Genomic DNA, 72,089 nt, shown 5'->3' on the forward strand with positions numbered 1-72,089 from the left:
GGGAGGTGGAGGCAGGAGAATCACTTGAACCTGGGAGGCAGTGATTGCAGTGAGCAGAGCTCACACGATTGCACTCCAGCCTGGGCAACAGAGGGAGACTCTGTCTCAAAAAAAAAAAAAAAAGTCTTCTGATTCATGGGCATAGGATATCTTTTATAGACTTTGGCCTTTAATTTTTTTCAATGGTCTTTTATGGTTTCAGAGCATATGTTTTATGTTTCCTTTGTTCAATGTATTTCTAAGTATATTTTGATGCATTGTTCTTCAAATTTTCAGTTTGTTCATTGCTGCTGCATAGAAATATCATTGATTTTTATGTAGTGATGTGTATCTTGCCACCTTGCTGAACTTGTTTATTAATTATAATGGTTTTTTAGTGGTGTTATAGACTAAATGTGTGTGCTCCCCCAAAATTTATATGTTGAAATCCTAACCCTCAATGTGATAATATCAGGAAGTGGTACATTTGGGAGGTAATCAAGTCTTAAGAATGGAGCCCTCATGAATGGGACTGGTGCCCTTATAAAAAAGACTGCAAAGTGCTCTTTAGTCCTTTTTCTGCTATGTGAGGATACAAAAAAAATAGCAATCTACAACCCAGAAAAGGGCCCTCACCAGAAGCCAACCATGCTGACACTCTGATCTCAGACCTCGATGCTCCAGAACTATGAGAAATAAATTTATGTTGTTTATAAGCTACCCAGTTTCTAGCGCTTTTTTATAAGAGCCCAAATTGACTAAGACAAGTAGATTTCTAAGTATTTTCTATAAAGAAAATAATGTCATCTGCAAATAGAGGCAGTTTTACTTCTTTCCTTTCTGATATGAATTCTTAACTCCTAATTGCCCTGGCTAGTACCTCCAGTACAATGTTGAATAGAAGTGGTGAGAGCAGGGCCAGGCACAGTGGGTCACACCTGTAATCCCAGCACTTCGGGAGGCTGAGGCTGGAGGATCACTTGAGGCCAGGAGTTCAAGATCAGCATATGCAACATAGGGAGACTCTGTCTCTATAAAAAAAATACTAAAATTAGCCAGGTATAGTGATGTGTGCCTAAACTCCCAGCTACTCAGGAGGCTGAGGTCAGGGGATTGCTTGAGCCTGGAGGTCAAGGCTTCAGTGATCTGTAATCACTCCACTACTCTCTAGCCTGAGTAGCAGAATAAGATCTTGTCTCAAAAACAAGTAATGAAAGCAGATATCCTTATCTTGTTTCTGATGTTAGGGGGAAAGCTTTAAGTACATGTTTTACCATTAAGTATAACGCTGTGAGTTTTTCCATAGATGCTTTTTATCAGTTGAGAAAGTCCTCTTTTATTCCTAGCTTCTTGTGTATTTTTATCATGAAGGAGTAGAGAGTGTGGCTTCTTAATCAATAAGGAAGGAAACAAATGCTATGAGCACAATGTTATAATTTGTGAAGTGCTTCTCACAGTGAGGTTAGCACTTACATCAATGTGCAGAGCAGTGATCTTCTTTTTTCTTTTTTCTCTTTTCCTCCCTACTGCCCCTACACAATCCTAAAGCTTTTCTTACCCACCTGATCCTAAAACTTCAAAACTGCATCCTGTAAACTTGTTGGGAATGAGAAGTGTCATCACTTGGACATTTACTTTTTAATAAATTCTCCCTTAACAGCCTTAATTTCCCAGCCAAATTTTTGAAATTGCCACTGATGTATCAGTACCTGAGTAAATCTTAGGTCATGACCAGCCATCTTCAGCTCTGTCTGAGGGGAGATTTGCCCTTTTCATTTGACAAAATGTTATAAGCACCTTTGTACACAATCTTGGTCTGAATCTTTTACTATTGCTTTAGGATCAATTTCTGGGAAAGAATGACTAGATTGAAGAATATGAGCATTGTTATGTTACAAACCACCAAATCCTCTCCATAAAGTTTGTTCCAACTTACCTGCCCCCCAAGAGTGTGCTAGAGTAGGCATTCTACACATCCTCCGGAAAAATAACATTTTAGAGATCTGTCAATTTGATAGATATAGAGTGACATCTCATTATTGTTTTATTTTTATTTTTATTTTCTTTCATTATAAATGTCATTGGATGTTTTTTCATATTTATTGGCAATATGTATCTCTTTAGTGAATTACCTGTTCATGTCATTTACCTATTTTTATATCAGGGTTCTGTTTGTTATGATTTAATTGTGTAATAGTCCATTCTTGCACTGCTGAAAAAAAACCTGAGATGAGGTAATTTATAAAGGAATGAAGTTTAATTGGTTCACAGTTCTGCAGGCTGTACAGGAAACACAGTGGCTTCTGATTCAGGTGAGGTCTCAGGAAACTTATAATCACGGTGAAAAGTGAACAAGAGAGCAAGAACATGGCCAGAGCAGGAATGGGGCTGGGGGTGCTACACACTTTTAAACAACCAGATCTCATGATATGATAACTCACTTACTCACCAGCATGAGAACAGTACCAAGGAGATGATACTAACCTATTCATGAGAACTCTACCCCATCCAATCACCTCCCACCTGGCCCCAACTCCAACATGGAGGATTATAATTGGACGTGAAATTTAGTGGGGACACAGATCCAAATCATATCATTCCACCCCCTGACCCTCCAAATTTCATGTCCTCTCATATTGCAAAATACAATCATCCTTTCTCAGCAGTCCCCCAAAGTCTTATCTCATTCCAGCATTAATTCAAAAGAAGTCCAAAGTCTTGTCTGAGACAAAGCAAGTCCCTTCCACTTATGAGTCTGTAAAACCATAAGCAAGTTATTTACTTTTTTAATTTACTCTCAAACAGTGAAGGTACAGGCATTCAGGAAATACTACTGCTCCAAAAGGGAGAAATCAGCCAAAAGAATGGGGCTACAGGCCCCATGCTAGTCTGAAACCCAGCTGCCACACCACATTTTGAACATGTTACTTCTTAGAAATGTATTCTGCCAGATACCCTAAATGAGCTCTCTCAAGTTCAAAGTTCCACAGATCCCTAGGGTAGGGACATGATGTTTCCAAGTTCTTTGCTAATGCTTAACAAAAGTGACCTTTGCACAAGTTCCCAGTAAGTTCCTGATTTGTATCTGAGACCTCTTCAGCCTGGACTTCATTGTCCATATCACTATCAGCATTTTGGTCAAAACAATTTAACAAGTCTCCTGGAATTTCCAAATTTACCCTCATCTTCCTGTCTTTTTCTGAGCTCTCCACACTCTTCCAACCTCTGCCTGTTATCCAATTCCAAAGCTGATTCCACATTTCAGGCCTTTTAATAGCAATGCTCCCTCCCCCCACAACTCCGCCTTGATGCCAATTTTCTTTATTAGTCCATTCTTGCAATGCTATAAAGAAACACCTGAGACTAGCTAATTTATAGAAAAGGAATTTAATTGTGAGACCTCAGTCACGTTGGGATCACCATCTGAGACCTTGATTACGTTGGGGTGACCACCTGAAACACTGATCACCACCTGCCGAGGTCTGTCCTACAGACCCTGACTTAATGACCAGAGGAATGAATGCACTCACACACACCAGAATACAGTGAATCTGAGTGGGCTAGGGATGGTTGTCAGCTGCTTTCAGAAGGCGATTGCAGCTAACCAACCACAACTCCCTGTACCTCCTCACATTTATTCAGCATAGATTTAATAACAGTTGTTCTAAGTCAACACGCTTGTGGATAATTAACATAGTTAAAAGAGTGGTTTTGCAAATGATAAAAGCTTTTGGTTCCAGGGCCCAGATTAAACACCATTAACAGGTAATTTCCCTTTGACCTCCCCTTGAGAGGACCATCCAGCACAAAGTTTACATGAACAAACAAATCAGAGTAGGAACAAAGGAATGTGGGGTAAACAGACTTAACTAGGGAAGCTTTTATTATCCTAATCTTTAACCCTATAACTTAAAATTCTAACATAATGAACTGGCTGCCTTCAGCCCGTTCCATTAAAACCTTTTGGCCTTCCAAAAGGTTTGAGATTATAATCTTCTAACTTTTCCTATATTTCCCTGATATTTGCCACCCATCCCAAGTGAATCCCAACATAACTGGCTCACAGTTCCACAGACTGTACAGGAAGTATAGTGGCTTCTGTTTCTGGGGAGGCCTTGAAAAGCTTTCAATCATGGTGGAAGGCAAATGGGGAGCAGAGTGTCTTCCATAGCAGAAACAGGAGCAAGAGAGAGAGAGCGGGGAGGTGTTACATACTTTTAAACAACCAGATATTACAATAACTCACTCACTCAGTATCACAAGAACAGCATGAGGAAATGGTGCCAATTCATTCATGAGAACTCCGCCCCCATGATCTAATCACCTCCAACCAGGCCGCACCTCCAACACAGAGGATTGCAATTTGACATGAGATTTGGTGAGGACACAGATCCAAACCATATCAAACTGTATATTCTCTTTTATGTTACTGACATTGACTTTCTGTCAGACGTTTTGAAAACATCTTCCCCTATCATTTACCTTTGAATTTTGAGATTCTTTGAACCGATAAACACATTCATGTTTATATAAACAAATAAGTTCAGCCGGGCACGGTGGCTCATGGCTGTAATCCCAGCACTTTGGGAGGCTGAGGTGGGTGGATCACAAGTTCAGGAGTTTGAGATCAGCCTGGCCAAGATGTTGAAACCCCGTCTCTACTAAAAATACAAAAATTAGCTGGGCACAGTGGCACACACCTGTAATCCCAGCTACTCAGGATGCCGAGGCAGGAGAATCACTTGAACCTGGGAGGCGGATGTTGCAGTGAGCCAAGATTGTGCCATTGCTCTCCAGCCTGGGTGACAGAGTGAGACTCCGTCTCAAAAAAAAAAAAAGCAAATAAGTTCCCCTTTTCTTTGCTATTACTGTCATTCAGCTGTGTGCTGGTAAAGCAAGTTCAAAAGAAAAGTCTGATCTGTAGCATTTGCTGATATCTGCAGTGTCAATATTCCCACTATAGCTGAGGGCTAGCTACCAACTAATTCTCTTGCAAAATTTTTGAATATTTTATTTTTATGTCCGTATTTATTTATTTTATTTTTTGAGAAGGAGTTTCACTCTTGTTGCCCAGGCTGGAGTGCAATGTCATGATCTCAGTTCACTACAACCTCCACCTCCTGGGTTCAAGTGATTCTCCTGCCCCAACCTCCCAAGTGTCTGGGATTACAGGCATGCACCATCACACCTGGCTAATTTTGTATTTTTGGTAGAGATGGGGTTTCACCATGTTGGTCAGGCTAGTTGCAAACTCCTGACCTCAAGTGATCCACCTGCCTCAGCCTCCCAAAGTGCTGGGATTACAAGTGTGAGCCACCATGCCTGGCCCCTGAATATTTTAGAATCAGATTTTACAAATATGTACAAGCAAGCTCCAGCACACCATGGCTAGCCTGCTTTTAGATTTAGAAAGCTTTTTTTTTCATAACAAGATAAGATAGATACATGTGTATGTGTCCTTCTCAAATGTATTTTTTAAGTTATTTTAATTTTCAATTATCTAAGTAACAAATGTTCACTGAAGAAAAATCAAGAAATATAAATAAATTTAAAAATATTTCAATCAACAATAATCTTGCCAAATAGAGGTACACCAATAACATTTTTAGAGCAACCATGCAGTCATTTTTCAAGATATATAAACATTCTTTAGGGTCTTGTCTCCTACTGCAAATTGTGATTCAGAAAGTTTGTAACAATTTATCTACTTACACATACTTAAGTGCATGCACACACACATAGCATCATACTATGTATACTGTTTGTAATCTGCTTTTCCTAATTCATAATGCATCATAAATATCTGTTCATGTCAGTATTTATCCATCTATAATTTCATCATTAATGGCTGGATAATATTCCATTTTATTTATAATGTACTTTTTAATATTTTAGTTTATAATGTATTTTACCAATCTTCTGTTGTTGGATATTTAAATTGCTTCGAATTTTTGCAATTAGAAACAATTCTGCAACGACATGATTGTATATCTAGAAGACCCCATCATCTCAGCCCAAAATCTCCTGAAACTGATAAGCAACTTCAGCAAAGTCTCAGGATACAAAATCAATCTGCAAAAATCACAAGCATTCCTATACACCAATAACAGACATAAAGAGAGCCAAATCAAGAACAAACTGCCATTTACAATTGCTACAAAGAGAAAAAAATACCTAGGAATACAACTAACAAGGAACGTAAAGGACATCTTCAAGGAGAACTACAAGCCACTGCTCAACAAAATAAGAGAGGACACAAACAGATGGAGAAATATTCCATGTTCCTGGTTAGGAAGAATCAATATCACGAAAATGGCCATACTGCCCAAAGTAATTTACAGATTCAATGCTATCCCCATAAAGCTACCAATGATCTTCTTCACAGAACTGGAAAAAAACACCTAAACTTCATATGGAACCAAAAGAGAGCCCACATAGCCAAGTCAATTCTAAGCAAAAAGAACAAACAGGGAGGCAGCACACTACCAGACTTCAAAGTATACTACAAGGCTACAGTAATCAAAACAGCACGATACTGTTACCAAAACAGAGATATAGACCAATGGAAAAGAACAGAGGTCTCAAAGGTAACACAACATATCTACAGCCATCCGATCTTTGACAAACCTGACATAAACAAGCAATCAGGAAAGGATTCCCTGTTTAATAAATGGTGCTGGGAAAACTGGCTAGCCATGTACAGAAAGCAGAAACTGGACCCCTTCCTGACACCTTACCCTAAAATTAACTCCAGATGGATTAAAGACTTAAACATAGACCTAACACCATAAAAACCCTAGAAGAAAATCTAGGCAAAACCATTCAGGACATAGGTGTAGGCAAGGACTTCATGACCAAAACACCAAAAGCAATGGCAACAAAAGCCAAAATAGACAAATGGGACCTAATCAAACTCCACAGCTTCTGCACGGCAAAAGAAACAGTCATTAGAGTGAATTGGCAACCAACAGAATGGGAAAAAATTTTTGCAGTTTACCCATCTGACAAAGGGCTGATATCCAGAATTTACAAAGAACTAAAACAGATTTACAAGAAAAAAACAAACAAGCCCATTCAAAAGTGGGCAAAGGATACGAACAGATACTTTACAAAAGAAGACATACATGAGGCCAACAAGCATATGAAAAAATGCTCATCATCACTGGTCATCAGAGAAATGCAAATCAAAACTACATTGAGATACCATCTCACGCCAGTTAGAATGGCGATCATTAAAAAATCTGGAGACAACAGATGCTGGAGAGGATGTGGAGAAATAGGAACAATTTTACACTGTTGGTGGGAGTGTAAATTAGTTCAACCATTGTGGAAGACAGTGTGGCGATTCCTCAAGGACCTAGAAATAGAAATTCCATTTGACCCAGCAATCCCATTACTGGGTATATATCCAAAGGATTATAAATCATTCTACTATAAGGACACATGCACAGGAATGTTCATTGCAGCACAGTTTACAATAGCAAAGACCTGGAACCAACCCAAATGCCCATTGATGATAGACTGGATAGGGAAAATATGGCACATATACACCATGGAATATTATGCAGCCATCAAAAACGATGAGTTTGGGTCCTTTGTAGGGACATGGATGAACCTGGAAACCCTCATTCTCAGCAAACTGACAGAAGAGCAGAAGATCAAACACCGCATGTTCTCACTCATAGGCGGGTGTTGAACAATGAGAACACATGGACACAGGGAAGGGAGCACTACACACTGGGGTCTGTTGGAGGGAAATAGGGGACAGACAGTGGGGGGTGAGGAGTTGGGGAGAGATAGCATGGGGAGAAATGCCAGATATAGGTGAAGAGGAGGAAGGCAGCAAATCACACTGCCACGTGTGTACCTATGCAACAATCTTGCATGTTCTTCACACGTACCCCAAAACCTAAAATGCAATTAAAAAAAAACAAATGTAAAAGACAAGACAGATGATAAAGAGAAAATAAAAGAAAATGAAGAAGAAATAAAAGAAATGTGAACTAGAAAAAAAAAGAAAGAGAGCCAATTTTGGTCAGCTTTAATATGATTCCTTGTCTGGGTGTGGTGAATCCTGCCTGTATTCCCAGCACTTTGGGGAGGTTAAGGTGGGCAGATCGCTTGAACTCAAAAGTCTGAGACTAGCCTGGGCAATATGGTGAAACCCTGTCTCTACAAAAAATAGAAAAATTGCACTGCTGTGGTGTCGGGCACCTGCAGTCTCAGCTGCTATGGAGACTGAGGTGTGGGAGGATTGCTTTAGCCCATGAGGCCAAGGCTGAAGTGAACTGTGATCACTCTACTGCACTCCAGCTTAGGCAACAGAGAGAGACCTTGTCTCAAAATAAATAAATAAATATAGTTCCTTATGATTTTAGATGAAAAAAAAAAGAAACAATTCTGCAATAAGCAGCAATATTTCCTTGGGGTGTGTATGAACAATTATTTTCTTAATATATATTCTACAAAGTGGACTTTTTGAACCAATAGACATAAACCCATACCATTATTCTTTGCCTTTTTTTCTATTATTATACATGAATTTTCTTTTTCTTGATTATTTTACCGAAATTTAGGATACCGTTTTTTAGATTGCTCCTCTGCTATGTAATTCAATAGCCTACCAACAATTTTGGTTTCTCTTCTCATCTGTTGGTTGTACTGATTACATAATAAGATGTTGACTGGAACTTTTCCTATGACTTGGGTCCAAAACTGAAGACAAAGAAGTATTATGTACCACATTCTGTAGAAATCTGCTAACAATTGGAGCATGTCCCCCAGGGCATTCTAAGAAAAAGTTGAATCAGATAGCACCATCTATAGCATCACCCCACCCTACCTTCCCCTGTCCACCTGAGAATGCTGGGGTGGGTGGTAAGAAAGTCAGCAGCACCAGGAGATGAATGTTTATGATATAAGCCTTTGAGCTCTTCTCCCTAAACAAGAGATGACCTCTTTCTCAAGCCAAGTGAAGGGGGAAAAACAGTAGCATAACTCATAGACACTGGACAGGGAGATCAGGCATCTCTTTCCTCAAGAGGATGCTTGTTTTGATGCAGCAATATGCAGGATCAGCCTCTGAGGTTGATCCCCCTAGCCCTCTGAGCAGTCTTAAAGAACATTACATGTGACCCCTGGAGTTCAGGAGTGTAAGTTAGTAGAGGGACTGGTGTCTACTCTGTTGGAGATTTCCATTGGACCAACCCTTGCCAACTGGCAATTAGAGACTGTGGGATCAGGTATCTGGAAAAGCGGGTGTATTCCCACCTAAGTGCCCCTTGGGCCACACACATACAAAAAGGCAGAGGAGGGCTTCATCAGTTCCTGTGGTTCCATGTAAGAGAGAATGGAGGCCATAGAAGAAGACCAGAGCAATAGTAAACAGAGCCATCTGGCCTTCCTGAGCCCTTGAATGACTTTGTGGAGCAGAGATAATTTACCTATTGTAGACCTCATAGCATTATTTTTTTCTATTATTTGAGAAAGAAATAAACCTGATTCTTATTTAAGCCTCTGTGTTTGAGGTCTCTGTGTTCTGCAGATCAGCCTGTACCTTAATCAACACAACTATAGAAAAGGATATCCAACTTCTTACTGCCCAACCCTGATCTCCACATGAGAAAAGCTAGATCTGGGAGAGGAAGGGGCAAGGAGAGTGTATCTCAGATAAACCATGCCTACCTCCAAAATATATGTCAACGTTGAGCTACAAGCCTAGCCTGTGATATGCAGAAAGAAGTGAACTTTAGATGGAGATGGAGATTTAGAGTTTTAAACTAGATTGCAGTATCAACATCTCAAAAGAACTGAGAAGTATTAAACTTGCTCAAGATATCATTAATAAGTGACAAGGGGAGAATTTCAGAATCCAGTAGATGGAATGACTGGAGAAAAATTAAAACTACTTCACATTTGGACTAGATGATGTTGAGATTCCTCATAACTCGCTGTAATTGAAACTCTCAGAAAGTACCTGTGGTTTTAGAAATCCCCTCAGGTCTTTTACTCCCTGTAGTTTAGTCTCATTCCTTTCTAATCAAAACAGTCTCCAGAAACCTAGACAGAAATACTTCCTCCTTTCCCCATATTTGTGGTCTCATTGTCTTTAAAACTCACACACTCTTCCCATTTATATCCAGGTCTCCAACCACTCTCCTATGCTCTTACATCCATCCATTCTTTTCTCTTTGCCTATTACTCCTTTCTTTGTACCTCTGACTTTCCAACCAGCTCCTTTCAGTCTTCACTCTTTCCAGGATAGTATTTCTTTTCTGCTGCCACACTCAACTGAGTCTCCAGGACATCATAGACAGTCATGACAACCTCAGAGGACTGGGTTCAACAGTGTCCACCCTCCCTCCAAACATTTATGTCTATTTGTTTCAGATTTATTCTGAAATATCAGTATGTGATCTCATTGGAAAAAGAGTCTTTGTAGATCTAATTAAGGACCAAAATGTGATGCCATCGGATTAAGGAGGCCACTAAATCCAAATAGAGTGTCCTTGTAAGAGACAGGGAAGAAAAGAGACTCAGAGGAGAACACCACGTGAAGACACAGGCACAGATTACTGATTATTTAACCCAAATTTAGGACACTTATTTTAGATTGCTCATCTGTCATGTAATTCAATAGCCTACCAAGAATTTTGGTTTCTCTTCTCATCTGTTGGTTCTACTGATTACATATTAGAGTGTTGACTGGAACTTTTCCTATCACTTGGGTCCAAAACTAAAGACAAAGAAATACTATGTACCACATTCTACAGAAAGCCGCTAACAATTGGAGCATGTCCCCCAGGTCATTCTAAGAAGCAGTTGACACATCTGCAAACCAAGGGACACCAAGTTTTGCCAGAAACCGCCAGAAGCTAGGAGACAGGAAAGGGATGACTTCTCCCTGAGAGCCTCTGGAAGGAACCAACCTGCCAACCTCAATTTCTGACTTCTGCCTTCCTGAACTAGAAAAAATAACTTTCTGATGTTTTAAGCCACCCAGTTCATGGTAATTTGTCATGGCAGCCACAGGAAACGAACACATCCAGCAACACTGCCAACTTGACACTTTCTTTGCTCACGGTGTTCTTTCACTTCCAACTTTGCACCCACCGTGCCCTCCCTTTGAAGGATCTTCCCAGCCACATGCCCAGGACTCTTCCCAGCCACATGCCCAGGACCGTCCTGGTGAAAGACCTTTCAGCAAGGCTCATCCTAGCAGCCCTCCCTGGTCAATAGCCTAGGTTTCTCATCCCTTTTGCTATGGTCTGAATGTTTGTGTCCCCCCAAAATCCATATGGTGAAATCCTAACCCCCAAGGGGATAATATAGTCAGCCGTTCATATCCATGGGTTCCACATCCACAATTCAAATAACCATGGATTGAAAATATTCAATAAGTGAATAAATAAATAACAATATAATAATACAAAATAATAAAAATAAAAGACCATATAGTATGACAACTATTTATATAACATTTAAATTGTATTAGGTATTGCAAGAAATTTAGAGATGATTTAAGTATATGGGAGGATGTACATAAGTTATATGTAAATAGTACACTTTTTTTTTTTCAGAGTCAGTGTCTTCCTCTATTGCCCAGGCTAGAGTGCAATGGCATGATCATAGCTCACTGTAGCCTGGAATTCCTAGATTCAAGCTATCCTCCCACCTCAGCCTCCCAAGTACCTGGAATTACAGGCATGTGCCACCATGTCCATCTAATTTTTGTATTTTTTTTATATAGAGATGGGGTTTCACTATGATGTCAAGGCTGGAAGTATGCCATTTTATATAAGGGACTTGAGCATTCACAGACTTTGGGATCCACAGGGCTCCTGAAACCAATGTCCTGTGGATATGGAGGAACAGCTGTATTAAGAATTGGGGCTATTGGGAAACAATTAGATCATGAATGTGGAGTCTTCATGAATAGGATTAGTGCCTTCTCACATGTAAGGATACAGTGAAAAGACAAACCACCTATAAACCAGGAAATTGGCCCTCACCAGGCACCAAATCTATCAGCTTGACCTTGGACTTTGCAGCCTCCAGAACAATAAGCAATAAATTTCCATTGTTTATAAGCTACTCAGTTTGTGGTACAGTCATGCACTTTTTCACTCAACAGCCATGGCCCTATAAGATTATAATGGAGCTGAAAAATTCCTATGTAACATTGTAGTACAATGTATTACACACGTTTGTGGTGATGCTGCTGTAAACAAACATACTACACTGACAGTCATATAAAAGCATAGCACTGTATAATTATGCACAGTTCATAATAATTGATAATGATAATAAGCAATCATGTTACCGGTTTCTGTATCTACTAAACGGTAAGTTAAATCATTAATTTAGAGCGTATTCCTACTTACTTTTTAAAATAGAACTATAAAAAAGCCTCAAGCAGGTCCTTCAGGAGGTTTTCCAGAAGAAAGCATGCCATAGGAGATGATGGCTCTATGTGTGTTATTGCCCCTGAAGACCTTCCAATGGAACAAGAGATAGAGGTAGAAGATGATGATATTGATACTGACCCTATGTAGCCCTAGGCTAATGTGTGTGTGTGTTTCAGTTTTTAATAGAAAATTTTAAAAAGTAAAAAATTTTAAAAATTTTAAATAGCAAAAACATAAAATAAAGATATATAAAGAAGGAAAATATTTTTGTATAGCTGTAGAATGTTTGTGTTTTAAGCTAAGTGTTATTACTAAAAAGCCAAAAAAAATTTAAAGCAAAATGTTGATAAGGTAAAAACATTACGATAAGCTAAAATTAACTTATTACTAAAGAAAGAAAAAGTTTTTAATAAATTTTGTGTGGCCTAAATGTACAGTGTTTATAAAGTCCACAGTAAGATATAGTCATGTCCTAGGTCTTCACATTCACTCACCACTCTCACTGACTCGCCCAGAACAACTTCCAGTCCTGCAAGCTCCATTCATGGTAAGTGCCTGTAGTAGTCCGTTTTCACACTGCTGGGGAAGCCTCAGAATCATGGAGAAGTCTCACAATCATGGCAGAAGACAAGGAGGAGCAAGTCACATCTTACATGGTGGCAGGGAAGAGAGAGAACTTGTGCAGGGAAACTCCCCTTTACAAAACCATCAGATCTCATGAGACCTATTCACTATCAGGAAAAGAGCATGGGAAAGATCCACCCCCATGATTCAATCACCTCCCGCTGGGTCCCTCCCACAACACATGAGAATTTAAGATGTGATTTAGGCCAGGCGCGGTGGCTCACGCTTGTAATCCCAGCACTTTGGGAGGCCGAGGCAGGTGGATCATGAGGTCAAGAGATCGAGACCATCCTGGTCAACATGGTGAAACTCCGTCTCTACTAAAAAAATACAAAAATTAGCTGGGCATGGTGGCGCACGCCTGTAGTCCCAGCTACTCCGGAGGCTGAGGCAGGAGAATTGCTTGAACCCAGGAGGCAGAGGTTGCGGTGAGCCGAGATCGCGCCATTGCACTCCAGCCTGGGTAACAAGAGTGAAACTCCGTCTCAAAAAAAAAAAAAAAAAAATGTGATTTAGGTGGGGACACAGCCAAACCACATCAGTGCCCCCTCTACAGGTATACCATTTTTTATATTTTTTACCATATTTTTACTGTACCCTTGATATGTTTAAATATGTTTGGATACACAAATACTTAGCATTGTGTTACAATCACCTAGAAGCAACAGGCTATAGCATAAGCCTAGGTGTGTAGTAAGCTATGTCATCTATGTCTGTGTGAGTGCACTCCATGATGTTCAACCAAAGGCTAAATCACCTAACAACACACATCTCAGAACTTAGTCATCTTTGCCATGCTCCATTCCTTTTAACCTGACATCTTACTACAGGATCTATTGGTTATTCTCATCACAGTGTTAAGAACTGAAAACGTGTTGAGGCAAACTTACCAAATTGTGGCATTGGATGGGGGCATGAGCAGGAATAGCTCAAACACAGATGGAGGAGATACTTTATTTGCATGGATTTTTGTTTCGTTTTTTTGTTTATTTGTTTGTTTTTGTTTGTTTCTTTCTTTCTTTTTTGTCTTTCTGGACCCATTTTTCAACCTCCCAAAAAAGGACGACACAGAAGATGCATAACCCTCAAAACAAAAGCACACGTCCTACCAGGCAATGGGACCCGTGGGATGAACTGCAGGGCAACTGTGGGGCGGGCAGGTAAGGCACAAAGAAGGGCTCACCAAACCTCCAAAAGAAAGCCTTTCCCTTCTCTCAGTGTCCTGCTAAACCTGGAGCTCAGTTGCCCCAGCTATGTAGGGAATCCATGAGTCCCACATCACCCATGGGTACCCCATATTCAGTGGTGACAAAGGAATGAAAGACAGATTAAGAGAAAAGGTGGGACCAGGGGGCCACCACTTTATTACTCTGGAGAAAACAATGAAGGCCCTGAGCTCTGATCATCCACACTGTTTACTGATTACAATCACTTTGATCTATAGGGTAGGGGTGGAGTGATGGTGGAATGAATCAGTGAGCAGAAAGTGAATCAGTGGCTGGAACTGATGTATCATTCTAAGAATTGATAACATTGGTAGTTTGGGAGTTTCACAAAACAAGAACATGTGGTTATCTTTAGCTTACTGTCTATGTACTGCTGATGGAACATGGGCCTTACAAGGCGCCTACAAGTCTGGCTACGTCATAGTGCTACAAAGGGGTTTTACATCCTTGAGCACAATTGTTTATAGTAACAGAGCCGAGGTCACCCTGCACCGGAACATGAGGAATGGAGAGGACTTCCTCCTCAGAGGCCTCCTGCGGCCTTCTACAGTTTGTTGTTCCTTGTCTGTGTTACTCACAACCAATTTTTTTTTTCTAAAGAAAAAAAAAAGAAAGAAAGAAAGATAAAAAAAGAATAAAAAGAAAAAAAAGAATGAAGGAGAGGAAGAAAGAGAAAAAGGAAGAGGGAGAGAGAACGGGGGTGTTGCTTTATTGCCCGGGCTAGAATGCAGTCTAAAAATGGGTATGCCTATAATTGTGCTTAATAATAGAGACATGAAAAACATTAAAAAAAATAAATAATGAGGGAAGAAAATAACAAACAAGCAGCCAACCAATATTTCATTTAAACCTGTAAATAGATGTGATGTGGTACTGATAAGATTGTATATTTTGTGTATTTAAAGTGGAGAGTTCTATAAATATTAATTAAGTTTACTTGTTCCAGATCTGAGTTCAAATCCTGGATATCGTTGTTAATTTTCTGTCTCATTGATCTGTCTAATATTGATGTTGAAGTCTCCCACTATTATTGTGTGGGAGTCTAAGTCTCTTTATAAGTATTATATATCTGGGTATTCCTGTATTGGGTGCATATATATTTAGAATCTTTAGCTCTTCTTGTTGCATTGATCCTTTTATCATTATGTAATATCCTTCTTTGCTTCTTTTGATCTTTGTTGCTTTAAAGCAACTCATGCTTTTTATGTATGTATTTATTTTTGCTCTCCATTTGTTTGGTAAATCTTTCTCCATCCCTTTGTTTTGAGTCTTTGTGTATCCTTCCATGGGTCTGAATGCAGCATACTGATGGGTTTTGGCTTTTTTTGCCTGACTTTGTCTTTGGATTGGGGGATTTAGTAGATTCAAATTTAGAATTAATAATAATATATGTGAGTTTAATACTGCCATTTAATGTTAGCTGGCTGTTTTGCCTATTAGTTGATGTAAATTATCGATTATGTTGATGTGCTTTACTTTTTGGTATTTTTTAGAAAGGCTGATACTGGTTGTTCCTTTCTATGTATAGTGGTTCTTTCAGAAGCTCTTATAAAGCAGTCCTGGTGGTGATGAAATCTCTGAGTGCTTGCTTGTTCACAAAATATTTTATTTTTCCTTTGCTTATGAAGCTTAGTTTGGCTGGATGTAAAATCCTGGGTTGAAAGTTCTTTTCTTTAAGGATGTTGAATATTGGCCCCCACTCTCTTCTAGCTTGTAGGGTTTCTGCTGAGAGATCTGCTGTGAGTCTGATAGGCTTCCCTTTGTGGGTAACCTGACCTTTCTCTCTGGCTGCCCTCAGTATTTTCTCCTTCATTTCAACCCTGGTGAATCTGGCGATTATGTGCCTTGAGGTTGGTCTTCTTGAGGTATATCTTTGTGGTGTTCTCTGTATTACCCGGAGTTGAATATTGTCTTGCCTTGCTAGGTTGGGGAAGTTTTCCTGAATAATATCCTGAAGCATATTTTCCAGCTTGGATTGATTCTCTTCGTCACATTCAGGTACACCTATCAAGCGTAGATTAGGTCTTTTCACATAGTCCCATATTTCTTGGAGACTTTGCTCTTTCCTTTTTATCCTTTTTTCTCTAATCCTGTCATCTTGTTTTATTTCATTAAGTTGGTCTTCAACTTCTGATATCTTTTCTTCTGCTTGATCGATTGGCTGTTAAAACTTGTGCATAGTTCCCGAAGTTCTCGTGTTGTGTTTTTCAGCTCCATTAATTCATTTATATTTCTCTGTAAATTGTGTATTTTTGTTAACATTTCATCAAACCTTTTTTCAAAGTTCTTAGTTTCTTTGCATTGGGTTAGAACGGTTCTTTTAATTCACAGAAGTTTCTTATCATCCCCCTTTTGAAGGCTGCTTCTGTTAATGGAACACACTCTTTCTCCATCAGGCCTTGTTCTGTTGCTGATAAGGAACTGTGATCCCCTGTAGAGGGAGAGGCGTTCTGATTTTGGGTATTCTCAGCCTTTTTAGGCTGTTTTCTTCCCTTTGTTATAAATTTATCCATCTGTGGTCTTTACAGTTACTGTCTTTATAACTGGGTTTCTGAGTGGATGTCCAACTTGTTGATTCCCAGCACTAAAATCTAAGCAACCCACTGCGCCGGCCAAAACAGCGGCGTTATGATTGATGGTGCTTTTCTGACTCTGCACCAAGAACCACCACACCAAGGCAGCGGCAAAACCGCCTCACTGGCCACAAGAGTCACGCTGGTGACCCGTGGGGCTCCTCCGCTGGGAATTTCCTGGTATGTGAGCAACAAAAATTCATCTGAAAGTGTGGCGTCCTCTCGTTCTCTGCACTTTCACTGGGAACTACAATCCCGAGCTGCTAGTGATCAGCCATCTTGGATCTCTCTCTCATAACCAATTTATGTAGGCACTCTGTAAGTCCTTTCTCCTTTGCAGCTTTTCCCAACAGTCTTTCAGTGGTGGATGGGGAGGAGCAGTGTGCAAGGCGAAGATGTCCACTGCCAATGGCAGGTGCCGCCCAGGGGGCAGATCAAGGTGGAACTGTGGCCCTGTGGACCCCCCGCCCCTGCCTGCCTGGGCTTTTTAGATAAAATCCAGGACTTCACAGACATGTCCTGCATGGGACCATTTCAGAGCCATTTGCTAATCCCATGAGTTTTTACTGCGCATCTACAATGTGGTGTGCAGGGTCCCCTTGGCACTGGGGAGAGGCAGGGCACAGGTGGAGAAGGCTCCCGTTCTCCTGGAGCTTATACTTTAGGGGAAAGAAAGAGAAAACAAGTAAACAACTAAGCAAGCAAGACAATTTCAGACAGTGATGTGTGCTGTGAAGAAAAGAAATGGAAAGAATGTAGAGGAATGTGACAGAGAGTGGCTGTGGGGACTCTACCTTCGACTACAGGGAGGCACCTCCACCAAGGGGATGTAGGTTTTTAAAAAAAATGTTAATGCTAAAATTCTATATTTTCAATGTCAACAACATTTTGTAGGAAACATTTATACCATTTAAAAATATTTGATCATTTAGAATCTTTGACAGCTTTTGTTGTTTTATGTTTTATTGTTTTGATCATTTAGAATCTGTGGCAGTTTTTTTTGTTGTTTGTTGTTTTTATTGTTTTTAGATTAGGCAACTGTTCATCAAATCTGTTCAATAGAGGTTGTGGAAGAATATGCCATTTTGGGACAGAGCCTAGGGAGGAAAATGAGTGTTCTCCTGAAGAGCAAGGAAGGGCTGACACAGACAGAAGATGACACTAATAAAATATCATTAAGGCTTATTTTGTTACAGGTATTATGAAGCCTGTTTATTTATTCATTTCTTTTAATTTTTTTGAGATGGAGTCTTGCTCTGTTGCCCAAGCTGGAATGCAGTGGCACTATCTCAGTTCACTACAGCCTCTGTCTCCCAGGTTCAAGCGATTCTCCTGCCTCAGCCTCCCGAGTAGCTGGAACTACAGGTGCATACCATCACACCCAGCTAATTTTTGTATTTTTAGTAGAGATGGAGTTTCACCATGTTGGCTGGGCTGGTGTCAAACTCCTGACCTCAAGTGATCCGCCTGCCTCAGCCTCCCACAGTGCTGGGATTACAGGTGTGATCCACTGTGCCTGGCCAAAACCAGTTAATGGAATGAGTTAAGTCCAGAAAGCAAGGGCTTCATTCTTCTCTAACCACTGCCTTACAACAAAGTTCTGTTGGATCTCCTTCCATCATCACTCCTGACTCTTGGGCAGGTACCATAAATTTTAGTGACAAATCTCATTTTACTCATTGCACCTCTATTTAAGGGATTAAAATGTCCAGTCCAGTCCAATTTAACAGCAGTGTCACACCTCATTCAAAATTCCGCTTGGCCTTTCTTACAGTGAAATGAAGCAGGAATGTAATCGGTTTCTTTATTCTTTCTCCACTGTCTCTGTCTTCTCTATATTCTAGGTTCCCATGTCATTGCAAAGGAAGAGAGTATTACACAAAGAAGAGTGGATCTTCCTGTAGTTAACTATTGAATAAGGCAGACAGGCTAACATGTTCCTGCCTGCTAACATGGCAGAGTCCATATGCTGGCTTTTTCACAGGGCACATGTGTCAGTTATTGGAAGGCCTTGAGTGTACCCCACATTGCACAGTTCCATGATGCAGTGGCACATTATCTAGCTGATCTCTTGCAGCAACCTCCACCCTGAACCCCTCTTCTGTCCAACCCCATGTCCTCTTACTGCTATAGTCTCTTTGCGCAACATGCCGCCCTATTGGCTGACATCCCATCATGACAACGCAAGCCCAGCTACTCTTCCATAGTCAAAGCCATATGAAGAAATTCACATACTCTTACCATGCCAATAACGGAAGGGCAGGTTGCTATCACTGCTTCTCTTCTCTCATCCTGCCATTTTGGGTTGCCCAAGCCAAACTTTCACCTTCTGAATTTCCCAGGTGGGAAGCACTCATATTCATTCAACAAATATTTATCAAGCACTTGCATTTGCCAAGCACTGTTTACCAGTTTTTGTGTTGCCAGTGCCCACCCTCATCCCAAACTCCAGCATTCATGAAGCTCTTCCGAGAGCTCTCAAGCCACCCCCATCTGCTGCACTGAACCAGCATGCTACTGTTAATCTGCAAGCTTTCAGTCTTGGAGTGGGATTCCAGGCTACCTTCTACCATGCTTAGAGCCCCTCACACTTGTCTTTGCAAGAAATTCAAAGCAATCTCCCTCTTAATCTAGAACCTCCACTTAATGACTCTTTAATCACTCTTTTGACGCTAGTCTTCTAGAGATGGATAGGATGGACTGAGAGTCATTGGTCTCTTTCTGATCTTTTTATAAGTCTAGGCCGGCTGTGTCTAGTATCATGTGGGTGCATTTACTGTCTTTTGTCAGCTTTGAGGCTTCAGCCAGAATTCTGAGACAACCAGAAAAGTCCCATTCAATATCTAGTTACAAATATATTTGGCCCTGAGTTTTCTTGGAAAGTATATAAATCCACGTCTTTCACCTCAACAGCTTATGACTAAGTCCATATTTTCCTTTACATACCTACACTATTATGTCATGAGACCTCATTGGTTAATTATATATTTGTGTAGCAGGATAAAATATTAAATAAGCTATTACACATATGTGAAACAAAAGACTTTTTTATATGTCATAGCTGATCTCATTTTTTCCCCAAGCCCCAAAGTTGAAGAAAATAATGACGCTGACCCAGAGACCAATAGGATTCACAGGGCACTCTAAGGGCCAGAGCATATGATGCTGAAGTTGACTGTTTTCTTGCAGCCATGAAGCCATATAAACTGTTGCTCACACAGAATCCATTTGGAAAAGGAACTGAAAAACTGAACATTTACTCAAAAGAGACTGTTTCAATTTGAAACATAATGATTAAACCAAAAGAGACTGGGCTGTCTGTCACTGGCAAGTTGAGTACCACCTCACCCCCTAGCCTAATTCCCCAGATGAAACATTGTTTTTTTGTTAAGTCTTTCCTGAAGGCATGAGGATAATGGAGACACCTCCAGACAGTTACTTAGAACTGTACTGTTCACATAATTCAAGTAAATAATGGTTTCTTAGATTGGATTTCCTTAATTTTTTTTAAGATTTCACATCATTGTTTTCAGTGACTAGTGTTAATTTTATATGAAAAGCGGCTCTAATGTTAGCCCAAAAAAGCCCACGTTTGCTTTTCTCCTTGGGCCATTCCAAATAAGTCCGCTGTGTCATGAGAGCCCTCAGCTTGTGGTACTTGTTGGGAATGCTGTTCTGTGGAATGGGTTCCAGCAAGATGAGGATTAGGTTATTAGATCCTTCATGGAAGAGATTGTGGTGGGCAAAGTAGAGTTCATAATGGCACCACTCGCTCTGGACAAAGTTGGGAGACAAGACAAAGATGGACTTGTAACTCTTCTCAATGCAGTTGATGATGTTTTCCACAATGCTCTTGCCAGGAACAAAGTTTCTCTCATGGAGACAAATCTGCATACCTTCTTTCTCTAGGTTTGGTAATAATTCACGCTTCACCCAGAAAGAATCGTGCCCACTATATGAAATAAAAGCATGAAACTGAAGATTTCTTTGGAGTTCTTCTAAGGGTACATTCCTGGCCCTGTGTCGGGTCTGGGTCCACTGGCACACCATCCTAAGATACCAGGGCAGATCCAAATAGATGCAGAGGGAGGTCATAGTCACAGCCAACACCAGCATGGTGGCCCCAATGGTGACGATCAGCAGAGTTATGTTGCAGGATAATTCAGACATGTGAAAGTCCTCCAGTGGGGTTCCTCTATAACCATCTGGGTAGTCACACTTATAAGAATCAGGCCAGCCCTCTATCACTTCACTTGATACTTGGCCTATATTTTTGACAAATTCTCTTAGATCACAGGTACAGTGAAATGGATTGTTCCCTGCTTTTACTGACTTCATCTTCTGGCAGCTCTGGAAGAAATCAGTTGATGGGTGGGAAACTGAATTGTGATCAATGATCAATACAGAAAGCCTGCTAAAGCTGCCACATCCAGGAAGGTCAGTTAAATAATTGAAAGCAACATTGAGTTCCTGCAAAGCTTCCAGTTTTATGACTTGTTTAGGAATGCTCTTTATTTTATTGCTGTGAAGATCAAGTACCTTGATCCTGGGAGGTAAACATCTGAAAACAGAGTCAGTAAGTATATTTGAAGACAAATTTAACACCACTATACTCTCAACCCAAGTGCAGTTTTCCTCATGTCTACCAGATTCCAAAGAATTCCAGCTAACATCCAATATTTCCAAAGATGGCATATCCTTAGTCATGAGACCTACTTTGAAAAGGTCTTTTAATCCATTCTTTCGTAAGATAAGTGTCTCCAATTTAACTAACGTGGAACATTTTTCAAAAATACTATCTGTGAAAACATTCTGGGTAAAGTTCAAAAACTTGAATGTGCTTGGTGCATGAGGACACAGCATGTGTATAAATGGTGTATCCGAAATGGTTAACATCATAATGTTCATCTCGGAAAACACTGTGTACAATGCTGTCTGCGAATAAAGAAAAACTTGGTTTGTGATATGTTCTATTTTCAATGCTTTCAATGTCGTTTTAGAATAAGTAAAATATTCTTTGTGAATGCTTTCAATTATTGTTAAATTGTAAATATTGAGATATTCCACAGGTTTGGGCCAAAGGTATTGAAAGACTCTAACCAGGCATTTCCAAGTTGTTTCCATGTGGTTGAGGGTAAAATTCAGTAAGTTTGGACCTCGGGTGAGTTCTGATAAAAAATTAATGAAAACTTGACAGTTGTCATCATTCAATTTAATATTAGTCAGTTGTAGGCACCCTAGAGTATTAACTGATATACTCACTTGGATAGAGAATAAACTGTTTGGGTGAAAAACAAGGTGAAGTGTTTTTGCATTCAGAACTTGTAGACTTTCTTTCTCATTTTCTTTCACATAATAATTTCTTAAATCCAGAAGGATATAACTTAGATGCAAGTGAGCAACTGGCAGCAAATCTAATCTTTGTAACTTCATAGCACTCAATCCCAAGAAATTCAGTTGCGACAAGTTGCCAAATTCCTTACAAATGGGCAGGGCCTTGAAGTCATTGAATGAGAGATCTAAATGCCTGAAACTCACAATAGGATGGCAAGAGATGTTTTGCAACTGATTATGAGATAAATCCAAGTATTCCAAATCCTGATTGAACTTGAAGACACTGAAATCAAGTAGCTGGATTCTGTTATGGGAAAGTATCAAAACTTTCAACTCTGACAGAAAGCTCACGTCAGAAACCTGAAGCTCAGATATGTAGTTCTGAGACATATCTAAGACTTTGGTTTTCAGCGGTAGGTCTTTTGGAACTTGAGTAAGGCCTCTTTTTGACTTGTCTACTGCAAATTCACTTTCATCGGAGAACTGGATGATGGTTCCAACTATTATGATCATAAGGCCAACAAAACAGGAGCTTTTCACAATAGGTTCATTGTCTTTGGTCATGATGTTGCAGTGGCTATCCTAAAGGGTTGTTATTCTTCAGAGTATCTTGATATGAGTCCAAATTCTAGAAATATAATATACACTGAGATTAATAAAGATCAGATGGTTACTTTGAAAATTCTACTTACTAACCATGAAACCTAAATGATTTATTCATTCACTAGCAGAGTCATTTCTGTCCATATAATTTTTTTTTTTTTTTTGAGATGGAGTCTCGCTTTTGTGGCCCAGGCTGGAGTGCACTGGCCCAATCTCAGCTCACTGCAACCTTTGCCTCCTGGGTTCAAGCGATTCTCGTGCCTCAGCCTCTCAAGTAGCTGGGACTACAGGTGTGTGTCACCACGTCGGCTAATTATTTTGTATTTTTAGTAGAGACGGAGTTTCACCATGTTAACCAGGATGGTCTCAATCTCCTCACCTCGTGATCCACCCACCTCAGCCTCCCAAAGTGCTGGGATTACAGGTGTGAGCCACCGCTCCTGGCCATCCCCATAATTTAATGATGCTTTTTATTACCAGTTGTATAGCTTGCTCATGCCAGAAGGAGCAATACAGGCCTTATTATCAAAGAATTGTGGTTGTGTGTTTTGACCTGTCTGGTTGCTGCCTGAGGGAGTCACACTCGGGGGTTTGCCTTTGTTTTGCACACCTTATAACTTTCTTAGGGCTGGAGCAACCTCCTGGGTGGTGTTCGTTGTAAACATTTAAAGGCAAATATACTCCTGAGCAAGGGCTAACAGGGGGAGCAAGCAGCGGACACGCCCAAAACCCTGGAAAATATGCAAAGATATATGGGAGAAAAAAGGCTTTGGAAATCTCTGTATATACCAGGGAGTCTAGAAGTTCACCAAGGTGCCCAAGCCTGGATACATGCTCAGAAGAGACCTGAGAAAATCCTCAACTTTCACCCCTGGCTGATCTCTAGCTTCCATGCATGCAGAAAGTGAAGGCTAAGGTGGAGTTGTGAATAGCCTGGCTAAGCATTAAGAAAGTGCTCCAACACAGCCAATCTGCAAAGATCAGGGGAGTTTTTGGTTTTGCTTTTGGTATTTTGTTTTGTTTTTGTTTTTGCTCCAGATGTTTAAAGAAATCTCAAGTCACTAGCTGACCACTAAGCTAACTGGACAGAGAATTTAATAGCCACACATGACAAAGAATAGTCTTTATAAAAAATATTTAGAAAAGTAATTAAACAAGCAACTACAAGCCACAAGAAGCAACAATACACTCTGGGAAAGGGAAGGCAGGCACACCTGTAATCCTGGAACTTGGGGAAGGCAAGGCAGGCGGATCGCTTGGGCCAAGAGTTCAAAGCCAGTCTGGGCAACATGGCGAAACTCCATCTCTACAAAAAATACAAAAATTAGCTGGACATGGTGGCATGTGCCTAAAGTCCCAGCTACTTGGGAGGCTGAGTTGGGAGGATTGTTTGGGGCTGGGGAAGTTGAGGCTGCAATGAGCCATGATCACACCATTGTACTTCAACCTGGGTGACAGAATGAGACCCTGTCAAAACAAAACAAACAAAAAAAAACACCCTCTGGGAAAAGGGGACAGAATTTGATTTCTAGAGCTACCTCATTCTAGTGTTTAAAATGTCTGGAAAAAAAAAAGAATCACTAGCCCCCAGATTTGCCAGTGGACTTGCTCTGGATTTTGCCCTGAAGTTACACAAACTGCAAAAGGCAAATGGAAAGAGATTGTTGTATTTTTGATTGTGTAACTTGGTATTAAAGGAATCTCTAATTTATTTGCTTTTAAAGAATTAGCCATGCAAAGAAACAAGAAAGTACTGTTCATTCACAGGGGGAAAAAAATTAAAAGAACAAAGTCAGATAACTGACATTAGCTAACATTAAGACTTACTACAAAGCTACAGTAATCAAGGCAGTGTGGTTTTGGTGAAAGAATGTACAAATAGATCAAATGACCAGAATACAGAGCTTAGAAATAGACCCACTCAAAAATAATCAACTGCTGTTTGAAAAAGGAGCAAAGGCAACTTAGTGGTGAATGGATAGCATTTTCAACAAATGCTGCTAGAGAAAGTAGACCCCCACATGAAGAAGAAGGAGAAGGAGAAGAAGAAGAGGAAGAGGAAAAAGGAGGAGGAGGAGGAGGAAGTTAGACACAGATCTTACAGTTTTCACAAAAATTAGCTCAAAATTAAACATAGACATAAATGTAAAATGCAAAACTATGAAAATTCTAGAAGATAGCATAGGAGAAAATCTAGGTGACTTTGGCTTGGGTGATGACTTTTTAGATACCACATCAAAAACATAATCCAAGAAAGAAAACACTGTTAAGTTGGACTTCATTAAAGTTAAAATGTTTGCTTTGCAAAAGAAATTGCAAGATAGTGAAAAGACAAACCACAGACTGAGAGAAGATATTTGCAAAACACATAGATGATAGGGACTTGTATCCAAAATATGCAAAGAACTTTTGAGCTCCACAATAATAAAACAAACAACCTAGTTTTTAAATGGGCACAAAAATCGAAACAGACACCTCACCAAAGAAGATCTACAAAGAGCAAATACACATATAGATAGCTATTCAACATCATATGTCATCAGGGTATTGCAGATTAAAACAGCAATGAAATTACACTACACTTATGAGAATGGGTAAAATACAAAAACAACATCAAATGTTGGTGAGGATGTGGAGCAACAAGAACTCTCTTTCACTGTTGGTGGGGATGCAAAATTGTGCAGGCACTATGGAAGGCAGTTTGATAGTTCCTTATAAAACTAAGCATAGTCTTACCATATGATCCAACAAATCACATTCCTGGGTATTTAACCAAAATAACTGAAAATTTATGTCCACATAAAAGCCTATACATGGATGTTTATAGAAGCTTTATTCATAACTGCCAAACATTGGTAGCAACAAGATATCCCTCAATAGGTAAAAAGATGAACAAACTGGTACATTCACACGATAAAAATATTATTCAACAATTAAAAAATGAGCTGGAGAAGCTATCAAATGGCTGAATAGAGGCGCCTAGCACCCACCCCCTCTGCAAAGAACTAAAACAGTGAGCAGATAATCACACATTAAATGAGCATCTAAGAGAAAACACTGGAATTCAGTAGGGAAGTGACAGTGGACCTCTGAGGCATGGAAGAAAAGGGAAGGGAAGCAGCCTAGCTGGGACTAGCTCTGAACCAGGAGGAAGTCCCCATTCCAGGGAAAGGATAACTGAGAGATCTTCAGAGGTCCCCATTTCCACTATAGACTCCTGTAATCCTAGCCATGAGCTAGCACCTTGGCCCTCACAGGCCTTGAGACTTCTGAAATCTATGCAATGGCATTTGTTTCACAATGGGACTTCGTATTGGGTCCCACATCACCCATGCCCTGAGATCCAAACAGCCTCAACATAGTGCTATTTTAAGAGTCCAGCCTTCACCATACACATCCTGTTCTGGGGCCCAACAACCCTGAATCTCCATACTCCTGAAGCCCTACTGATACTCTCCTACATCCACCTAGAGGGCTACAGTATTGTAATGCCAGCTAAACCCAGCAGTGCAGCTAGGTCCCCAGCACTCTAGCCCATGCAATGCCCTACATCCCAGGAAACAGGAAGCACAGTGCACCTAGTGGCTCTCCTTGGGACAAAGGGAGTCAAAGTATGCATGCCCCAGAGCCTAAGAGCTACCCGCCCAGGGCCACTGACAATTACAGCAACCCCACCTTCCCTAGCAGCAGGACCAACACACACCTACACATGCCTTCAAGGGGCCTGAGGACAGGTCCACCATGTGCTGTACTGCTAGTGCCTGACTGACATTGCCATGGCCAACACTCATCCACGCATGCCACATGGGGTCCTGCGGACTGGCTTGTCCAGCCTGCTGCTGCCACTGCTGCTGCCTGTGTATGCCACTTGGGGGCCACAGGGTTGGCCCACTTTTTCTACTGCTACAGTGGATGCCACACAAATTGTGCAAGGGCCCAAGAACTTGCCTTCCCATTTGGTCCATTACTGCCACTGCAAGTATCCAAATAAATCTCCTGGAGGCTGAAGGACCTCCTGCCTGGACCCATCACCACCAGTGCCCACATACATCACTCAGGGGCCTGAGGACTGGCAAGCCCAGTCCACTGCTGCCATCACTGGTGCTTGAATACAGGCCTGCCTGGTGTCCCCATCTGAATTCCACAAAACTTTTAACAAACAGTTAATACCAATTTTTCTCAAACTATTCAAAAAAATTGAAGGAATTCCTAACTCATTCTACAAAGCCAGCATTTTTCTGATACAAAAACCAGACAAGGACTGGCTGTGGTGGCTCACACCTGTAATCCCAGCACTTTGAGAGACTGAGGCAGGCAAATCACCTAGGGTCAGGAGTTTGAGACCAGCCTGGGCAACTGAGTGAGACTCAGTCTCAAAAAAAAAAAAGAAAAGAAAAGGAAAGAAGGAAGGAAGGAAGGAAGGAAGGAAGGAAGACAAGATAAAAGAAAAAGAAAATAAATCAAGAAAGCAGTCCTATCTGCATAGTTACAAGACAATTACAATACCTAGGAATAAGCTTAATCAAGAAGGCAAAAGATCCCTACAACAGAAACTACAAAATACTGATGAAAGAAATTGAGAACACTAAAAAATTGAAAGGCATCCCATGTTCATGGATTGGAAGAATTAATATTGTTAAAATGACTTCACCACTCAAAGCAATCTACAGATCCAATGCAATCCCATCAAAATACCAATGATATTATTTACAGAAATATAAAAAATAATCTCAACATTTGTATGGAACCACAAAACACCCCAAATAGCCAAATCAATACTGAGGAAAAAGGATAAAGCTGAAGGCATCACATTACTTGACTTCAAAAGATATTACAAAGAAAAACTAGCAAGGTATTGGTACAAAAACAGATACACAGACTAAGAAAACAGAATACACAACTCAGAAATTAATCCACGTATTTACAGCCAATCAATTTTCAACAAAGGTGCCAACAATATGTAATTGGGGAAAGGCTACTCTCTTCAATAAATGGTGCTGGCTTCACATTCTTTCATATGTATAAGAATGAAACTAGACCCCTATTTCTCACCATATACAAAAATCAACTCAAAATGGATTAAAGACTTAAATGTAAGACTTAAAAGTATAAAACTACTAGGAGAAAGCAGAAGAAATGCTTTAGGACATTGGTCTAGGTAAAGATTTTATGGCTAGATTTCAAAAGTACAGGCAACGAAAACATAAATAGACAAATGGGACAATATTAAACTGAAGAACTTCCACACAGCAAAAGAAACAATCAATAGAGTGAAGAGATAGCAGGGTTAAATGAGTGAAAATGTTTGCAAACTAATCATTCAATAGAGACTGATAACTACAATATACAAGGAACTCAAACAACTCAACAGCAAAAAAAAAAAAAAAAAACCCTATGAAAAAGTAGACGAAAGATTTGAATAGACATTTCTCAAAAGAAGATATACAAATGGCCAACAGGTATATGAAAAAAAATGGTCACCATGAATCATCAGGGAAGAGCAAATCAAAACCACAATGAGATATCATCTCATTCTAGTTTAAATGGCTATCATCAAAAAGACAATAAATAACAAATCCTGGTGAGAATTAAGAGAAAAAGGAACTCTTATATGCTGTTGGTGGGAACGCAATTAGTACAGCCATTATGGAGAACAGTATGGAGGTGTTTCAAAAAACTAAAAATAGAACAAACATACAATCCAGCAACCCCATTTTTGGATGTTTATCATAAAAAATGGAATTCAGTATATCAAAGGGATACCTGCACCTCCATGTTGATTGCAGCACTATCCACAATAGCCAAAATATGGAATCAACCTAAGTGTCCATCAACAGATGAATGAATAAAGAAAATGTGATATATATGCACAATGGAATACCATTCAGCCATTAAAAATTATTAAATCCTGTCGTTTGCAGCAATATGGACAAACTTGGAGGTCATTACATTAGCAAAACAAGCCAGGGACAGAAAGACAAATATTGCATGTTCTCACTCACCTGTGGGAGCTAAAATACTCATCTCAGAAAGTTAGAGAGTAGAAGAATAGTTACCAGAGACTAAGAGGTGACTGAGGGAATGAAGAAAGATTGATTAATGGATAAAAACATAGAGTTAGATAAAAAGAATAAGTTCTAGTGTTCAATAACACAGTAGGGTGACTATAGCTAACATTAATTTATTGTATATTTCAAAACAGCTAGAAGAGAAGATCTGAAATGTTCCCCCCTACAAACAAAAAAAGATAAATGTTTGAGATGGTAGATATCCTAAATACCCTGATTTGACACACTGTATGCATGTATCAAAATATTATAGTTACCCCCATAAATATGTACAATTAGTTTGTGGGGAAGGAAAGATGAGAGAGAGAGAGAGAGAGAGAGAAGAAAAGAAAGAGAAAGAAAGGAATGAAGGAAAGAAGGAAGGAAGGAAAGAAGGAAGGAAGAGAGAGAGAGAAAGAAAGAAAGAAAGAAAGAAAGAAAGAAAGAAAGAAAGAAAGAAGGAAGGAAGGAAGGAAGGAAGGAAGGAAAGAAAGGGAAAGAAAGGAAGGAAAGAAAGGAAGGAAAGAAGGAGGGAAGGAAGGAAGGAAGGAAGGAAGGACGGACGGAAGGAAGGAAGGAAGAAGGGAGGGAGGGAGGGAGGGAAGGAAGGAGGGAAGGAAGGAAGGAAGAAAGAGAGGGAGGAGGCAGGAAGGAAGGAAGGGTAGGAAGGAAAGAACAGAGGAAGGGAAGAAGGGAGGGAGGGAAGGAGGGAAACAGAGAGAGAAAGAAAGAAAGAAGGAAAGAGACAGGAAGGGAGGGAAGGAGGGAGAGAGGGATGGAGAGAGGGGAAGAAAGGAAGGAAGGGAGGGAAGGAGGGAGAGAGGGATGGAGGGAGGGGAAGAAAGGAAGGAAGGGATGGAAGGAATGAAGGAGAGAAAGAAAGAGAGGAAAGAGAGAAGAAAGAAAAAAGAAAGAGAGAAAAAGGAAAGAAGGGAGGGAGGGAGGGAGGGAAGGAAAGGAAAGGAGGGAGACATAGAAGATCCTTAAATCCATTTTGCTAGGTGAAAGAAGTCAGTCTGAAAAAGCTAAATAGTATTTTATTTCAACTATATGATATTCTGGGAAAGGCAAAACTAAATAGACAATTTTAAAAACTGCTCTAAAACATAAAGTTTATTAATTAAAAAAAATTAATAGAAATGGGTATTCTGCCAAAATGGCTGAATAGGAACAGCTCCAGAGCATAGTTCCCAGTGAGAGAGACACAGAAGGCATGTGATCTCCACATTTCCAACCAAGGTACCACATTCATTTCAATGGGACTGGTTGGACCGTGGGTGTAGCCCTAGGAGGGCAAACCGAGGCAGGCAGGGGCACTGCCCTACCCGGGAAGTGCAACTGATCAGAGGATCGGGGACTTAGCCCCATCCCAGCACTCGGGTTCAGATACTGTGCTTCTCCCATGGCCTCTGCAACTCACAGAGCAGGAGATCCCTGCTGGGCTGAAAAGTGCCACGAGTTACCTGCACAGATCTGAGCAGCAGCTCTGGCCAGCACCTCGGGTTGTCAGCACAGATCTGGGTGGATGTTTTGACTAGCACCAAGAGCACCTGCAGGACAGAGATACCTGCTCCCCAGAAAGAGGGGGAGCTGAAAGCAGGGAGACAGGTGATATGGCTGGGCAGGTCCCACTCCCACAAAGACCAGCAAACTGAAACCCTCTCTCTTGAATTTCGCAGCCAGCACATCAGTTCAAGCTCCACCCCAGACAATGGGGCTCAGTGGAGGGAAGGGTGTCCACTATTGCTGAGGCGGGTCTAAACCTACCTGTGTAAACAAAAGCTAGAGGAAGCCTACGCAGCAGCTAGACTGAGTCCATGTCAGCCCAGCAGTGCCTCTCCAGGCAGACAAGGGACAGACTGCCTCCTTAAGTGACTCCCTGACCCCTGTATAACCAAAAAGATGCCTCATACAGGAAAGCTCTGGCTGACACCTGGCAGGTACCCTTCTGGGACAAAGCTACCAGAGGAAAGATCAGGCAGCCATCATTGCTGTTCTGCAATCCCCACGGGTGATTCCCAGGCAAGGAAGATCTGAAGTGGACCACCAGCAGTCCTATAGCAGAGGGACCTGACTGTTAGAAGGAAAACTAAAAAACAAAAAGAAATAGCTTCAACATCAACAGAAAGGATATCCACTCAGATCCCAACTGAAATCACCAACTTCAAAGATCAAAGGTAGATAAATTCATGAAGATGGGAAGAAACCAGCGCAAAAAGAATGAAACCATCAAAGACCAGAACACCTCTCCTCCTCCAAGGGATCACAACACCTCACCAGCAAGGGAACAAAACAGAATGGAGAATGAGTTTCACAAATTGACAGAAGCAGGCTTCAGAAGGTGGGTAATAACAAACTTCTCTGAGCTAAAGGAACATGTTCTAACCCAATGCAAAGAAACTAAAAACTTGAAAAAAGGTTAGGCAAAATGCTAACTAGAATAACCAGCTTAGAGAAGAACATAAATGACTTGATGAGCTGAAAAACACAACACAAGAACTTCACAAAGCATACACAAATCTCAATAGCTAAATCGATCAAGCAGAAGAAAGGATAACAAAGATTGAAGATCAACTCAATCAAATAAAATGAGAAGGGAAGATGAGAGAAAAAGCGTGAAAAGAAATAAACAAAGCCTCCAAGAAATATGGGATTATGTGAAAAGACCTAATATACGCTTGATTGGTGTGCCTAAATGTGATGGGGATAATGAATCCAAGCTGGAAAACACTCTTCAGGATATCATACAGGAAAATTTCCACAACTTAGCAAAGCAGGCCAACATTCAAATCCAGGAAATGCAGAGAATGCCACAAATATGTTCCTCAAAAAGAGCAACCCCAAGACACATAATCATCAGATTCACCAGGGTTGAAATGAAGGAAAAAATGCTAAGGGCAGCCAGAAAGAAAGGACAGGTCACCCACAAATTGAAGCCCATCAGACTCACAGTGGATCTCTCAGCAGAAACCCTATAAGCCAGAAGAGAGTGGGAGCCAGTATTCAACATCCATAAAGAAAAGAACTTTCAACCCAGAATTTCATATCCAGCCAAACTAAGCTTCATAAGTGAAGGAGAAATAAAATCATTTATGGACAAGCAATTGCTGAGAGATTTCATCACCACTAGACCGGCCTTATAAGAGCTACTGAAGGAAGCACTAATCAAGAAAAGGAACAACCAGTACCATCCACTTCAAAAACGTACCAAATGGTAAAGACCAATGATACAATCAAGAAACTGTGTCAACAAAATGGCAGGATCAAATTCAGACATAACAACATTAAGATTAAATGTAAATGGCCTAAATACCCCAATCAAAAGACACAGACTGGCAAACTGGATTAAAAAGTCAAGACCCAGCAGTGTGCTGTATTTAGGAGACCCATCTCATGAGCAAAGACACACATAGACTCAAAATAAAGGGATGGAAGAAGATTTACCAAGCAAATGGAGAGCAAAAAAAAAAAAAAAAGCAGGGGTTGCAATCCCCGTCTCTGATAAAACAGACTTTAAACCAACAAAGATCAAAATAGACAAAAAGGACATTACATAATGGTAAAAGGATCAATGCAATAAAAAGAACTCATGCTCTGTAATCCCAGCACTTTGGGATGATGCCTGCCTGTAGTCCCAGCTACTTGGGAGGCTGAAGTGGAGGATGGTTTGAGCTCAGGAGGCAGAGGTGGTTGCAGTGAGCAGGAATTAAAAAGAAAGACAAAGAGAGAAAACATTGAACTTTCTCAATAAATAAAGAGAAGTTCTTTTTGTCCATCTGCATTTGTGACAGATAAAATTTCTCAAGCTCTCAGCTCTCTAGGCTACTATATATGTGGTGGTGACCCAACACAGTTTTTGATCAATTGTATCAAAAGACTTAGGTTGTCCATCATGGTTTGATGGTGTGGGTGGCAGCAGTTATATAAGTCATTTATTTGTGAGTATGGTTCATCTGTTCATGAGTGTTTACCATGCCACTGTCCTTAGCATATCTAAGTGTTCATATTTGCAAAAATATGTATGTCATTATTGTCTATTTTATTGCATAAAGTGACTATTGTCATGTTTTCATATGTTTCATTTCAAAAATGTAAATGAATGTCTTTTAAAGAATCTTTAAATTTATTTTTTTCAGAATCATATTTTCAGGATTTCAATCTTCCAGGATCAACATTCAGGATTATGGCACTTGGGATTGTGTCTTTCAGGATTCTGACCCAAACCTGACTTTCAGGATTCTGTTCCCAACCCAATTTGGTCAAGGTGACATCAAAAGAAAAGGAAGGGGAGGACGGTGGTTGGCAGGACATTGAGGCCTGGCCAGGAGGTGGATCTGCCTACAGCGTGATGGCCAAAGCCCTATGGAAGATGAGGGAATCAATCCATTTGGGAGGGCAAATAAGGATTGGAATGAGGCTACATTTATATCTTAAGGAGGAACTACCTACTCACTCCACCTTCATGAATTGGACCTGACCAAAACTAGCTATAAGTGGCCTGGCAGAAATGATATCACCATTCATGGAGGCACTGAGAAAATGTAATTAACACAGGCCAAACTGGGCATTTGTGTCTTGCTGGGGGCTGGTAGCAGGCACACAAGCCCACAGATCCCATGTTGGTGACTGGGAAAAGGGGTGGGACTAAAATTATTCTAAAGGGAAAGCAAGGAGACAGTCTCAGAAACTCAGACATATGCTCAGGAGTTTACTCCCTCCAGGCTCTGATCTGCACAGAAAAGCATCTGTGAGCCCCCACAGGGAGCAAAAGCCAGCATGCCTCTGTGTACCAGCACACAAGGCCACACAAGTCTCCATGGCCACCCAGTTCCCACAGTGGCATCCTGACCACCCATCCTCAGGACCCAATCGCTTTCCAAAGGCCCCCATCTCCTAATACCATTGTGTTGGTAATTAGGTTTCAGCATATGAATTTTGGAGAGACACAAACATTCAGACCATAGCAATGACTCATATACTGTGCTCTTTTTAATCCCAGGCGTGTTTTCAGTCATAGGATCTCATTGTTGACACAATTCCTCTTACAATGGGTATTTTTCCAACCTACATTAGACCACAAGCAACAAATTTAGAGAGACAGGATTCAGCACATGATTATCTGAAAACATCAAGTTCCAACAGCTAACACACTGACAAAATGAAATAAAGTTTGTCAGGCTAAAGCTGCTGTATGGAAGAGACAACTACTTCCTCAGGGCCCAGAAGGCATCACTGCATTACAACAGATTATAAACATTGATGTTCATGACCATGATGCTGAGCAAACAAGAAAAGATTACCTGGCTAAGGCATGGAGGCAGGTGCGCGAGCCCGCAGACCCCATCCATGATCATGACTGAGACAAAGGATTGAAACTGTTAGGGGGGCTCAGAGCCTTTTCAGGCCCTGTTCTGCACAGGAAAGCATCTATGAGTTCCTGGGGGGACAAAAGCAGTCACCAACATTTTTAAAGTAGGCCTCTGAGCTGCAGGAATAACTGAGAGTAGATTACCAAAATAAGCACTGCTCATCGCTCAGTTCTATTTACAAAGGACCCACTTTTCACCATCAGGGGATATACTGGAAATGGTAAAACAGTCAAGAGATGAGTCCTTTATTTACAAAGGATCCACTTTTCATCATCAGAGGATATATTGGAAATTGTAAAACAAGCAAGAGATGAGTAGAGTTTCAACCAACCATTCTTTGGAAGAGGGAAAACTCTGAGTTAGGGAACTTTTATTACAGAACAGCACATGCTTAAAAGCTCTTCACTGACCCACATAACTTTCCCAACTGCCCATCAGAACACCCGCTGAGACACACATACATTTGAAAATCCACTTTACCACTGAAAACAAAGAAACACAGAAACGTAACGGCAGGATCCAGGAGCAGCTTCACTCATGAAAAAGTAACCAGAGCTGTGTTAGGGCAAACCTGCCACATTCAAGCTTTGTCTCAGGAAAATAGACTCCCTGATGAAACACTGGAAGAAATTTTGTCCCTCTCTCTGTTTGTCTCTGATTCAAACACTGAGTATGAGCTTCAACTGGTACTTAACGAGTAACTAGGCAGTGTCCCTTTTACCCCAATGGTACTGATATGAGTGGATCAGCACACAGAGCTTTCCTTTCATCAACTGCCACACTCCATTCTCCCCAGACTTTGCATTTAGCGATGGATGCTACCAGGTAAGAGCTGGACATGGGGCAGGGAACCACTTTAGGGAGCACACTGCCTTCTGAGATGTGTAACTCAGATAATGATACTTAATATGGGCAGCAAGTGGAATACTGCTAGCTGTGTTCATTGGGAATTGCAGTTTGTATACACAATACTCCACTTGGTCAAAGTACTAGAGAATTGGGCAATGACAGAAGAAGCTACTAATTTATACTGGTTATATGATCCAAACAAATAGCTCACAATGAAGATATAACAGATAAGAACACTTAGGCAGCAAATAATATTGCATCAAAATTTACAAAGTAAAAAATGTTACAAAACACATGGAGACATTGTGAATATAAGTATTTAGCATATTTATCTGGGTCATTGTTAGATCAAGTAGCAAAAAATAAATATGTGAAAATTTGAATGAGTTAATTAGTAAAGGATTTAATGGAGACATAAACTGTACCCTACAAAAAGAGAATATCATGTATCTAATTCCCTAGAGTTCATGGAGCATTTACTAAAATCAATAGTTTTTTAGGTCAAATATATAAATCTTAAATTAAATTTCCCCAAACAGAAATTGTAAAAGTCATATTTCTGACTATAAAAGAAACTTTAAAATCACACTTAAAAGTGTTCTAAGAGGCTGGGTGTGGTGACTCACACCTGTAATCCCAGCACTTTGGGAGGCTGAGGTAGGTGGATCTCCTGAAGTAAGGAGTTGGCCAGCCTGGCAAACATGGTGAAACCCCATCTCTACTAAACATACAAAAAAAAAAAATTAGCCAGGCATGGTGGTACACACCAATAGTCCCAGCTACTTGGGAAGCTAAGGCAGGAGAATCACTTGAACCCGGGAGGCAGAGGTTGCAGTGAGCCAAGATTGTGCCACTGCACTCCAGCCTGGGTGACAAAACCACATTTTCAAATTAAAAAATTAAAAATTATGATAGACAAAAGGGTGGTTTGTATATGTTCCAGCTTTCTCTTCTTGCCTTAAATTCCTGAAATGACCAAATATTTTAAAAAATATTAAGTTATATCTATATCTATTACAGTTAGAGCTATATCAATGAATTGATCAATAGATAGATAGATCCATAACACACTAAAAGGCAAGGGGACCCTTAGGGGACTGAAACCGAGAAGTCTCTGAAATCCAGAATCGGATTCACCTATGATAGAATGCTGGCCTCCCAAAGATGTCTACTTTCTAATTCCCAGACTTGGTGAATATGGTATGTTACATGGCAAAGGAAAGTTAATGTTGCAGATAAAATTATAGTTGCTAATCAGCTGATCATAAAATAGGAAGATTATCCTGAATTATTTGGATGGCCCCAGTATAATCACAAGTATCCTTTAAAGTGGAAGAGGAAGGCAGAAGAGGATGCCAGGGTGACGGGATATGAGAAGAGCTTGGCCCACCCTTGCTGGCTCTGAAGATAAAGGAAAGGGAACATGAGTCAAGAAATGGGAGCAGCCTCTAGAAGTCTGAGAAGGCAAGTACCTGGATTTCTCTTAGAGTCTCCGGAAAGAATGCAGCCTTGCCAATCCCTTGATTTTAGCCCAACAAGATCTGTGTCACACTCCTACCCTACAGAACCGTAAGATAATAAATGTATATTGCTTTAAGCCACAGTTTGTGGTAATTTGTTACAGCATCAGTAGAAAATTAGTAGAGGCTGGGGCCAGGTGCAGTGATTCACCTCTGTAATCCCAGCACTTTGGGAGGCCAAGGTGACTGGATCAGCTGAGGTCAGGAGTTCAAGACCAGCCTGCCCCACATGGTGAAACCCTGTCTCCACTAAAAATAAAACAAAATTAGCTGGGTGTGGTGCTGGTCACCTGTAGTCCCAGTTACTCAGGAGGAGAATCACTTGAACCCAGAAGGTGGAGGTTGCAGTGAGCTGAGATTATGCTGCAACACTCCAGCCTGTGCCACAGAGCAAGAGTCCGTCTCAAAAAAAAAAAAAAAGAAGAAGAAAGAAAAAAGGAAATTAGTAGAGACTGGTTTGATCCACAATCCCAACAAGCAGGCTATGAAAATAGATCAACAGCACGTTCACAGGAAGCCTTAAACAGAGTTTGGGTTGCACAAGCAAGAAGCATGACACTGCAGAAAGCAAATGCCATAACAGAAAGGAGCCAAACTCAAGATATGAAAAAAGTTAACACCCAACAAACAGAAATAAAAGAGCAGAATAGGCATTTATAATAGCCTCAGAAAGAGGCAAGATTCTTCTAAAAATAGAGTAAGAATCATGGAAATTAAAGACAATTATCAAAATGGAAAACTCATTGGATGAGTTGAGTTGCAAATGGCACCACTAATGAGAAAATTAATGATAGAGATGACCAAGAAGAATTTTCCAAAACTCAGCACAGGAGGCCAAAGAGATAGAAAACATATTAAAAGACATGGAAGACAGATCCATATCTGAATTCCCAGAGGATGGAGAGTTTAAAAAGAAATTGACTCCAAAATCATAAGATACAAGGAGGATTATTTAGCAAAAGAAAGTAGTAAAATTCAGTGCTAAGTACCAAAAAAGTATTTATGACAAAACTCTTCATAAAAATCTCATGCTAAAAACTGCCAATGATAACAAGTGAATTGGCTGAACGTGGGCTAAGGAGGGAGAGAGTGTGCTAAAACCATGTAAGACACTTGCCTGATTGAAAGGAAGCTAGAGATGCCAATTAACTCCTGATATTGTTAGAAAAATATTCATACGTATATATATTATAAAATTAAGAGTAATTATGAGAAAATACAAATGAAAGGAATAAATGTCAGTCATTTGTGGGGAAGGGATAGAGCTCAGAATAAAGAAACCCCAATCAATCTAGCTGTGTCCTGAAGAAATAACACAATGAGTAATTAGGATGTTTCTGGAATTGTAGAAGTGGTCTATCATTAACAAGTCTTTAACAATAATTCACACGCGTAGGTCAAACAAGAAAAATAGATAAGCATCCCAAAAAGGTGAAAAACTTGCTTGATCAACTTCAGTCCTCATCTTTGATTAAAAATACAACTTTAAACTAGATAATTTAAAAGATACTTTGAAAACTTGATAAAGAATACCTCAGGCCAGGAATGGTGGCTCACGCCTGTGATCCCAACACTTTGGGAGGCCAAGGCAGGTGGATCACAAGGACAAGAGACCAAGACCATCCTGGCTAACACAGTGAAACCCCATCTCTACTAAAAATACAAAAATTAGCTGGGCATGGTGGCACGCGCCTGTAGTCTCAGCTACTCAGGAGGCTGAGGCAGGAGAATGGCTTGAACCCGGGAGGCCAAGGTTGCAGTGAGCCAAGATTGTACCACTGCACTCCAGCCTGGTGACAGAGCGAGCCTCCGTTTCCAAAATAAAGAATACCTCAAATACCTAACTTTGATCAATATCCCACCCCAAGGCATTCCTGCTAAAGTCAACATCAAGAGTGCACACATAACTTTGGGAGGCTGAGGTGGGCGGATGACGAGGTCAAGAGATCAAAAACATCCTGGCCAACATAGTGAAACCCCGTCTCTACTAAAACATAAAAAATTAGCTGGGCGTGGTGGCACGCATCTGTAGTCCCAGCTACTCGGGAGGCTGAGGCAGGAGAATTGCTTGAACCCGGGAGGCGGAGATTGCAGTGAGCGGAGATCTCGCCACTGCACTCCAGCCTGGTGCCTGGCAACAGAACGAGACTCTGTCTCAAAAAAAAGAAAAAAAAAAAAGAGGGCACACATGGCTATTTCTAGCCACTGCAATACAGAATAAAAAATAACAAGAAGAAACATTGAAACGAAGAAAGAGAATCATTATTGTTTTCAGAAGATAAGATTGTCAATGTGGAAAACCAAACAAAAGTCACTGAAAAAGTGTTAGCACAAGTAAAAGAATACAATAAAGCGGCTGGCACAAAACAAACTATTATCATTATTATTTTCTTAAACACTTTTTTTTAAGAGATGGGGTTTTGTTCCACTGGCCAGGCTGGAGTGCAGTGGCACAATCCTAGCTTAAGGTCCTGGGCTCGTGCCATCCTCTCACCTCAGCCCCCCACGGAGCTGGGATTACAGGTACAAGCCACTGCTCCTGGTAAAAATAAATTCTATCTTGAAAAAAAACCCTCAATTTTCCGAAAATAGAAGGTTGTCAAATGAATTTTAGATTCGCTGTATAATTAAATAGTACTATGTAGCCTTTAAAAATAATAAAAATAGAATTGCATGAAAAAATTTTCACTTTATGTAAGTGACATAAAGCAGTTTATTTAAAAAGTACCAAAGTAAATATGTACCTATGCATGTAGAAAAATTAATAAGATACATGCCGAGATACAAACAGTGATTATCTTTGCACAGTAAGATCACAATGGAATTTTATTTTCCTCTTAGTTTTTATTTAGATTTTTCAAACTTTCAGCATTTGAAATTAAGTTTACTATATTATTTACTGAATATTTACCAAAAAATAAATTGCCAATAAAATGAATAGTGTCCAATCTCACAAAAAATAAAACTGCATATTAAAACAAAAAAGCACATAACATCTAGAGGAAACTCATGATCTTGGATTAGATCTCAGTTAAGACAGACTTGCTATAAAACATATTTAGTAACAGGAGGAGAGGCAGATTCCATGACAGCCCAGCCACTAGATGCTATTAAGAAATACATTTTAATTTTTGATAATGTTATTTGGCTATTTTAGGAAAACATAATTTTTTTAGAGATAGAGAATAAATTATTTAGAATAGGTTTCCAGAATGCCTGTAATTTTTACTGTAAGATATTTAAGCATAAAAAGATAAAGGGAGTCAAAGGAGGATTCTTGTTTCTTCAAAGATGTTTTAAAAGGCAAGATTTTATTTTCACCTATCAAACCAGGAAAATTGAAAAATATAATATCCAGGTTGGTAGGTGGAAACTAAAATAAGAACCCTCACTTACTACTTAGGTAGAAATAAAAAATTATTCCAACCTTTCTAAAGGGCAATTTGGTAATTTATATAAATATCTTAAAAATATACCTCCCTTTATTTTAGCAATTCCACTACAAGGAATTTTCTAAAGAAATAGTCAAAAATGCACACAAAAGATATGACTATAAGAATACGCATGACATAATAAAATATTGAAAAAATCAGAATCTCCAGTGTAGAAAATGGTTAAATCAGTTATACATAAATAATATGCAGCCTCAAATATTGTACTTTGAATAAATGATAATGTTAAATGAATACAGTAATACACAATTATATATGTAGTAGGACTCTAATTTTGCAAAATATGATTAAAACATGACATACATAAAGTCTAGAGGACAAAAAATGTGATGAAATATGTCAAATACTAATAGTAGTTCTCTGAATCTCTGAATTATAGATGAGTTTAATTTTCTTTCTTATACTTTCAAATCCTTAAAATGTCTCACTATGAACATATTTTATAATCCATAAATGTTATCTTAAGACAATCTAATAGTTGTCTTTATAGCTGTGTAAAAATATTTTATATTTTATCCTTACAGAAACATGCAGGCTGGCCGCAATGACTCACACCTGTAATCCCAGCACTTTGGGAGGCCGAGGCGGGATCACGAAGTCAAGAGATTGAGACCATCCTAGCCAATGTGGTGAAATCCGGTCTCTACTAAAAACACAAAAATTAGTCGGGCCTGGCGGCACACGTCTGTAAATCCCAGCTACTCAGGAGGCTGAGGCAGGAGAATCACTTGAACTTCACAGGAGGCGAAGGTTGCAGTGAGCGGACATAGCACCACTGCGCTCCAGCCTCGCAACAGAGTGAGACTCAAAAGAAAGAAAGAAAGAAAAAGAAACATGGTTGTTTTATTTGGAATATTAAAATATAAAGACAGAGAACTTTCAGATAATAGTAGATAACTGACATTCACAGATGAGGACCCACCCTACAGGTCCCTGGCACCCAGACCCACGGTGTCTGGGTTCATGGGACTGAAATTCAGCCACCAGGTGGAAAAGCTGATCAGCTGTCCTTACAGCACCCTGCCACAAACACGCAATATTCCTCCAGGGGCGTTCATATTCTGAGGCAGTTCCTAGCGTATACACTAAATGAACAAAACAGTAACTTTTACATTTATGGGAGATAAAGAGAGGAAACATGGGAAGATGAGAGTGGAAGATTAGAGAGTTCATAGTTTTTTTAAAGAAAGTAAAAAGAGATAAACAGGTAAAAGCCATTTATTTTTTAAATGCATCAAATGAAAAGGGTGAGGTAAAAGATGAAAAAATTATATTTCAGAAAAAAAGTAGACAAGACCTATGAAAATTAAAACTACAAAAAAAGAAGCCATCAGAAAACAGAATTAAGTGAGATAAGTAGAGGAAAGATCACATAATCAACAAATAGACAAGAGAAACATTGTTTCATTTGTCAAACTTAAGGTGAGGGACCTGGAGGAATGCAATTGCTAGACTGTGCCAGATTCAAGGTTGTGAAGGGCTTGGTCGCGGCCACTTCCTCCATTTAATAAATGTCTATTCAAAGCCTATTTTTCTGCCAGAGCCATGCTAGGCATTAGGCACTGGGGATATAAATATGAATAGGACTGACATAATTCCTGCTTTCGAAAAGCTTATGAATTAGTGGCAGACAGACCAGCAAACTATTGCAGCACCATGCGACAAGGGTGATCAAACACACGTCGGCTATAAAAACATATCATACATAGGTGCCGTATCAGTGGTATATATAAAATACTATTAAATGTTTCTGAAAACAATAAAGAAGAAAAGAGAACATTGACTAGACCAAAGCAGAAGAAATAAATGAGTTAGTTTTCTTTTTTTTCCCCCCCATTTATTTATTTTATTGCATTTTAGGTTTTGGGGTACATGTGAAGAACATGCAAGATTGTTGCATAGGTACACACGTGGCAGTGTGATTTGCTGCCTTCCTCCCCATCACCTACATCTGGCATCTCTCCCCTTGCTATCCCTCCCCAACTCCCCACCCCCCACCGTCCCTCCCCTATTTCCCCCCAACTGACCCCAGTGTGTAGTGCTCCCCTCCCTGTGTCCATGTGCTCTCATTGTTCAACACCCGCCTATGAGTGAGAACATGCAGTGTTTTTCTTAATTATCACAAGTGCTAGCTGTTTTCTATCTTTTCAAGACAGCTGTAAAGACACCGCTTTTTATCTGCTTGTGAAATTCAAAGGACATTTGCAACATCTGCGAAAAGAAACCACTTCAAACCATTCTGCAAAAGGACCGGCAAAAGGAAACATTACCTATTTCCTATACAATGGTTAGCAAACTTGCTTATTTGGAAGCACCTGTGCCATAATGTGAAAAAACCACAGAAATATTTTTACTTACCAAGGTCTCTTTTTCAGAAGAAGAGAAAGTAACTTGTAAATGCGCGGAAACACAACGGGAAATGCTTGACAAATACAAGTCCTTAGTTTAAAGTTAAGCACAGTAAAGCGATACCTTAGAAACAGATTGGTGCCATCTGTTGGCCCATACTGGAATTACTCCCACCTGTGTATTTCCCTTTCACAGGTCAGGAGGTATATGACTTAGCAGCTTTTTCTGGGCTACAGACTAAACCAGCAATCAACTTTTCTAATTCATGTGAGGAAGCAACTTACAAACATTTCAATGTGAAGATAAATATTTTTCTAAGGTAACATGTCTCTGTAAGAGTTTGCAGCCTGGATATTACATTTGTTACCCGAGTGGAAAGTTGTTTTAAACAGCCTGTTTTCTAATATCACCATATTTAACATTTCAAGAACAATTGCAATTACCATTATCATGTGATTTTGAGCATTATTTTAGCTGAATGGGATACTTTAAAATAAAATAAGTATAGCTCTACAATTTGGGGTTTGTTTGTTTTTTTTTTAAATCAACTTCTAAGGAAAGTTTACTGATTGATACATATTTATGGCTGCATATTTATGGCTACATATTTAGCCATATCTAGGAGGAATCACACCCACATTCTGATCAACATTTGGTGTTATTAAATGCTTTAGATTTTAATTTATGAATAATAAATAACACTGAAATCCTGCAGGACTAATTTAAAAATCAATTTTCTAAAGACCATTTAGAAGAATTTCAGAATGACATCAACAAAAGTTGATTACCAGAGTGTCTGGTTAAGCAGAGACTTCTGGTGGCCAGTAAACCCTTTTCCCCAGACTTCTCACCGAACTGAAGTTCTGCAAAGAACAGACAGCATCAGCGAAACAATCATTCTATAATTAATCTCACTGTCTGGAACAATCTCATCGTTATTAAAAATAAAAAATAAAAAACAAGTTAAAACCTTACAATTTGGCTAATGACAAAGTTGGACATCTCAGTAAGAATCACTTCTGCTTTCAGGAGGAAGAGAAAGGCCAGCTTCTTATGATTCATCCTTACTCATCAAACATAACAGGAAGTCTCCTCAGGCCTGGGGAGGCTCAGTAAGGAGTGGATGGGTCTCTGCTCCACTGGCAAAAGGAGACAGACAGCTAGAAAACAGCAGGTATCTGTGACCCTGGGAAACCAGATTTGCAAAACAAGCCAAGGAAAGGGGCTGGGTGTGGCTTTGAGGGAATTTCAAGTAACCGTAGACTAAAATCTTAAGAAAACACACAACCTTCACTGCAGATCTGGGCACACTGACGTGTATCTTTAGGAGATTGCATCACAACACCAACGTTTGTGAACAAGGAGACTATTTTGTCAAGGCTGTCATAGCTCAGAAATGTCTGCAAGAGGATGACAAAAACAAAAATCAAGTAATAGGGAAGACGGCAATGACAGTTAAGCAAACAAAGAAACAGTACTGGGCCGAACTCTCGACTTGGCCACTTACTGTGAGGCTTGGGACAAGTTCCTTAACCTCCCTTTATGCATCCACAAAATGGGAGTACTTTTAGGAAAGATGATGAATTTAAAGGGGCCGGAGTAGTGACTGATACAGAAGAGAAGTCCTAATAGTAAGGAGTTTGGAATTCTATGTAAGTCATATGCTTTTTTGTATACTGAGGGGTAAAGATTTCAGGACATACTATGAAGTGAAGAAAATCAAGGTGCAGGCCAGGTGTGGTGGCTCATGCCTGTAATCTTAGCACTTGGGAGGCCGAGGCAGGAGGATCACCGAAGGTCAGGAGTTCCAGATCAGCTTGGACAACATGGTGAAACCCTGTCTCTACTAAAAGTAGAAAAATTAGCTGAGCATCATGGTGGACACCTGTAATCCCAGCTACTCGGGAGGCTGAGGCAGGAGAATTGGGAGGCAAAGGTTGCAGTGAGTGGACAGTGCTCCACTGCACTGCAGCCTGGGCAACAGAGCAAGACTCTGGCAAAAAAGAAAAAAGAAAAGAAAAGAGAAGGAAAGAAAGAAAATCAAGGTGCAGAACCATAAGGAGAATATGATGTCAATTGTATAAAATCTAGTCTATTACACATTTACATAGGTTATCTTCTTCTAGGAAGGGAAGGGAAGGGAAGGGGAGGGGAGGGGAGGCAGGAGGGGGAGGGGAAGGGGAGGGGGAGGGGGAGGCGGAGGGAGGGGAGGGGAGAGGAAAATCAAGATGCAGAACCGTAAGGAAAGTATGGCATCAATTGTATAAAATCTAGTCTATTACACATTTACGTAAGTTATCTTCTTCCAGGAAGGAAGAAAGGAAGGAAGGGAGGGAGGAAGGGAGGAAGGGAGGGAGGGGGGAAGGGAGGGAGGGAGGGAAAGAAAGAGAAAGAAAAAAGAAAAAGAAAGAAAGAGAGAGAAAGAAAGAAAAAAGAAAGAAAGAAAAGAAAAGAAAAAGAAAGAAAGGAAGGAGAAAATCAAGGTGCAGAACCGCAAGGAGAGTATGGCATCAATTGTATAAAATCTAGCCTATTACACATTTACATAGGTTATCTTCTTGCCAACCATTGCTGTGACTACTTTCCAAGCATTCACTCATTAAAGTGCTATGAGATAAGTACTGTCACACCATCTCCACTTAGCGCCGGGGCAGGAGCAGCTGGATAATGGTTCAGGCTTGCACTGCTGGTCAGTGGTGGGGCTGGGGTTCGAACCGAGGCAGTTTGGCCCCAGTGCCCATGCACTTAAGCATCACACCATGCTGCCTTATAAGACACTCTGTGTCCTCCTAACATACACAGAGAGACACAAAGAGAAGCGGAACATTTGCACAGGCGGAGATTGGGGTGCTGCAGCCACAAGGCAAGGCCAGGGATGCCTGGAGCCACCAGAGGCTGGAGAGAGCATCATCGTATGAACACCTTGATTTTGAACTTCTGGCCTTCAGAACTTTGAGAGAACAAATTTCTGTTGTTATAAGCTACACAGGCTGTGGTGACTTGTCATGGTAGCTACAGGAAACTTAATACAAGGGTCTACATACTTATGTTGATTCAGGCATATGAATCTTTTTTCTCAAAGGATACATAAGAAATGTTTACCTTTGAGCAGGAGAACTAAGAGAAAGAAATTATTCGCCTTTGCGTGTGTGTGTGTGTGTGTGTGTGTGTGTGTGTGTGACAGGTCTTGCTCTGTTGCCCAGGCTGGAGTGCAGTGGTGCAGTCACAGCTCACTGCCGCCTTGACTTCCCCTGCTCAGGTGATCCTTCCATCTCAGCTTCCCAAGTATCTGAGACCACAGGCATGCACCACCATGCACAGAGATTATTTTTATATCTTTTTTTTTACAGAGACAAGGTTTTGCCATGTTGCCCAGGCTGGTCTGGAATTCCTGGGCTCAAGCAATCCTCCCACCTCAGCCTCCCAAAGAGCTAGAATTACAGGCTTGAGCCACCCTGCCCAGCCTCTTAACCATTTTATGCTTTTTTTCTGTTTAAATTTTTTTTTACTATATATATTATTTTTATATGTATAACACATATATTACTTTTTTTACTATACATATGAATTTTTTTAAAATAGTGTCACAGTGGGATAAGTATCATAAACATAATCTAAGGCCAGCAAATATACTGTCCCAATACAGACACAGGCAACACATTATTTTGATGATTTTTACGTTTTAAAAAATGTTATTTGTCTTTCCCCAGACAATTAATAAATAATATTTGTGCCTACCAACAGCTTTAAAGTAAGCTCTGTGACAATTATCAATATCATAAGCTACACATTCGACAGAGATAAGACTGATAATTTTGGCCAGGCACAGTGGCTCACACCTGTAATCTCAGCACTTTGGGAGACTGAGGCAGGCAGACCACCTGAGGTCAGGAGTTCAAAACCAGCCTGGCCCACATGGTGAAACCGCGTCTCTACTAAAAACACAAAAATTAGCTGGGCCTGGTGGCCGGTGCCTGTAGTCCCAGCTACTCAGGAGGCTGAGGCACAAGAGTGGCTTGAAACCAGGAGGCGGAGGTTGCAGTGAGCTGAGATCCCACCGCACGACAACTAGCCTGGGCAACGGAGTGAGACTCATCTCAAAACAATGTTGATAATTTATATATTAAGTATTGACAGTAAACCTAAACTTCTCTGCTGAATTTAAAAAAAAGACAAACCATAGACTAGGAGAAGGTATCTGCAACATGTATAATCACAAAAGGGTTAATGTGCAAAATACATAAAGATTTCCTACGAATCAATTTTAAAATGACTAACAACCCCAATGGGGGAAAGTGAGCAAAGGGTATCAACAGATGGGTAACAGAAAAGGCAATAGAACTACCTCTAACACATGGAAAGGTAGGCATCCTCATTAGAACATGCGAAAATGCAAATCAAGACAACCAGGAGACACTACTGTACACCCCTAAAGTGGACAAAATTTAAAACATCTCATAATATCAAATGGTGGCTAGAACATGAAGAAATAGTAGATTCTGATCTAAGTGATCTGGGAGGGACCGGGCATACGTTTTATTTCTAAAGCTCTTCAGGTGAGTTCATTCCATTCTAACCCCGTGAAGATCAGAGGACTGAGACCTACACGCTGGCCTGAGCACAGCACCCTCTAGTGGTCTACATGTTCTTGGCCGCACCCTTCATACCCCAGGGCCTGGGAGTTGGTGCAGGTGTTCTTGACTCTCATTGCTACTTCCAGGTCACTGTTCCTTCCCCCAAACCTGCTCCTTCTGGTTGAAGTCATCTTCTGAGCCCCATTGCTTCATCAAGTATTCTAGCACTACTCACTATTGAAATCCAATACCACCCCTTTCATAATTCTAGTGATTTCAATAGCCACATAGAGACTCTTTAATTCTCTCTTCTAATGATGTTGTCCTGCACCCTACCTCAGTCATGCATTCCCTTATTATATCCTAGTTATCATTATTAGCAATGGCTGCACCCCCTTCATAATCTCAGTGGCCTGAATCCCACTTTCCATCTCTCACCTCCAACTCTTCCTCTGATGTCAGCAATTCCCCAGCTTCACTGCACTGGACTGAAAGATCATGCTCCATCCTCTTAAACATTCTTCTGCAGCCACCTACTCCTCTTTCCTCGACCCAGTTTAAATCCAGCTCTCCACTGGACTACACTGAGCTTGAGTGGCTGTACATAGTTGGAGACAATACACACCCATGCTGACTGACTTGCTTGAAATTTATGACTGGGTTCCAGCCTCAAGAGAGTACAGCAATCCTGCTTCCCTAGACCCTTCGCTCTCATGTTTTCCTCTCTCAAAGCTCCTCTTGTTGCTTACACTTCCAAAATCTCCTTATCCTATCTGGGTCCTCTTTATCTCTCTGACAGAATAGCCAAGACTCAGTCTTAGACCACTTCTCTTCTAAATCCATGCATTCTCATCCGGGTCTATGACTTCAAAACCATCTGCTTGCTGATGTCTCCTCAATTACTAGCTCCACCCCAGATTTCCCTGAACTCCAGAAGGTCAAATTCAACAGCCTATTAAATATTTGCTAAAGCATTCTTGCTGAAAACCAACATTCTCCGGTGATGATGCTTTATTTGCACAAAGAAAATAGATGCTACCAGAAGAACATTTCCACATCTTCCCCTGAAATTCTACGAGCCTCCCCTGCATGCGTTCTACCTGCACTTTCCTTGTGCTTTGGAATGAACTCTCTGTGCCAAGAGCCAGCCGATTCCCACTGAGCACTGGATCCTCTTCCTGCTCACCTACTCAAGGAAGGCACTCTTGCAATTATCCTCCCTCTACTGCATCAACATTTTTCTGCTGTGATGTATTATTCCAATCACCTTTCTTCCCCACCCCACCCCCACCCACACCTTTTGGACAGGGCTTCCCTCCTGTAACCCAGGCTAGAGTGCAGTGGCACGATCTTGGCTCACTGCAACTTCTGCCTCCCGGGTTCAAGGGATTCTCATGCCTCAGCCTCCTTAGTAGCTGGGATTACAGGTGTGCACCCCCACTCCCAGCTAATTTCTGTATTCTTAGTAGAGATGAGGTTTCGCCATGTTGGCCAGGCTGATCTTGAACTCCTGGCCTCAAATGGATCTGCCTGCCTCTGTCTCCCAAAGTGCTGGGATTACAGGCATGAGCCACCACACCTGGGCCCCAATCACCTTTTAAAGCAATAATTTCTCCCATCTTAAAAAAAAAAAAATCCCTCCCTTTGAATCCACAACATTCCTCTCCTTGCTCCTCTATATACTAGAACTGCCAAGAGCTGTTTACTGACTATCTCTGATTGTCCTCATCTCATTTTCTCAAATCTACTCCAATCAGGTTTCCTTCCCCACTAGTCAGAAGAAATAGCTCTTTTCAATGTCACTGATGACCACCTCATTGCTGAATCCATGATCAACTCTCAATGTTTAGCTTATTTAAACTACTAGCAGCATTTAACATAATTGAAAGATCTCGAAAAGTTTTCTTATCTGGCTTCTTAGACCCCATACTCCCACTCCCCATTCTCCCTTCCTGAATTTCTTGCTAACTCATTGGCATTCCTTCCCAATCTCCTTCTGGGTCATCTTTACATCTCTGGCGTGGAACACCCAAAACAGTCTTGGACCACTTTCCTAACTCCATGCACTCTCATCCTGGCCCTTCAAAACCATCTGCTTGCTGATATCTCCTCGCTTATGATCTCCAGCCCAGACTTCCCTAAACTTCAGACTCTCACATTCAATAGCCTGCTAAATACTGGCTAAACCATTATTGTTGCAAACCAAAGGCTTGAATCTTTACTGTCTCTAACTCCAAACCTGCCCTTCTTGCTTCCTTCCTCATATCAATACATAATATTTCTTCTCTTCCGGTGACTCAGACTAAAATCCTTGGAGTAATTAATGACTACTTTCTCTTTTGCTCAAACTCTACATCCAACCCATAGGCCAAATTGGCTAGATTTTTTGTTTTGAAATATGTCCATAAGCGAACGCTTCTCATGTCCTCCACCACTCCCAAGGTGGTCAAAGGCATCTTTGTCTCTCACATGGATAACTGCAATAGCCTCCTAACTGGTATCCCAGCCTCCATCTTTTCCCCTCCCTCCTTCATGCGATCCCAGTATGACTAGAGTCAGATGCTAGAGTCATACTCAAAAGCCATGAGAATGCCCATCTCACTCAAAATATAAACCAAAATGCCTACTGTGGTTTGCAAGGCACTGCTTGGTCTGCCCAGCTCTCAGGCTCTGCTACGTCTATGACCTCATGTCCTACTCTCCCCTGTTCTTGCTCTGCTCCAGACACACTGGCTACCTTGCCTTTCTGTGAATGCATCATCCTTGTTCCCAAACTGCTCCTGTAGTGCCCCCTGCCTGAGACTGTCTACAGATATGGCCACTGTTCATCTCTTCCTTCAGGTCTGCATTGCAATGTTGCTTTACCAGTAAGGACTTACTTGACCACAGTTGGTCCCACCCATCATTCCCTGAACTAGACCCTGTAGATTCTATAGCCTGCTTTACTCCACCACCTCATATGTGATCTAGTTAGGGTCTATCTCCCTTTCTATGGAGTGTAAGTTCTTGAGAACCAGGAGTTTGCTTTGCTCTTTTTGTATTCTGAACACTACAGCAGTATTTGGTACATAGCGTATGCTTTCAGAAAAGTTGTGTTGAATAAATGGTAGACCCATAATGAAGGCCAATTCAGCAATGTCTAGTAAAGGGGAACCAGCTATTCCATTTCTAGCCTGGGATACTAGAAAATATATTCAAAATGGTAATTGTAGCATTACATGTAATTGTGTGAAATATGAAACACATTAAAGTATATCAATGAGGGTCCCAGGTGCAGTGGCTCATGCCTGTAATCCCAGCCCTTTGGGAGGCCGAGGTGGGCAGATCACCTGAGGTCAGGAGTTTCAGACCAGCTTGGCCAACACGGTGAAACCCCGCCTCTATTAAAAATACAAAAATTAGCCAGGCATGGTAACAGGCACCTGTAATCCCAGCTACTTGGGAGGCTACAGCAGGAGAATTGCTTGAACCTGGGAGGTGGTGGCTGCAGTGAGCCAAGATCACACCATTGCACTCCAGCCTGGGCAACAGAGCCAGACTCTGTCCCCCCCCCAAAAAAAAAAAGTATCTCAATCAGGAAAATAAATTGTGGCACATTTATACAATCCTATGAAGACTTTGAAATCATGTGCTAGAGCTACATGTACGAATATGAATGATTCTCAAAAATATAATGCAAGTTAACAAGTGTACAGGATGTTCTTAATATTCTAAAACGTTGAAAAACAACTATATATGCAATTATAGGTGAAGACATATGCAGTAAATGTGCAGAAATATGAGTGGGATGGGGCTGTGCATGGTGGCTCACACCTGTAATCCCAGCACTTTGGGAGGCTGAATCCTAGCACTTTGCCTGGAATCCCAGCACTTTGGGAGCACTGCTTGAAGCCAGGAATTAGAGGCCAGCCTGGTCAACACAGCAAGACCATGACCCTACAAAAAATTTAAAAATCAGCTGGGTGCAGCGGCACCCTGTGGTTATAGCTCCTTGTGAGGCTAAGGCATGAGGATTGCTTGAGTCCAGGAGTTTGGGGCTGCACTGAGCAGTGATCACACCACTGCACTCCAGCCTGGGTGGCAGAATAAGATCTTATCCCTAAAAAAAGAAAGAAAGAAATATGGGTGGGAGGGATATCCAACAGCCTCAAGACAATGGCTGCCTGCAGAGATGGCAGAGAATGGAAGGGACAGGGTTTCAGACATATCTGTAACAGTATTTTCTTTGAAAAGGAAGGTCTAAAATAAATACTGCAAAAAAATTTTGTTAAATCTAGGCATCATCACAATATTCGCTATATTTTTTACACAAATAAGTATTTGTCATATTATTCTTTACTTTTCCACATGTTTTAAATACTCCAGAGTTTTTTTAATGAACTGAAAAACTTTATAAGGCAAAAAAGTAAAATGTCTGAAATAAAATCTGGTAGGCCTGGAAGCAGCTACATGAGTAAAAGGGCAAAATTTGCAATTGGCAAAACTAAAAACAAACTTGTTGCCGGGATAGCTTGGTTTATTTTCTTTATTGGATAGGTGTGGTTTGGGTCAAAGGACAAAAGGAACTCAGCCCTTTAAAAAGGGAATGTCTGATTGGGCTGTTACTGCTCAGCAGGGCAGGGAAGGCAGGTTAGCAAAGGTGCTTGCTGTCTCTGCGCAGGCAGAAGTCCAAGACACAGACGTTTGCGTATACGCTACACCAGAACACACCTGTTCATCTGGAACGTAATTTGATAACACTCACAAAGCGAGAACTGGAAGGGATAGTGCAGAGCAATGCTCTCTATTTTACAGGTGGAAAAACTGAGGTACAGAAGCCAAGTGTTAGTTAAGGTTCAAAGTCTTGCTCAATTCAAAAAGGCTGTTGATCTCGATTTAAAGCAGTTTCTACCCACTCTCACATTAAGATAACTTTCCAGTTTTTCTATGACTTTAAAAATAACAGGCTGGGTGTGGTGGCTCACGCATGTAATCACAACACTTTGGGAGGCTGAGGTGGGCAGATCACTTGAGGTCAGAGTTCGAGAACAGCCTGGCCAACATGGCAAAACCCCATCTCTACTAAGAACACAAAAATTAGCCAGGCGTGGTGGCAGGTGCCTGTAATCCAGCTACTTGGGAGGCTGGGGCAGGAGAATCACTTGAACCCGGGAGATGGAGATGGCATCACTGCACTGCAGCCTATGCCACAGAGCAAGACTCTGTCCCCCTAAAAAAATAAATAAATAACAAATATTTGGTAGCTTAAAATTTATTATAAAAATTTATATTTAGGGCCGGGCATGGTGGCTCAAGCCTGTAATCCCAGCACTTTGGGAGGCCGAGGCGGGTGGATCACGAGGTCAAGAGATCGAGACCATCCTGGTCAACATGGTGAAACCCCGTCTCTACTAAAAATACAAAAAATTAGCTGGGCATGGTGGCACGTGCCTGTAATCCCAGCTACTCAGGAGGCTGAGGCAGGAGAATTGCCTGAACCCAGGAGGCGGAGGTTGCGGTGAGCCGAGATCGTGCCATTGCACTCCAGCCTGGGTAACATGAGTGAAACTCCGTCTCAAAAAAAAAAAATATATATATATATATATTAAATATTTATAAAAATATTTAACAAAAATATTAAATAAAAAATATGGCCAGGTGTGGTGGCTCATGCCTGTAATCCCAGCACTTTGGGAGGCCAAGGTGGGTGTATCACCTGAGGTCAGGAGTTCGAGACCAGCTTGGCTAACATGATGAAATCCTGTCTCTACCAAAAAATACAAAAATTAGCCAAGCGTGGTAGCAATTACCTGTAATCCCAGCTACTCAGAAGGCTAAGGCAGGAGAATTGCTTGAACCCAGGAGGCGGAGGTTTCAGTGAGCTGAGATCAGGCCACTGCACTCCAGCCTGTGCCACCAAGTGAGACTTCAGAAGAAGAAAGGAGGAGGAGGACGGGGAGGAAGGGGAGGGGGAATGAGAGGGGGAGGGAGGAGAAGGAGAAGAAGGAGAAGAAGGAGGAGGAATATAAGGAACGACCTAATTATCTGTCAATAGGAGAATGATTGAATGACAATTACATATTACAATATCTAAGACAAGTCTTAGAAGAATGGTTGTGGTTGATATGTATTGACTAAGAAAGATGATTATAATATGTAATAAATAGGGGGACATTTACAAAATATGTCAACATCTTGCCATTTTTATAAAAAAGCAAACAAGCTGTTTCTGCATACATGTATTTATATAATCTTATGAAAACTACAGTAGGATCCACATACTATAAAAAATGGTAGTGATATTGAAGGGGAGAGGATGAGGCTGTTTTAGTTAACTTTGAGTTTATAATTTTTTATAAAGAAGAGGAAGTAGAGTGGGAGAAGGAGGAGCAAATCTGCCTTAAATACATCGCTCAGAAAGAATCACTTTTTAAATTGTATTTCTCCGACCTTTATATGAAATAGATGTACACATGTATGTTTACAACACTAGTTCATACTAAACACACTGCGCTTCCCCCTCTCTTGAGTTCATAAGCCGTATTTGAGGAAGGCTTTAATATGTGGCCTTCCTTCCATGTCAACGAATTCTAATTTTTAAGGGCTGCAGCATATTCGATGTCTGAAAGTACTGTAGCTTACTTCACCAGTCTTACTGGGGGGACATTCAGATTGTCTCCGGCTCCCCTCCCCGCCCCACTCCACAGAAACAACTACAGCAAACATCCTTGTACATACATATTTGCATATTTGACTGCCTACTTAGGACAAATGAGCAAATGTGGACTTCCTAGGCCAAAGCTAATGGATCGGAGTTTTGACCCACAGTTCCAAACTGGCCTTCTGGAAAGTGGGTTTTCGTTGTTTGTCTTAAATCTATCACACTCCCACCCACCGGGCCAGGGACTGCTGCTTAACGCAGAATCAGGAGCTCAAACTCTGGCTGAACTTGAGCGACTTCTTTGCAGTGACGCGGCGGGGGTTTTCCGAGCGCTTTTAAGAAAAGGAAAGGGATCTGATGAACCCCGAGACCGGCCCTGGGGTGGGCAGGGGGCGCGCTCTGGCTCTCCGCGCTGGCACAGGGGTGGGACAAGCCAAGTTTCAAGGAGGCTCGCCCAGCGCGTCCCGGGTCCCCGCAGAGTGGCGGCGGCCGGGCGTCCCCACCGCGGTCCCCGCGGGGCGGGGCGCAGGCGGGGCGGGGCCCCCTCTCCAGCCGCCCGCCCCCTGCCTGATCCCCGCCCGCCCTCCGGCCGCGTCCCCGCCGGCCCTGCAGACGTGGCGGGGCGGGACCCGCCGGGCACTCCCGCGCGCACTCGGCGGCCTGAGCGGTAAGAGCCCCGGGCACTCGATCCCCATCCCCTTCCCGGCGGGCGGGCGAGGGCGGGGGCCGCCACCCAGGGGGGTGGGAACACCTTACAGTGGCGCCTCGTCCGAGACCCACGAATCATGCCCTCTGCGTTAGTGAGAAGCCGTGGTCAGGGAGGACCGGGCTCCGGGGTGAGGGTCCGGGGCGGCGCGGCCGAGGGCCCTGCGTGGGTGCGGGCGTGTGAGTGTGTGTGTGTGAGTGTGTGTCGCTCCGGGTCCACGCTCATGCACACACCCACACGCCCGCACTCAGGGTCTGCCCCCTCGGCCGGCGCAAACCTCCGCGGAGCCTGCCTCGATTCCCCAAAGTACCCAGTCCGGGCACCAAGCAAGTCTGGAAAAGTGCCCCCAGTGGCTCGGGGCCAAGGTAGAGGCGGGCTGCAGGGTCCCCCAGCCCGAGCACGGAGGGAGCAGGTCCCTGTAAGACAGAAGCCTCGTCCCAGGGTGCGCCTGCCCTCGGCCTGGGCTCAGGGAAGCTCAGGCCTTGACCTCCCAGCTCCCCTCGCCTCACTCCTCCCCCAGCAGCCGACCCCTGCCCGGCCTGCTCTTCCAGTCCAGCCAACACTCTAAGCAGGCACCGCCTCCATTCGCAGCCCCTGGGTTGGGTCCCACTCCCTATCCCAGCTCCCCAGACGCCCTCCACCCAGTCGGCTAGCCCTCGCCCTGCCAGCCAGTGAGTATTTCCAGGCACCTCGGACCAGGCGCCTGAAAGTCACTGCCTTTTCCTAAGTAGGAAGACATCTCTCTATGGGCTGTGAGACCATTAGCTATGCCCTGCTGATCCCATCAGTTCCCATCCTAAACATGTTGAAGGACACAGGCAGGTGGCTTTTTAAATCAATGTCTCCTGTGACCTCCGCCAACCTGTGATAACTGAGAATAAGACAGGCTGTAACCTCAGACCCTCCTTTTGCCGTCTCTGCAGCCTAGTGGCTCCTTTCCGGCCCCACCGGTGTGCCTGCGCCTCCTCCCCCACTTTCTTCCATCAAGCCTGAGCTTGGGAGAGAATCTGATAAACTTCTTACATTGTAACCTTTAAGTGAAGGAATGAGACGTTAGGGGTGGCTTTGAGGCACAAGTGAGGCAGTGCAGAAGGAATTTGAGGGTGGGACGGGGCCTTCTTGAATCTGAGCGATTCAGACCGTATAAGTGACCTTTTCGTTCTTTATTTGACTGGGCTTATACCGAACAGTTTCTCTTTTATTAATCTCAAACATGATATCTTTCAATTCAGTAACTATCTGAGGGACAGAAACCAAGGTAGGTGCCGTTGGTCACAGCCCTGGAGGACAGAATGGCAGAAGTAAATACTCCATAAATACAGGCAATAGAAATCTGTGCAAAATGTCAAAAACAGAGAAGAGGGAGCAGTTCATTGTTTGGAAGGAGTGGGGCAGATTACGGAAAAAATCAGAATGAAAAGTAACATTAGCCATTGGGTGTCTAGAGGAATAGGATTTTGCCAGGCAGCTGGAGGAAAGGCAGCCCAAACAGAGGAATCAGCGTAAGCAAAGGCAGGGTGGTGGGAAGAGTTATGGGAAACGGAGAAAGACTGGTGAGGCAGGAGTGGAGGGTACTGGGAGTTACAAAGGGTGGACAGAGATTGCAGCCGGCTTACGAAGGGCTGTGTGAAAGTATTCACACCTAATGGTTTTTAAAGAGGGGAGCAAATAGGTCCAAAATGCCTGGCAGCCCACAAAGACTAGACTGGATCCTGGGCATGTAGACTTGCCAAGCCTCATACAAAGTGTTACAACCTGATTAAGAGTCTCTCATCCAGAGTTTTTATTCCTGGTCCTTCACTGACTGGCACTTTTAAAAAAAAAAAAACTGGGGGATGTGATCTCACAGAGGATATCATCAAATATTTATTCTGCCAACTGAGGCCAGTTTTTATAAAAACCATCCACTGTCTCCACTATTTCATAAAATGAAAGGCATTTTAATACCAAGGAGAAGCATAAAGGCTACACTTGCGAGATGAAGGCAGTCTTTTACATTTAATAAATTTAGATTTATGAAAAACTTGCAATCTTGTCCTCATTTTTCTCTGTCATCACAACTTGCCCCTGGTCCTGCAGGTGGGGTTTGGAAAATAAAAGCATCTAGATCAGTTTGTCCATCCTTACTTTATAGAGGAGCAGGCGAGGAAGTGCAGCAAGAATGAGCGAGTTGTGTGCCCACAGAGATACGGGGACCGGAGGCCACACTTCTTGACCCCTGCAAGGCACAACTTTTTCCACCTCAGAATACCGTCACTCCCTCCTCTCATTACTCCTCCACGCAGCCTCTTGTCTTGGCCTCTCAGACGCCTGTTCTGAATCACTAGAATCCATCCCTGATGCTTGGACATTTGCACATGCTCTCATCCCGCTAGGCCTGAATCACCACATCAAAGCCACTTTCAAGGTTCTCTCTTACACAGGGTCAGTCTAGTTCAGGCACATCTGTCCTTGATTTGCTATGCTGCTTTGCATCACTTTTTAACTCTTTTGGGTTAGCTCCTCAAACACGCGATTCATTTCTGAAGGATAGTGACCATGTCTTCTGTTTCATACTTATTTTTGGAGCTGTGATGTTGCTGCTTCAATACCTTGCATAGCTCTGGGAGCATTTTAGGTGATGAATGAATTTACTCATGAAAAACTAAGTCATTCCCAGCCCACAAAGGCTTCTTTATACGCCACCCTTCGTCTCCTCAGAGTTTCCTGAAGCAGCCTCCTTGTTTCTGTAGGTCGAGTCTCCCTAGCCTCCAGACCACGAGGCATGGCTACAGTGATCAGTGTTCCTAACCATAAATCAGGAAAGGTTTCTAAGTCTGGCTTATGGGACACCCAGACAGAGATGGAAGCCGTCCCAGGAAACAGTGCTTGTCACAACTGTAATCCCGGTGGACTCCAGCAGTCCTTGCTCAGAAACAGCTGTGCATTTCAAAACACACAGTTTCTAGTGGTTTCATACAAAAGGGTACAGTCTAAAAATTAATTACATTTTCCCCATCATAATAGCAACCACAGTCGATAAGGTCTACCAGAACAACCAAACACCAAAAAAAAAAAAAAAAGATTTTTTTTGTTGTTGTTGTTTTGATTTGGGGAAAATTAGATCTGTAAGAGGTAAGAGGTAGAGATAAATATAGATTAGAGACACACACACACAATTAGAAATTGAATTAGGGCTGATCTTGCATTACTTTTTTTTTTTTTTTTTTTGAGACAGGCTCTCACTCTGTCATCCAGGCTGAGTGCAGTGGCATGATCTTGGCTCACTGCAACCTCTGCCTTCAGGTTCAAGCAATTCTCATGCCACAGCCTTCAGAGTAGCTGGGATTATAGGCGCCCACCACCATGCCCAGCTAATTTTTGTATTTTTAATAGAGACAGGGTTTCACTACACAGGCCAGGATCTTGAAGTCCTGACCTTGTGATCTGCCTGCCTTGGCCCCCCCAAGTGCTGGGATGTGAGCCACTGTGCGTGACCAGTGACCATTTTTTAAATTTAACAGATGTAAAGATCTACTATTTCTAAAATTTATAAATTATACATAAATGTTTTAAACAATAATCCATAAATATTTTTTAACAATGCTCATTTAACATCTTACAGCTGAATTTCTGGGGTAGTTCTGCAGGGATGGTTCATGTTGGTTGAATGCAGAGCAGCCACAGAGAAGTTTTATCACAGCACTTTGTGTACATTTGGGATAAATTGACCTAAGGCAATCTGGCCATCAGAGATAGGTAAGGGCTATAGGTTTCCTCCTCTGCAACTTCCCTACCAGAGCTAAATTACCATGAATCCAAGTTCACTGATGGAATTCTGCCATAAACCCACACATGCATTAGCAACCAGGCTTAGTTAACCAGCCTGTTCTTATAAGCTCAAGGAAGTCGTAGCTCTCTGTCCTTTTAGACCTGCATTCTATAGGCAGGACTCAGCTAGGCTTCTAGTCCCCTTCAGGCTTTGGAGTCCTGCACTCAGCTAACGGCCCTAGAAAAACTCTACTCCCAAGGGTAGTCAGCTGCTGGATTCAGTGCAATCTCATGTCTTGGGTATAGAAGCAGAGAAGGCACATGTACCTTATTTCTTGCTGATACATATATCTGAGGCAACTTTCATGTCACCAGTGAAAAATTATTTCTCATATCCCTTTGCTAATTAGCATACCCTGGAGTGCCCATCAGAGAAGACAGTAGTTGAACCCTCTAAAAAGAACTGGACACCTCATTACAGATTTTTAAATGCTTACTAAAGACTCCTGGATAATATATTCCTGAATAAGGCACTTCAGATGTTATCCAACCACCCTTAGGGTGTAAATTAAAACTAAGTAACATGCCCCTGGCACATAGTATATGCTGAACTATTTTAGGATACTTTATGAACAAGATAACACATTGAGGACAAGGCTTGTACATTCGGTTATCCATAACGGTTTTTATTTGCCCATGAGTGTTTATCACAGACAGGTTTATTCTGATGTTCCTGCTTATAGAAAAGTAAAATAGTTTGGGGCTTCTTAATCACCAGATTAATAATAAGGATTTTCAAATTACCTTACAAAGAAATAAAAAGATCAGACAATGTCTACAAGCTACTGATTTAAAAAATGAGAACAGGCAAGGCACAGTAGCTCACGCCTGTAATCCCAGCACTTTGAGAGGCCGAGGCAGGCGAATGACCTGAGGTCAGGAGTTCAAGACCAGCCTGGCCAACATGCTGAAATCCCGTCTACTAAAAATACAAAAATTAGCCAAGCATGGTGGCAGGCGCCTGTAATCCCAGCCACTCAGGAGGCTGAGGCAGGAGAATCACTTGAACCCAGGAGGTGGAGGTTGCAGTTAGCCATTATCAGGCCATTGCACTCCAGCCTGGGGGACAAGAGCGAGACTTTGTCTCAAAAAAAAAAAAAGGAAAAAGAAAAAGAGAATAAAAGTGATGGTGAAGTGTCATTTATTCATGAACTCATTCTCCTCATTGTTGCGCCCCTAGGGCTCATGCAAGGATAGTAAATTAAGACAGGGAAATCTTTAGGCGGTGGCAATCAAGCAAAGTGCTAGGCCATGGGTAAGCAAACATTTTCAGAAACAGGCCAGATAGGAAATATTTTAGGCTTTGTGACTTTGCAGGTCATATGGTCTGTGTTGCCGGATGCGGCTCTGCTATTGTAGTGCCAGAGAGCCTTGACAGTTCCGTATGTAAACAAAGGGCGTATCTCTCGTGCAATTTTGGTAAATTGTATTTACCAAAACAGGCAGAGGACAAGATTTGCCCAGCAGACTGTGGTTTGCCAGCCCCCTGCCCTAGGCCAGCCCTGATTCAGAGAGAGGTTTTCACAAAGATTTTGTAAACTTCCAAATGACAACAGCCTTTTTAGCAGCCCCCATCAATTCTACTCACCTCCCATAAACTCCTCCCACAAACTACCCACGAGGGGTATTTATTGTACCACCCCTTCTCTGTACAGTGGGTTTCTATCATTCTTTACTCTTTCAGCTAGGCTCAGACCCAGCTCCTTGACAGCCACAGGCAACCTTGAATATCCTAAACTTTGTATATCAGCTTGAGGGAAGTTTGCATTTGTTGCCGTTGTTACACGTAGACTTGTTTACAGGAGGGTTATCACTGAATTCAAGGTCTGGCAGATACTTTTGTTTATACAAATATATTTTAACTCAATTAACTGGGAGGTGAAGGTAAAAAAAGAAAGACAATACGGAAATGTCAAGTCATTTGGAACCACCTGCTGTAAGAGAGCTCCTGAGTGTCTCTGCACAAATATTAATATAACTCAACAGGTGTATTTTTTGAGCTTCCTGCTAAGTACAAGAAACCATGTTAAGTACTATAATATGAATACAAAACAAAGAAGGCCTTTGTCTTTATAGAATTTACTAATCACAGAAAAACTGAAGCAACTCTAATCAAAGAGGATTTTAACTGTCTAAGGTGAGATAAACACAAAATGCCCTCAGGGGTTCAGAAGGAAAATGTTCAATCCAGAGGAACAAAGAATGGAGGAGGTGGTTATTTTAATTGGGCCTTCAGTGTGCAAAAGAACAACACATGGAAACCAACAGCCCCCTGAGGGTCTCTTCCGGATGTGCCAGGCATTACCCAGATCCTGAAGCCTCATTTAAGCTTTTGTTGGAAATCGTGGGAGGTAAGCCTGGTGGGATCAGAGCACAGAGGTCCCTGGATACCAGCTGAAATATGTGGCCTCATCTCAGGAGGGAGAGGAAGAGGGAGCTCCTGAGGATGTGTGAGCAGGAGAGCCATGTGATTAGAGCCATGAGGTGAAGGATGGGAAGTAAGGGGAAGAGCTCCAGTGAGCAGGGGAACCCAATACTGAAATAGTCAACATGAACCATAATGAGAAGCTTGCAGTGAGAATAGGGGTAAGAGAAAGCATATGGATGCTCAATAAAGAGCCTCTGGGATTTGGCCACTGGCTGAATGTAAGAAAAGAAGCAGATGGTATTGCTGACAGGGCTCTGATGTGGTTCAGTCGCAAAGTCAGACATGGGTTCAAATTTCAAATGTACTATTTACCAAAAATGTGAATTCTGAACTTCAGTTTCCTAATCTGTAAAATGGAGCTGATGACATTGAACTCACAGGGGATAATACAGTAAGCACCCAATAAATGACAGCTGTTGATATTATATATTCTTGAGAAGGTAAAAGTGTGGTCAATGACAGCTCTGAGTTATTGGGAAAGTCTGTGTGTGACATGGTATCTCACGGTTTTTATTTGCATTTCTCTAATGATTAGTGGTGTTACGCATTTTTTCATATGCTTGTTGGCCACATATGTGTTTTCTTTTGAGAAGTGTCTGTTCATGTCCTTTGCCCATTTTTTAATGGTTTTTGTTTTGTTTTGTTTTTTGTTTTTTAAGTTCCTGACAGATTCTGGATATTTGACCTTTGTCACATGCATAGTTGCAAATATTTTCTGTCATTATATAGGTTGTCCATTTACTCTGTTGATAGTTGCTTTTGCTGTGTAGAAGCTCTTTTTTTTAATTAGGTCCCACTTGTCAATTTTTGTTTTTGTTGCAATTGCTTTTGGAGTCTTCGTCATGAAATCTTTGCCAAGGCCGACATCCAGGATAGTATTTCCTAGGTTCCTAGGTTTTCTTCTAGCTTTTTCATAGTTTTTGGTTTTACATTTAAGTCTTTAGTCCATCTTGAGTTGACTTTTGTATATGGTGTAAGGAAGGGGTCCAGTTCAATCTTCTGCATATGACTGGCCAGTTGTCCCAGTACAACTTAATGAATAGGAAGTTCTTTCCCCATTGTTTGTTATTGTTGGCTTTGTCAAAGATCAGAAGGTTTAGGTGTGTGGCTTTATTTCAGAGTTCTCTATTCTGTTCTGTTGGCATATGTGTTTTATTTTTGTGCCAGTACCATGATGTTTTGGTTACCATAACCTTGTGGTATAGTTTGAAGTTGAGTGGTATGATGCCTCTAGCTTTGTTTTTGCTTAGGATTGCTTTGGCTATTTGGGTTCTTTTTTGATTCCACATGAATTTTAGAATTTTTTTTCTAATTCTGTGAAAAACGTCATTGCTAGTTTGATAGGAATAACACTGAATCTGTACATTGCTTTGGGTAGTATGGTTATTTTAACAATATTGATTCTTCCTATCCATGAGCATGGAAAGTTTTTCCCTTTGTGTCGTCTCTGATTTCTTTGAGCAGTGTTTTGTAATTCTCATGTGGAGCTCTTTTATCTCCCTGGTTAGCTGTATTCCTTTTATTCTTTTTGTGGCTATTGTGAATGGAATTGCATTCTTGATTTGGCTCTCGGCTTGGACATCATTGGTGTATAGAAATGACATTGATTTGTGTTAATTGATTTTGTATCTTGAAACTTTGCTGAAGTTGTTTATCAGATAGGAGCCTTTGGACAGAGACTGTGGGATTGCCTAGGGATAGAATCATATCATCTGCAAAGATAATTTGACTTCCTCTTTTAAGATAATTTGACTTCTTCCTATTTCATTTCTTTCTCTTGCCTGATTGCTCTGGCTAGGACTTCCAACTACTGTGTTGAATAGAAGTGGTGAGAGTGGGTATCCTTATCTTGTTCTGGTTCCTAAGGGGAATGCTTCCAGCTTTTGCCCCTTCAGTATGTTGTTAGCTGTGGATTTGTCATAAAAGACTCTTACTACTTTGAGATGTGTTCCTTCAATGCTTAGTTTGTTGAGACAGGAAGGACAATTTTATCACCACCAGAAGTTCCATTGAATAATGCTGCTCTACACGATATCAATAATTTGTAAGCTTTAAAGAGTTTTGTGCTCTAATGGCTACATTTCCTACTTGGTTTCTACCTCACTTCTTACCCTTCAAGTTAATCCTTGACTAAACCAATGTCTGGGCCTTCATCAGCTGGTCCCCAACAAAGCATACTGTGTGTATATAGGTCTCTTTCTCACTGTGAATTTCTGACAAAGACATTGCAAAGCTAAATACCAAGTATTTTTTTGATAGGTGCTCAGGTATTTTCTAGACTTATTCTTATTTATTTATTTATTTTTTGGGGACAGAGTCTCGCTGTGTCACCTAGGCTGGAGTACAGTGACACAATCTCAGCTCACTGCAACCTCCACCCTCCAGGTTCAAGTGATTCTTGTGCCTCAGCCTCCCAAGTAGCTGGGACTACAGGTGCATGCCATCATGCCAAGTTAATTTTTGTATTTTTATTAGAGATGGGGTTTCGCCATGTTGGCCTTGGCTGATCCTCGCCTCATGTGATCCGCCCACCGCAGCGTCCTAAAGTGCTGGAATTCTAGGTGTGACCCACTGCACCCTCCCTTCCTGTGCTTATTCTCATTATTGCTACAAATATAATTAATAAAGCCAGATTCAATAACTTTAAAGATACAGCTAATACTCTTAGTTCCCATAGGCGCAGTCCTTCATGCCAAGTAAGAGCTCCAGGAAAGTTTAAAGATAGCCCTGTAGGTTTGTTAGCTTCCTATTGCTGCTGTGGAAATTACAACTAACTTTGTAGCTTTTGCCAACACAGACTTATTCTCTTGCAGTTCTGGAGGTCAGACGTCTGAAATCAGCGTCCACTGGCTAAAGTTAAGTTGCTGGCAGGCTGGCTCCTTCTAGAGTCTCTGAGGGGAGGATGGTTTCCTTTCCCTTTCCAGCTTCTGGTGGTCACCCATATTCCTTGGCTTTGGGCCCCTTCCTTCATCTTTGAAGTGCATCACTCCAGCCTCTGCTTCTGTCATCACATCACCTTTTCCTCCTTGTAGTCATGTCTCCCTCTGCCTCTGTCTGATAAGGACACTTGTGATTACATTTAAGGACAACTCAGATGATCTAAAATAATCCCCTCATCTCAAGATCCTTAACTTACATCTGCAAAATCCCTTTGTTATGTAAGGTAACACTCACAGGTTCCAGGAATTGGGATATGGTTATATTGGGGACCATTCATTATTCCAGCAGTCCGCGACCTTTTTGGCATTAGGAACTGGTTTTATGGAAGACAATTTTTCCACAGATCAGTGAAAAGGGGTGTGAGGGAAATGGTTTGGGGATGATTCAATCACATTACATTTACTGTGCACTTTATTTTTATTATTACATTGTAATATATAATGAAATAATTATACAACTCACCATAATGTGGAATCAGTGGAAGCCCTGAACTTGTTTCCCTGCAATGAGATGCTCCCATCTGGGGGAGATGGGACATAGTGACAGATCATCAGGCATTAGATTGTCATAAGGAGTGGGCAAGCTAGATCCCTCACATGCACAGTTCACAGTAGGGTTCACTTTCCTATGAGAATCTAATACCATCGCTGGTCTGGCAGGAGGCAGAGCTCAAGTGGTCATGCAAGTGATGGAGAGCGACTATAAATACAGAGGAAGCTGCGCTCGCTCATTCGCCACTCACCTGCTGCTGTGCAGCTCAGTTCCTAACAGCCATGGATTAATACAGAGAATAATATAGGGTTGGGGACCCCTGCATTATTCAGTCTCCCCCAGGGTTACATAGAGTACTGGTTAAAAAAAGTTTACCCCTACCAAATTTCTCTATCCAGGGCTTTGAAATGAAGCTTTACAATTCGATGAAAGCATGAGGTGTTTGTAATTGTGTTGACAGATATTAAAATGTCTGATGATGCTGGTGACACCTTAGCCACTGGAGACAAAGCAGAAGTTACTGAGATGCCCAATAGTGATTCTTTACCTGAAGATGCAGAAGTGCACTGTGATTCAGCTGCAGTTTCACATGAGCCAACACCAGCTGACCCCAGAGGGGACGGGCATGAAAATGCAGCTGTGCAGGTGGCAGGGGCTGCTGCCGCTGGGCCTCCTGTGCAGCCTCAAGATGCCAGTGCCATGGAGCCCCCTCTCAATGGAGAAGTGACTAAGGATATACTTGCTGAGTGTATTGATTCCGTCAGCCTTGAGGCAGAACCCAGATCCGAAATACCACTGCAAGAACAGACTCACCCGGTAAGAATGGGTCACTTCGACCTAAGTTCATGCTTATACTAAGTGCAGAGCTAGCACCAAGCTCTGTGGGGAGGAATCGGGAGTTCAAAATGTACTGTGACACACCTCTGTCATCAGAAATGTGTTGTGTAGTGAGATTAGACATACATGAAAATAATTTGTCATAATATTTGCATTTTGATAAATGCATTATTAACAATAACAGCCACCAATTACTAGACACAAGCTGTGTGCCAGACACTCTGCTAGCCTCTTTATATATTATGCAATTCACTTCGTTAACAGTATAAAGCTGAGTGTTACTAACTCCAGCTTATAGCTGTGGCAGCCAGGCTCCAAGATGGTAGTTTGTCCTGGGCTACTTGGCTGTAAATGGAAGATATTGTAATATCAGACATCATGACTCCAGATAATTAACAAGCCTGATTCCACCCTAAACAAGTTAATGTTTCTTTAAGATCACTTTAAATCTGGTGTATATTTACAAATCCATGGTGGAGACCTTCAGCCTTCAGATCACTGTTTTGTTATCATCCACACCACCTTCCAGGGGAACAGAGGTGGAACACACTCATCACCCCTTCCCTTCAGTGCCTGCACCTATCTCTCAGGGTATGAGATAAGCCAGATATCCCTGTTGGCACCTGGGCCACCAAGAAAACCCCAGCAGGGTTTTCCTGGAGCCTTCACCTCCAGTCATGTGGAGCTGGGCAGGGGTGGGAGACACCCCACATGAAAGGAGGAGACGGGCTGCTCTCCCCTTTCTGTCCGGGATGGCCTGCCTTCTAGAAGGATGGTGCAGGAGGGAGGAATTGGGGTCTTACTCAGCCATGCCCAGCCCTGTTTATCCTAAAGTGTGCCCTCACAGATCACGCCGTTGAAGTAACTCTGCAGCATGACGTGAGGGACAGGAACTAAGGAGGAAACTAGGGGGCCTGGACTTTCACCCTCCAATCTATCATAAGCTCCATTAGTTTGGGCCAGACACTTCAGCTGCGCTTCAGCTTTTTCCTCTGTGAAGTGACTAACGTTTTATGACACTTGTATTCAAGATTGGGCTTCCCTCCCACCCACTTCCCTCAAGGGGTTTGACCCTCAGAACTGTCTGAGATCGGCTTCCTCAGGGGCAAGGTGTTTCCCTTCACTAGAAATGTTTAAACAAAAGCCCAACAGTCATTTTATTGGGATGTTATGGAAGAGATTTGAGGACCAGCTGGGAGTTTGGATCAGATAGGATAAACATACACCAAATTTTGTTTATGAGTTTCAAGAAGTCACTGGTCCTTTGAAGCCATCTACAGATGCCCTAAATAATTAAGAGTCCCTACCTAGATCAGAAGTTCTCAACTTTAGTTGAATGTTACAACCACTGGAGGAGATTTAAAATATATTGAATCCTGGGCAACGTGGCAAAACCCTGTCTCCATGAAAAATACAAAAAATTAGCCAGGCGTGCACCTGTAGTCCCTGCTACTCAGGAAGAGGCAAGAGGATTACGTAAACACAGGTGGTCAAGGCTGCAGTGAGCCAAGATCACATCATTGCACTCCAGCCTGGGTGACAAGAGCAAAAATCCGTCTCAAAAAATAATAATAATAATGGAATAGAATGGAGTGGAATGGAATGGAATACAGAATGTGGAATGGAATATGGAATATGGAATGGAATGGAATTAAATATGGAATGGAATGAAATGGAATATGGAAAGGAATATGAAACAAAATGGAATGGAATATGGAATGGAATGGAATATGAAATGGAATGGAATGTGGAATGGAATATGGAATGGAATAAAATATGGAAAGGAATATGAAATGGAATTGAATGGATTATGAAATGGAATAGAATGTGGAATGGAATGGAATATGGAATGGAATATAGAATTGAATATGGAATGGAATGGAATATGGAATGGAATTTGGAATGGAATGGAATAGGGAATGGAATATGGAATAGTATGGAATATGAAATGGAATGGAATGTAGAATGAAATGGAATATAAAATACTGAATAGAATATGGAATGGAATGGAATATGGGAGGGAATGGAATATGGAATGAAATATGGAAAGGAATAGAATATTGAATGGAGTATGGAATGGAATGAAATGGAAAGGAATATGGGATGGAATATAGAATTGAATGGAATATGGAAAGGGATGGAATATGGAATGGAACAGAATGGAATATGGAATGGAATAGAATATGGAATGGAATGAAATGGAATGTGAAATGGAATAAGATATTGAAAGAAATATGGAATGGAATTGAATAGATTATGAAATGGAATGGAATGTGGAATGGAATGGAATACAGAATGGAATATGGAATGGAATATAGAATGGAATATGGAATGGAATGGAATATGGAAGGAAATGGAATGTGGAATGAAATAGAATATGAAATGGAATGGAATGTGGAATGGAATATGGAAAGCAAAGTAATAAGGAAAGAAATCAAATATTGAATGGATATGGAATGGAATGAAATGGAATATGGAATGGAATAGAAAATGGACCGTGTAATGGAATATGGAATGGAATAAAATATGGAATGAAATTAAATGGAAAATGGAATGGAATGTGGAATGAAATATGGAAGAGAATGGAATATGGAATGGAATGGAGTGGAATATGGAATGAAATGGAATGTGGAATGGAACTGAATGGAATATGGAATAGAATAGAATATGAAATGGAATGTGGAATGAAATTGAATACTGAACTTAATGGAATGGAATACGGAAGGGAATATGGAATTGGATGGAATATGGAATGGAATAGATATGGAATGGAATGGAATATAGAATGGGATGGAATATAGAACTGAATGGAATGGATTATGGAATGGAATGGAATATGAAATAAAATGAAATGGCATGGAATGTGGAATGAAATGGAATGGAATATGGAATGGATACGGAATAGAATGGAATATGGAAAGCAATAGTATATTGAATGGAATATGGAATGGAATATGGAAGGGAATGGAATGGAACATGCAATGGAATGGACTGGAATATGTAATGGAATAGAATATAAAATGGAATATGAAATGGAATGGAATATGGAAGGAAATTGAATAGAATGTAGAATTGAATATGGAATGGAATGAAATATGAAATGGAATGTGGAATGGAATATGAAAAGGAATGGAATGGAATGTAAAATGGAATGGAATGTGGAATGGAATATGAAAAGGAATGGAATGGAATGTGGAAAGAAATGGAATGGAATTTGGAATATGGGAGGTAATGGAATATGGAATAAAATGGAATATACAATGGAATATGGAATGGAATAGAACATGGAATGGAATGGAATATACAGTGGAATATGGAATGGAATGGAAGGTGAAATAGAATGGAATATAGAATGGAATGTGGAATGGAATATGGAATGTAATAAAATAGAAAATTGAATATAGAATGGAATATAGAATAGAATATGGAATGGAATGTGGAATGGAATATGCAATGTAATAAAATATGGAATGGATTATGGAAAGACATATGGAGTAGAATAGAATACAATATGGAATAGAGTGGAATGTGGAATGGAATGATATGTGGAATGGAATGGAATAGGGAATATGGAATGGAATAGTATATGGGAGGAAATGGAATATACAAAGGAATATAGAATGGAATAAAATATGAAATGGAATATGAAATGGAATCGAATGGAAAATGGAATGGAATATGCAATAGAATGGTATATGAAATGGAATGGATATGGAATGGAATAGAATATAGAATGGGATGGAATAGGCAATGGAATGGAATATGAAATGGAAAATAGAAAGGAATATAGAATGAAACGATATGGAATAGAATGGAATATAAAATGGAAATGAAATTGAATGGAATATGGAATGGAATCTAAAATGGAATAAAATGGAATGGAAGATGGAATAGACTATAGGTTGGAATATGGAATTGAATGAAATATGGAATGGAATGAAATGGAATATAGAATGGAATATGGAATGGAATAGATTATGGAATGGAATGAAATATGGAATGGAATGGAATATGGAATGGGATGAACTGTGGAATGGAATATGGAATGGAATGGAATGTGGAATAGAATAGAATGGAATAGAAAATGGAATGGACTATAGAATGGAATATAGAATTGAATGGAAAATGGAATGGGATGGAATGGACTATGGAATGGGATGGAATGGTCTGTGGAATGGAATGAAATGTGGAATGGAATGGAATATGGAATGAAATGGAATATGAAATGGAATGGAATATGGGAGGAAATGGAATGGAATGGAATATGGGAGGAAATGAAATATAGAATGGAATATGAAATGGAAGGTAATATGGAAAGGAATAGAATATGAAATGGAATGAAATAGAATATGGAATGGAATATTCAATGGAATGGAATCTGGAATGGAATGGAATATGGAAAGGAATGGAATATTGAATGGAATATGGAATGGAGTGTAATGGAATGAAATATGGAAGGGAATGGGATATGGAATGGAATGGAATACGGAATGATATAGAATATGGAATGGAATAGAATGGAATGGAATATGGAATGGAATGGAATGTAGAATCGAATATGGAATGGAATGGAATATAGAATGGAATATGGAATGGAATATAGAATAGAACATGGAATGGAATGGAATATTGAAAGGAATGGAATATAGAATGGATTGGAATAGAATAAAATATGGAAGAGAATGGAACATGGCATGGCATGGAATGGAATATAGAATGAAATGGAATATGAAATGCAATGGAATATGGAATGGAATGGAATATGAAATGCAATGGAATGTGGAATTAAATGTGGAATGGAATATGGAATGGAATGGAATATGGAATGGAATGGAATATGGAATGGTATGTGGAATAGAATGGAATATGGAAAGGAATGGAAAACAGAATGGAATGGAATTGGAATGGAATCAAATATGGAATGGAATGGAATACTGAATTAAATGGAATATGAAATGGAATTGAATATGGAATGGAATATGAAATGGCTGGAATTGAACGGAATGGAATGGCATATAGAATGGAATATGGAATTGAATTAAATGGAATCAAAAATGGAATGGAATGAAATGGAATATGGAATTGAATATGGAATGGATTGGGATGGATTAGAATATGGAATGGAATTGAATATGGAATGGAATGGAATATGGAAGGAATGGAATATGGAATGGAGTGTAACGGAAAGGAATATGCAATGGAATGGAATATGGAATCAATGAAATGCACAATGGAATATGGAATTGAATGGAATATGGAATGGAATGGAATTGGAATCATATATGGAATGGGATGTGCAATGGAATAGAACGTGGAATGGAATGGAATGTGGAATGGAATATGGAATGGAATGGAATGGAATGGAGCATAATGGAAAGGAATGTGCAATGGAATGGAATAGAATATGGAATAAAATGCAGTATGGAATGAGATGGAATGGTATATGAAATGGAATGGAACATGGAATGAAATGGAATATGGAATGGTATAGAATATGGAATGGAATATAGAATGCAGTGCAATATGGAATGGAATAGAACGAAATGGAATATTGAATGGAATGGAATGTGGAATGGAATGGAATGTACAATGAATGGAATGTAGAATGGAATGGAAGATGGAACAGAATGGAATATGGAGTAGAATGGAATGAAAAATGCAATGGAATATGGAATGGAATGGAATGGAATATGTGATGGAACTGAATATGGAATGGAGCGGAACCAAGCAAAGCGGAACCGAGAGGATTGGAACTCCACCTTCGCCACCCCCTACAACAGTGGCAGCATTTCAAGGACCTTGAAAGGGGAGAATCTCCTCATAACGGAGCACCACAGAATTTTCTGAATGCAAGTGCAAACACTGGCCACAGAGCTGGGTTGGGCCTGTGGCCCTGGATGTGTTGTGTTGGATCAGAGGCTCAGAGCGCACCAAGGCGTGGGGACAGCATCTGTGAATTTGTTCCAAGAAGGGCAAGAAAGCCGACAGGCTGGCTGAAAAGGCCTGGGGGAGAGGATATCACTTTCACCCAGGTCATAGTTAAATCCTTCTGTGTAGGTGCAAATTTAGTCTCTTTTTAAAGATTACCAGGAAAAGGGATTCTACTATCTCTCTCAGTAATGTATATTTTTATTAGAAGTCAATTTTATGCCTAGTTTTTGATTATTGTTCACTTTTTTTCTATTTTATTTGCCTCCTGTTGCATACTCATAAGAAGTCATTTTGTATTAATGAAAACAACTCTTTCCCTGTTTCTCCAGAGCAGAGTGAATTCTACAAAACAAATTCTTGAATCTAAAGTTCATTACAAGGTGGTTGTTTGGATCTTGAACACAGGCCACCCCTAAGGCATGGCAGATTCTGCAGGAAAACAGCCAAGTACAAAAGCCTATTTAATTCCGTGTACATCTATGTCTGATAAATTCCCATCACCCCTTTTTGAAAGTCTAATTTTTGTATTTTTAGTAGAGATGGGATTTCACCATATTGACCAGGCTGGTCTTGAACTCCTGACCTTGATATCTGCCCACCTTGGCCTCCCAAAGTGCTGGGATTACAGGTGTGAGTCACTGCTCCTGGCCTTTTTTGTTTTTTAAATAGATAGCTAGCAAAGAAGTTGAAGTACAGTCTCACCACTACCACATTCCATAAGTGAAATCAAGTCTCAGATCACATTGCGCCACACTGACATTTTTTTAATGAAATGGTACTTAAGAGAGTTGAAAATGGTTTATGAGAACTCTTTCTCATGTGGGCTTGAGAACATCCCATTGTTTAGGTGCTTTGACGTTCACTGTGAGTGAAAGGTTTACTCAAGGCAACTGCCTGGATTTCAGAGCTAAGATTTCTTCACTCGTAGCTGGCATCAAGTTACCAGAATTCCCCAAAGTTGAAAGTTGGACGGAAGATCATTTACACAGGGCAAAATCCTTTGTAACACCCTCTTCACGTAAAACTAGGGGGAGTCTAAAATATACTTAGCCATCTATAAATCTTGATTACTTTTAAAATTTTTTATTTTTATGTATTTATTTGAGATAGGGTCTCCCTCTATCGCCCTGGCTGGAGTGCAGTGGTGTGATCTCAGCTCACTGCAACCTCTGCCTCCCAGATTCAAGCGATTCTCCTGCTTCAGCCACCAGAGTAGCTGGAACTATAGGCATCTACCACCATGCCAGGCTAATTTTTGTATTTTAAGTAGAGATAGGGTTCCACCAAGTTAGCCTGGCTGGTCTCAAACTCCTGACCCTCAGGCGATCCACCTGCCACGGCCTCCCAAAGTGCTGGGATTACAGATTTGAGCCACAGCCCCCAGCCCTGCCCGCCCCCA

General features: G+C 41.1%; 2 protein-coding genes across 7 annotated transcripts in view; one reads left to right on the plus strand and one right to left on the minus strand.

Annotated features, from left to right (window-relative positions):
- Positions 1-18,417: 18,417 nt before the first annotated feature.
- TLR6 (toll like receptor 6) lies at positions 18,418-43,487 on the minus strand. Of its 5 annotated transcripts, none has more exons than XM_032273911.1 (2): positions 43,350-43,487; positions 18,418-22,771 (listed from the first exon to the last, which is right to left on the minus strand). In XM_032273911.1, exon 2 carries the CDS (start codon positions 22,705-22,707, stop codon positions 20,317-20,319), a length of 2,391 nt encoding a protein of 796 aa, XP_032129802.1. In that variant the 5' UTR covers positions 22,708-22,771; positions 43,350-43,487; the 3' UTR covers positions 18,418-20,316. The 5 variants fall into 5 exon arrangements, with proteins under 5 accessions (XP_032129802.1, XP_032129798.1, XP_032129807.1 ...); XM_032273907.1 differs by having other exon boundaries at positions 43,308-43,478; XM_032273916.1 differs by lacking the exon at positions 43,350-43,487 and adding an exon at positions 43,184-43,206.
- A 10,630-nt stretch (positions 43,488-54,117) lies between these two features.
- Positions 54,118-72,089, plus strand: part of FAM114A1 (family with sequence similarity 114 member A1) — a 78,930-nt gene continuing 60,958 nt past the window's right edge. For both annotated transcript variants that reach the window (XM_032273927.1, XM_032273930.1), the window contains exons 1-2: positions 54,118-54,213; positions 64,383-64,738. In XM_032273927.1, coding sequence (XP_032129818.1) covers positions 64,391-64,738 — 348 coding nt within the window. In that variant the 5' untranslated portion in view covers positions 54,118-54,213; positions 64,383-64,390. The remainder of the gene's footprint in view (positions 54,214-64,382; positions 64,739-72,089) is intronic.

Source organism: Sapajus apella, unplaced genomic scaffold (genome assembly GCF_009761245.1).
Source record: "Sapajus apella isolate SASKATOON/1434 unplaced genomic scaffold, GSC_monkey_1.0 scaffold5, whole genome shotgun sequence".
Classification (NCBI taxonomy): Eukaryota; Metazoa; Chordata; class Mammalia; order Primates; family Cebidae; genus Sapajus; species Sapajus apella.

What these genes read in the sequence shown, in the direction of transcription:
- TLR6 (XM_032273911.1), bottom strand. Translation starts at nt 22,707, where the DNA reads ATGACCAAAGACAATGAACCTATTGTGAAAAGCTCCTGTTTTGTTGGC.